Source organism: Dasypus novemcinctus, chromosome 15 (assembly GCF_030445035.2).
Source record: "Dasypus novemcinctus isolate mDasNov1 chromosome 15, mDasNov1.1.hap2, whole genome shotgun sequence".
In the NCBI taxonomy this organism is placed as follows: domain Eukaryota; kingdom Metazoa; phylum Chordata; class Mammalia; order Cingulata; family Dasypodidae; genus Dasypus; species Dasypus novemcinctus.
Window position 1 is genome coordinate 3,563,124 of NC_080687.1, and position 64,612 is coordinate 3,627,735.

The 64,612-nt window shown below is 43.7% G+C and overlaps 1 protein-coding gene across 24 annotated transcripts; it reads left to right on the forward strand.

The window, feature by feature from the left end:
- The first annotated feature begins 20,120 nt into the window (after positions 1-20,120).
- On the forward strand, positions 20,121-57,932 carry SPART (spartin). 24 transcript variants are annotated; one of them, XM_071208143.1, is made up of 12 exons: positions 20,256-20,434; positions 21,545-23,922; positions 25,554-25,833; positions 26,044-26,209; positions 27,629-28,440; positions 31,136-31,333; positions 33,293-33,460; positions 36,833-36,956; positions 42,332-42,526; positions 45,013-45,171; positions 45,250-45,340; positions 56,243-57,932. In XM_071208143.1, the coding sequence occupies exons 4-12, from the start codon at positions 26,119-26,121 to the stop codon at positions 56,526-56,528; spliced, it is 2,124 nt and encodes a 707-aa protein (XP_071064244.1). In that variant the 5' UTR covers positions 20,256-20,434; positions 21,545-23,922; positions 25,554-25,833; positions 26,044-26,118; the 3' UTR covers positions 56,529-57,932. The 24 variants fall into 24 exon arrangements, with proteins under 24 accessions (XP_071064254.1, XP_071064255.1, XP_071064258.1 ...); XM_071208149.1 differs by lacking the exon at positions 21,545-23,922 and having other exon boundaries at positions 20,252-20,434; positions 26,044-26,448; XM_058276942.2 differs by lacking the exon at positions 21,545-23,922 and having other exon boundaries at positions 20,252-20,434.
- Positions 57,933-64,612: the final 6,680 nt, after the last annotated feature.

Here is a 64,612-nt window from a genome sequence, read left to right on the forward strand (position 1 = left end):
GCGGGGCCCTGGAGGGACGGCAGGTGGAGTTTAGTGGGGAAAGCCAGGTGCTAACCGCTTCCCGCTTGCGATGAAATGAACGGCCCCCACGCCCCGGGCCGCGCTGAGGCTCCACTCGCTCCAGGAACACATGCTGTCCCGGGAGGGGGGACCCGGGGGGGCCCCGCCCAGCTGCGAGCAGCCCCCCGCCAGGCTGGTGAAAGAGCCTTTCATTGCCCTCTCCCTCCCCCAGGCCCGCGGCCACCTCCGGGAAGCGCCGCCAGGGCTGGACGGAAACGGAGCGGGCGCCCAGGCTGGCCCGCGCCCTCATTTCTGTCACTGTGACCTTCTTTATGCGCTCCGCCTGCCTCTTCTCAGAAGGTATCTGAGGGTGGGCCTCACGTCCCAGGGCTGGACCAGGCCCCTCGGGTGTGGAGATGAGACGAGGGCCACGTCCCCTTCCCCAACGGGGCCGCCTCCACGGCCTGGCACCCCAAAAGGGGCTCAGTGGACGTGAGCGACACCAGGGCGCCTGGCCCCCCGCGGCCGAGGGGCGAAGGCCCGCTTGTCAGACGGGAGGGCACTTCCTGGGAGGAGGGGCTTTATTCGTGATTTTTGAGAGTAAAGAAAGCAGAGGGCATATAATCACGCTGCGGTCAGCCCGGAGCGAAGCGCGGCAAGCTGGCCTCCAGGGTTTCGAGGCTGGCGAGGAGAGGGTCCCACGTTCTCCTGGAGAAAAGGGCTTGGGTTTGGGCTGCTCCAAACTGGAACCCAGGTGTGCTCACAGCCGGGGCTGGACAGCCCCGGGTCCAGAAGGAAGTGGAAGCTCAGAGCTAAGGCGAGGAGTAGCGGGTGCGATGGTGTTACACGCTGCCACCGATCGCAGGTGTCTGCTCATACTTCAGCCTATTAATGTTATTGTTTATGTTGAAGAGAATAAGACGGAAACGTCCCATAACCCCTCCATCGCAGGGCTCCTGGTAAGTCAACTGTTTTTGCTAGAAGGTCTTCTGCTGTAGCTTTTAAGAGTTCGTGTAAGTTAAGATTTTCCTGCTTCCTGAGTCTCCCCTGTTTAAAAATCTTGATAAACAGTGAAGTGGAAAAGATGTTGACACTGGGGAGAAAAAACACAGGCCATTAGTCTAGGAAGAAAATCAATAACTTGGAGGAAAATAGAAGTGGTTCAAGAAAAATTCTGCTGTATATTTTTTGATCATTACATTTGTGCTCAGAAAACTGATAGTGAAATAATTGGGATTTTTATTTTAGCTTTAGTAATAACCGAATGGAAAATGTAAAACCAACACATAAAATCTATACATAGCTTGACTTCTCTCATTTAATTTGACACAAAATAACCAGTGGAATAAACCCATGAGATGTTTTAAGCTCTAACTAACACTTTGACTTGTAACCCAACTAGGGAAGGGATATAAATGTTATATTAGAAATGACATTGTATTGTGGGGGAAACACAAAATTCAAGTGAAGATATTGGGTCTGGAGAATCACAGCAATTGTGAAGAAAAGTAATATTGTAGTTTTGCTGATGGATAAGTATGATCTTAGTGCTGAAACTCTGTCCCTCTTGCCAAGGCCTTCTTCCTCTCAAGCTTTCTGGGTTGGTGTTTGTTAATTTGGAAGCACATGTCAGCCCCATGAGGGCAGGGGACGTGCTTGAGTGGTTATTCCTGCAGCCTCAGCACCAGTGTAATGCCACAGGCTGGGAAAGTGAGAGAGAAAGGGAGAGAGAGAAAAAGAGAGAGGAGAAAGGAGAGAGGGAGAGAGCAGAGAGGGGGAAAGGAGAGAGGGGGAGAGAGGAGAGAGGGGGAGAAAGAGAGGAGAGATGAGGGGGGCAGAGAGAGAAAGAGAGAGGAGAGACAAGAGGGGGGAGAGAGAGAAAGAAAGAGAAGAGAGAGGAAGGAGGAGAGAGGAGAGAGGGAGAGAGAAAGAGAGGGGAGAGAGGAAGGAGGAGAGCGGAGAGAGGATGGGGAAAGAGGGAGAGAGGGGAGCAGGGAGAGGGGAGAGGGGGTGAGAGGAACAAAAGAAAAATCCATTTTTGGTAACTTAATTAAAATATTCCTATCAGATCATTTCTTTGAAAGACAAGCCATGACTAGCCTTGGAGTCCTGTGGATGTGCTCGTTTCACTTGGGCTCGTGTCATTAATGTCCGTTAATGACCCTTTTCTTGCTTCAAACGCTGAGACCTAAAGCATGCTGCCACAAGAATAGAGACGCAGAATGATTATTTGTCTTTTCTCAGAGACTAGGTTGCCTTTACAAGCTTAGGAAAAATCATTGTAATAAGCATGTTGTATTTTGGCCAGAAGTGCTTTCAGCTCTGTCTTAAAGAGCCGGAGGCCTCTCTCAGCTCGCGCCTTGGAGGAGCGAACGCCCTGCTCCCAGGCGCACGCGGCCGCCGAGGCCGAGGAGACACTGCCACCTGACGCCCGCCTGCTCTAAGGCCCTGTTCCCAGAGGAGCTCGCAGGGATGTTTTTCTTGAAGTTAAACTATTTTAAAACAAAAATACCATTTCTTGGTATGATGTTGGAGATTTGGACCCGAAGGGTATCGGGAATGGAAGGAAGAGAGGAAGAGAGAGTGAAGCAAAGAGAGAAAGAAAGAGAGAGAGCTGGGATCAGGGGGTCTGCGAGTAATCACTCCTCAGACAACTTTGTTTTCTACATGTGGCATTATATATATTCAGACTAGTGAGATAACAAGCAGTGTAATTACACATTAACAAGACTCGTAAATTAAAGAACTTATCTCCAAGTACAAAGATTTAGTATTCCTTTCAAACTACAAAGTGTGTTTGCTCATATTTCTCCCTGTCCGGGACAGCTCTATCCCGTTGACTAGAAAGTCTTAATTGCTGCATTCCTATGTTAAAAGCGTAGCCATGGAAACAGCACGTCTCCCTTTGCGAGACCACCATGCCTCAGTTCCCAACAGTATGCATGCTGAGAAGATGTAGTATAAGATGTAATAGAATCTTTGTAATATAAAATTTTATGTATTATTTTATACTATATAAAATAATATAAATATTTAAAGTATTAGAATTAAATGAAATTACTCAGAATTTTAAAAGAGAAGACTATAACACTTAGGTTGGAACAAGGTTGATTTTAAGAGGGAAGTAAGAAAGAAAAATTAAGCTAGCATTCATAAAAATGACTTTGGGCGCCTCAGCATTTCATTTACAGATTGAAATTTACTGCAGCATTGTGCTGCAAAAACCACATATAATAAACAGATTCAGATAAATGCGTATTATTTAGCTTGTTCTTTTTTTTTTTTTACATGTTCTAAACCCCAAACCATCCGAGAACTCCTGCTACTTTCCTTAAAGGAGGGGGTAGCAGGGGAGACTGATGATTGCAAAAGCGTGGTCTGGTGGGTTTTGCCATCGTGCCTACTCGCCAGGAGCAGAGACATCATCCACTTCACCAGCCAGGCTTCTCCTACATGCAGAGCTTACCTGCTTGCCCAGGAGGTGGGGGGCGACAGGTTCCACCCTCAGACATTAAAGTACCTGACCACAGAGAGCAGGCAACAAATGCACGATTGGAATACGTGCCTGCCCAGTGCTGCACCTGCCAGCTAGGGGAAACCTCCTCATTTGCTCTCGTCCACACAGGCATCAACCCGCTTTAGAAGTCAATGTTACTGGGAAGTGGATTTGGCTGAACGGATAGAGCGTCCGCCTACCACGTGGGAGGTCCAGGGTACAAACCCCGGGCCTCCTAACCCATGTGGCGAGCCTGTCCACGTGCAGAGCTGATGCACACAAGGAGTGCCCTGCCACGCAGGGGTGTCCCATGTAGGGATGCCCCATGCGCAAGGAGTGTGCCCTGCAAGGAGAGCCGCCAGCACGAAAGAAGCGCAGCCTGCCCAGGGTGGCACCGCACACACGGAGAGCTGACGCAGCAAGATGGCGCAACAAAAAAGAGACACAGATTCCCAGTGCCACTAACAAGAATGCAAGCGGACATAGAAGAACACACAGCAAATGGACACAGAGAGCAGACTATGGTGGGGGAGGAGGGGAGAGAAATAAATTTAAAAAAAATCTTTAAAAAAAAAAAGGAAGGTAACGTTATTGAATAGATGGGCTTGATCGTGGAATCAGTGTGTTTCCGCAATGTGTGAAAGAGAGAGGTCTGCTTCTGTGTGAATTGGAATATATTAAAATTAATATCTCTCCTTTTGCCAGTAAAATACAACGCAAAGGTCACGGAGCTGGAAAAGGAGCAGAGCTGAGCCGCCGGGCAGTGCTCAGCCGGCTGCGGCTGGCACTGGGGGTGCAGCCAATGAGGGAGGCACGGCCCTGGGCTCTGAAGCGGCCACTCCAGCGGGTGGGGACGGCACCAAAGCTCAGATAGGCCCACAGGGGGCTTCAGGGCGCGGCACTGGCCTGCGGACAGCCGCCTCGGTCACCGGACAGACACTGCAGGGAGGAAGCCGGCCAACCCTGCTGGGGCGCCAGGGCAGGCCCCCAACGCTGCAGCGGCTGCTGGGTGACAGGACGGAGGTGGCTGTGCCGGGGCCTGGGGCAGAGGCGTGGAGGCTCTGGGCTGAAGGAGCCCGGCCCTCCCAAGGTTCAGGAAGAGGCCAGCTGTTCTCGGTGGCAGGGGCTGGTGGCGGACTGGCCACCAGTGGCTGGAGGGGGGCGGAGTGAAACGTGGCGGGTGCCCACGGCAGCGCACTGAGCAGCAACCTGGCCACACGGCGGTCCTCAGGCACGGTGCTTCTGGAGACAGATGGGGCCGAGTCACCTACAGCCGTAAATGAACCCGTCAAAGGCGTCTCGCTAGAGGCCGGAGCCTAGCGAGAAAAGTCAACGGAAGGCGTGCAAGTTCAGCGTGCACAACGGCTGTCTTTAGGGACCCATCACGCAGACAGAGGGCATGGAGGTGGGGTCCCAAGAGCCTTGGGCCAGGCTGGGTCAAGTTCCCTGGGCAGGCTTCCTGTGCCTCAGTTTCCTCACTGTAACCTGGGAGCACCTCCGGCAGCTCCCTGGAAGGCTGCCCCACCGGGAAGCTAATGAAGTGCAAGGCTCAGGACCCAGGCCTGGCCAGCCCTGGCCTCGCGTCCTAGCCTTTTCTCTCCTACCTAACTGTGGAATTTGCAATTTTCTCTTCTTTTTCTTCAAAAGGGCCCCTCTAGTTGCACAAGCTTCAGGCCTGGGATCCGAATCCCTCTGTGTCCATGCAGGATTGCTATCAGCATGAGAGGAGCCCCTCCACTGGGCTGGGTGGCCCTGGGCCCCGCACTCTGCGGGTCAGCTGTTCCTATGGGGGGGGCATGGGGGTACATCTGGGGTGATTCCCTGGTGCTCCCGCAATGAATGACTTTAAAACAGAAGGAATCCAGCTTCCAGCTTCCATGTGGGGCACGTTGAAGCTGAAAGTGCAGAGAAAGGATTCAGCCGGGCCCAGAGGCCGGGAACTGGCAGGTGTGGCACTCGACTTTCTTGGGAGACTTAAATTATTTTTTTGAATAACTAGGATGCAGAATTACCAGTGCTTATACCCTGGGACACGCCCAATCAACGGCAAAATTGCCAGATAGTTGGAAGTAAGATATTACACACTGGCTATTTTATGGTTATCTTATTCTACAATGCTCTAATTGCAGGCTAATTGCAAAATAATGTGACCACTTGCACAACTTTAAGCAATCAACAATCGAGACATCTGTGCTCCAGTCTGCCTCTGTCAATAAAAACCCTGGATCATTACACAAGAAAAAAATCATGAAGAAGCAAGAGACAGGATGGGAAAAGTGGGGGTGGGCACAGGAGACCACTACTCAGCATTTCGCTGAGACCCTGAGGATCTGAGAGAGAGAGAAATTCAAGTGCCTGTTCAATCCAACATCTGATTTATTCCCAGGCAGTGACTTTGACATTAGGAAAGGAAGAATTCTATTTCATTCTCAGAGGTTCTCAGAGCTATAAGGACCCTTTGAAATGACTTAGTTGCACGTTACTGAAAATGTAACCCTGGACCAGCAGCGCTGGGGGCTGCTAAAATGCAGATTCTCAGGCCCCACCTTAGACCTATTGAATCTGAGTCTCTATTTTCTTCATCCTTTTATCTACCTAATTTTATTCAAGGAGTTGTGGGTTTACAGAAAAGCCATGCATAAAATAGAGTTCCCATAGGCCGCCCTATTATTAACACCTTGCTTTAGTGGGGTGCATTTGTTACAATTCATGAGAGAGCGTTTTTATAGTTGTACTAACTTTAGTCCATCATTTACAATAGGGTTTACTGTCTGCATTGTACAGTCCTATGGTTTTTTCAAGTTTTCATTCTAGAAACATACAAAACCTAAAATTTCCCCTTTTCACCACATTCAAATGTGTGTTTCAGTGACGCTAAGTGCGCTCACAATGCAGTTTGACCGTCACGCATCACCACCGCCCGTTTCCACTCTTCCACAGCCCCAGTGGAAGCTCTGCCCCATTTATTTGTAAAGACCTCAGGGGTGTGTGTGCACAGGCAAGGATGGAACGCCCCGTCTAGCCAACCTGCCTTTGCACCACATGCATAATCACAACCAGAAGATGATACAGAGTACAAATCGCGGCCAGAACTTTGGAAAATAACCTCATAGTAACTGAAAAGAGCAGTAAATTAAGATATCAATTTTTAAATTCCCTAGCAACAGAGGCTTTTTTAAAATACCACATTTTCCTGTGTGGCTTGGCTGTGGGCTGTCTCAGGGCCCAACAACCCTGGGGGGCAAGCTTGGTGGAGGGGAGAGCTCTCATGTGCACCCCTGGAGCTCCGTACCTGGTCACGGTGGGGCCCACAGAGAGCCCAGAGGGGAGACAGGAGGTGGAGGTTGGCATCCTGAAATACTTTCCCACTGGTGACAGTGTTTCCTTGCAGAGTGGGACAGTGGACGCCTGGACAGGCCATCTGGTAGAGATGCAGAGAATCCCTCTGCAGGTGGCTCATGAGCCACGGGGGATGCCCGGTGCAGGCAGCATGTCACCTTACTAAGCTCAACCCCTTTTCTCCTTTTGTAATAAGTGAGAGAGATCTGCCAAATCCCAGGTGGTGCAAGGGCCGGAGTGAAAGCAACACTTAAAACGTCCTTGGTGGGAAGCGGACTTGGCCCAGTGGTTAGGGTGTCCGTCTACCACATGGGAGGTCCGCGGGTCAAACCCCGGGCCTCCTTGACCGGTGTGGAGCTGGCCCATGTGCAGTGCTGATGTGCGCAAGGAGTGCCGTGCCACACAGGGGTGTCCCCCTCGTAGGGGAGCCCAATGCGCAAGGAGTACATCCCATAAGAAGAGTCACCCAGCGCGAAAGAAAGTGCAGCCTGCCTAAGAATGACAACAAGATGACGCAACAAAAAGAAACACAGATTTCTGTGCCACTGACAACAACAGAAGCGGACAAAGAACAAAGACACAGCAAATAGACACAGAGAACAGAAAACCAGGGTGGGGGGGGGGAAGGGGAGAGAAATAAATAAATAAATAAATCTTTAAAAACAAACAAACAATAAAAAAAAAAGTCCTTGGTATTTGCACAAAGATGCTGACAGCTACAAAGCACCACCCAGGCATAAAATAGTTTTATTATTGGCATTCAAGTCTTCAAGAATTGATCATAAAACCAAAGAGCAAAAATTTGGATTGAAAATATGTCTGTTGTAATCAGTACAGGTTGCTTTCCATAAGAATGTTGTAACATAATTTCAAAAGTAAGTAGTAGCAATACTTAGTAAAATTAGGAAAGTTTCTTTTTGTTTTCCATCAGAATGAAAAGAGGGTTTTTGAAGGATACAAAGAGGCTAGAAAATAATTTTGGTACTTGATTCTACCCTGAGGTGAAACTATATGAAAATGCTGTTTGTACGTTTAAGTCAAATATCAGCACTTAAATGGTTATACCAAATATTTGCAGTACAGAAAATTTAAAGGAACAAAATGGTAATTCCTTCTGGTGTTGCTTTGTTCATGAGTTCTTTGATTCAGAACTTGGTTTTTTGTTGCATTCATAACTATAAGGCCATTTGAGGTTGAATGCAGTAGGTTCCAAGAAGCCTGAGGCAGTACCGTTGGTGTTTATTCAGAACTCTGGTAGAGGCACACATGCTCGACTTGCCTCCACTTGGAACCAATCACAGTGGATGGATGGTGAAGCTGAGGGAGCTCCCCCAGGCCTCTGTGCTGTAGTGCCGCTGTGGATTGGAGCTGCCTAACGCCAGGGTCTGAGGAATAAAACTCGCGGCCTTGGGCAGAGCGGTCTCACCAGCACAGATTCCCGAGTTACTGCTGAAACTTCAAGGCCCCAAAGACAAGCCAAAAGGTGTTTGGTTTGGTGTTGGTGTTGGTTTTGGTCTAAGGAAGTATTAAGGGGCCACGAGAACAGGAAACGTTCACTTTGGGGGAAACTTGAGAACACGTTGATCCTCTCACATGCCGAACACAGCGCACGGAGCCACAGATTTTCACAGACCCCCAAGCCAGGGCAGTGACCCCCACCCACCCACAGAGCGCGGGAACAGGGCACCCGGCTCTGCGGCATAGACGCTGGTTCTTGGTCCTCCTCTTTGCCACATGCGAGTCCTTTTCCAGGGTCTTCGTCTCAGAAACGCCGCCCGGCGTCACACCCAGTGGCTCAAGTCCAAGGCCTGGAGCACACTCTCGACGCCTTCCTCTCCACCCGTCCTTCCCACTCCCCAGCTCCCACAAACTTCCAGGGGAAAATCCATTTGTAATTCACCCAAGTGATTGTGGAGCGAAACAGCTACCATTTGTTCAGCAGCGACTATATCCAATGCATAGTTTTTTTAAAGTTTTTATTTTTATTTATTTCTCTCCCCTTCCCCCTTCCCCGTTGTCTGCTCTCTGTGTCCATTTGCTGTGTGTTCTTCTGTGTCTGCCCGCATTATCCGGTGTCACTGGGAAACTGCATGTCTTTTTTGTTGTTGTTGTTGCATCATCTTGCTGCGTCAGCTCTCAGTGTGTGCAGTGCCATTCCTGGGCAGGCTGCGCTTTTTTCACGCAGGGCGGCTCTCCTTGCAGGGCACGCTCCTTGCGCGTGGGGCTCCCCTACGCAGGGACACCCCTGCGTGGCACAGCACTCCTTGCGCACAGCAGCACTGTGCGTGGGCCAGCTCCACATGGGTCAGGAGGCCCTGGGGATCGAACCCTGCGCCCTCCATATGGTAGATGGACGCTCTGTCGGTTGAGTCACGTCTGCTTCCCCAATGCGTATTTTTAAACTTTAGCCACCACCTAAGTAATGCTTACAATGGTCCAGGCACTAGTCTAAGGATTTTACATGTTCTGTTCGTGAGGTAGATGTTATCAATACCCTTGTTTCACCAGTGACGAAGCTGTGGCTCGGACGGCTGACGACACTGGCCCAAGCTTGCGCCGAGGGGCAGACCCCGAGTTTGAACTCAGGCAGCCGGCTCCAGGGCTTGTGCTCTCAGCAGCAACACTTACTGCCGCTCTCTTTATTTATTCATTAACGCAATCCCATGGAGCAGTTATTTGTTATCCCAAATACAGAAACGTGGGAGCTGAAGCTTCGAAGGTAAAACTTGGCCAAGCCAGGGTGGTGGAAGTTTCAAACACAGAGTCGTTCCTAGTCCAGGATGTTACATCTCATATTTATAGTCTGAGTCAAACTGAAGAGATTGCCAAGTTTCTAGCCTTGGCAAAATTGCTCTCTTTACTGAGATGTTTCAGAATCTTCCCAAGTGTATCACCTCTTGGGAACTGGATCACCAATAAGACGACTCTGTGGAAGAGCAGAAAATGTGTGTTTTGAGTCAAATGCTCTGGTGTAAACTACATCTCTGCCCCCTACTAGCCATGGGACCTCGACCTGGTAATTGGTGGCAGTGAACCCACATTCACGTGGTTATGGGGTGAATTCAAAGTAAGGGAAGTAGGTATGCTGCACACACACTGGTTATTCACATGTTAATTTCAGCAAAATAAACTTCTGAAGACCACCTTTGGAATCTTGAGAACGGGAATTGGGTCTCGGCTTCGCTCCTGCTGTGTGGTTTGGAACATAGTATGTAACTGCTCTGAGCGCCCATGTCTTCACCTGAGGATGGCCACCATCTTGGTTCTCTGGGGTGTTAAACAAAACAACTGTGTAAGAGGCCAGTCGAGGACCTCCCACATGGCTGGGAGTCAAGAGATGATCATTACTACTACTGCCCCAAATTAAAATGTTTTTCTTAAAGCATTAATCAGATTCCAAGTGCCTTAGTTTATTCTGATGGTGTAATTTATAGACTGGGAGAGTAGGCTTAATAAATACAGATTCTGCGTGCTGCTGCACACTGGGTTTTGTGGGCATTTTAATTCCTGTCACTTTGGGCCTGCTCAAGAAGCTCCCTGCTGTGGTAATCAAGTCTGGTGACTAAACCTGGTTCAGCCATGCGTGGCCTTCCTGCGCTCTGCCCCCCGGGGCCTTGTCTGTGGAGACTGAACGAAGGACATTTTTAGAGGGCAGGCTGGCTCTGTGAAAACAAACAGGTATTCTCAAGGTCTATTTCTGTCCTGAAGGTGAATTTTATAACAGCCGATAACTTGTTTTGTTGGTACTAACAGAACCAGTTTTTCCAGTCAAATTGGGACTATATGACAATAAATTCAATGTTATTTGATTACTCATCTTTCATGTATTAGTCATGCCAACGAGTCTTGAGAGTTGTGTTAAGGAAAGTAATTTTTTTTGAGGTACCAGGGGCTGGGGATGGAATCCTGGACCTCACAGTGGGAAGCTGGCGCTCAGCCACCGAGCTACACCACCTCCCAATGGATGCTTTTTAAAGTTTGTATTGCTCTGGAGAAAATGACTTTATTTTTAAAGAAATGACATCAAATTGAAATCCAAACATGCAAAGAAAGACTAAGAAATACAGACTGTTCAGGAAATGAACAAGATTGAAGAACAAAGAATTTCTAGAAAGAACTGCTTTAAAAATATGTAACTGTAAAAATGTGATGCTCGGTGTATTTTCACCAAGTCTCATAAAATAGCGGGCGCTTTTTCTTCCCCCAGCAGCGTCTTTGCTTAGGCGCCTCCGCGCAGTGATGCGCTTGGCTGCGGGTCCCGGGGGATGGGCGCTCCTGGTCTTTTGCCGTAACAGCAGTCAACATGGCGGTCACGCTGGGATGCTCCAGCCCCAAAACTGAGATTCCTGGGTGGGATTTCTGAGCCTCGCTCTTTCCATCCAAATCGCCTGCTTATTCCCAGACAAGTGTCAGCTCTTCCAGAGCCGAACCCCCTGAGACAGCCAGGGATGTCCGGTAATGAACTCCTGGGGGTCACTGGCTATGGCCAGTAACGCATCACACAGTTTTCTTCTGCCCCCTAAGTTTTCTCCTGAGGAAGGGAAAGGGGTGAGTGTCCGCCTGTCATTACAGCACCAAAGAGACCCTCTTCTCTTGCTTCTTATAATCCCGAATTACGCTGAATTTGAAAACCTTCTCCAGTCTACGTGGACTCCTTAGACATAAGCACCACTTTAATAGGGCAGGAAATCTAACAACTCTGCCACTTTCCCATTCCACTTAGAGGCCGTGTGTGAAAAGAGAGGCAGGGGTGAAGCAGCTCTGCGGGTGGGCCCGCTGCCCGGCGGCGTGGAGGGGAAACTCCTCTCCTTCCTGGGAGTCCTTTCCCTTCAGGACCCTGGCCAGCCATCTCGGGGTTCCCCCAGGGGGCCGTGCCATCACATCCTTCTGAGGAATCTGCTCCTTCCACCACCTCACCTCTGTGCCAGTGAGGACAGTGCGCCGTCACCGGTCAGGTTTAACGTGTGCAGCCAGAGTCACCGCAGCAGCGATGGCCAGTCCTGTGCTAAGGGCTTGATGCAGAACTCCCACCCGGGCGCCGACTTCCTTGGCAAGCAGTCCCAGACTAACATTTGCATAGTTCATAAAAGAACATTCTTATACTTACGTTACATACAGTAGGGTCCATCATCTACAATAGAAATCACTATGTTATATAGTCCTATGCTTTATCTTTTCTTTTCTTTTTAAAAAAATTTATTAAAGTACATCACTCAGACATGAACATACATAGATAATAAGTATATAGTAGAAGTTGTGAACTTACAAAAAGAACATACATAACATCATACAGGGCTTACATACCTCATCCCACCACCAATACCTTGCATGAAACATTTTGAAACAATGAAAGAGCGTCATCAATGTATTACTACTAACTAATGTATATCTTATATTTGCTGTATTTTCCCCCAAACTGCCCTACTATTTTTTAAATTCATAAACCATACAATTTATCTAAAATGTACAATCAATGGCAGTTGGTATAATCGCAGAGTTGTGCATTCATCACTTCAATCAATATTAGAGTTTTTTATACTCCAAAATAGAAACAAAGAAACAAAAAAACCCCACTATCATACCCATATGTAAGCGCTACTTATAAATCCTATGAAGTGCTTTCACCATTTTTTAAAATTTCCAAACGGTCACAAAAAACTTGTTACCAATTCTGCACAAATTAAACCTCAGCTTTCCATTCTCTAACCACATTCTATTCTCTGGTGACTTATATTCTAGCTATTAACTCTATGAATTTGTTCATTATATTTAATTCGTAACAGTGAAATCGTACAATAATTGTCCTTTCATGCTTGGCTTGCTTCACTCAACATACTATCCTCTAGATTCATCCATGTTGTTATTTGCTTCACAACTTCATTTCTTCCAACAGCTACATAAAATTCATCATGTGTATACACCATAATGTGTTTATCCATTCATCGGTTGATGGACACATGGGTTGTTTTCATCTTTTGGCAATTGTGAATAATGCTGCAGTGAACATCCATGTGCAGGTGTCTGTTGTGTCACTGCTTCCAGTTCTTCTGGTTATATACCTATTAGCGTAATGCCAGGTCACATGGTAAACCTATATCTACATCCTTAGGAACCGCCAAACAGACTTCCACAGTGGCTATACCATTCCACATTCCCACCAGCAGCGAATAAGCATTCCTGTCTTTCCACATCCTCTCCAACACTTGCACTTTTCTGTTGTTGTTTTTTAAACAAATCAATTTTATTGATACATATTAATAAATCATAAATCCACCCAAAGACTACCATCTATGGTATTTGGCATAATCACGTATTTGTGCATTCATCACCCCCCAATTGTTCCCAGAGCACTTTCATTATTCCAATAATAATAATAATAAAAAAGAACAAACAAAACTCAACACCTCTCTATCACTCTATGTTTTGCCTGCCATACATAGCTACTATTTTTTTCTTCTCTCTAGTATATTTGTATTTCTATTTTGTAAAAAGTCTTATATACGCAATATCACCCATATTTGTATTTTATATGTATAAGAGGTTTTACTCTCTTATACAGTCCCATATTATAGTTTTTAGTTTTCCTTCTAGTAATATACATGACCTTAGACTTTCCCTTTCAACCACTGTCATACCCATATAATAGCTTGGCTAGTTGCAAGCACCACGATATGCTTTAACCATGTGTTTTTTTCCTTTCAGGCTGGAGCATCCCCTTTAGTATCTCTTACAGTTCTGGTCATTTGGTAACATATTCTATTGGTCTTTGTTTGTCTCTGAAGACTTTGAACTCACCCTTATTTTTGAAGGACAGTTTTGCCAGATACAGAATTCTTGGCTAGCAGTTTTTCTCCTTCAGTACCTTAAATATTTCATATCACTTTCTTCTAGCCTCCATAGAAGGCAGAGGTTGGCATTTAATCTCATTGATTTCCCATTGTATATGATGCTTTGCTTTTCTCTTGCTGCTTTCAGAATCCTCCCTTTATCTCTGATATTTGTCATTCTGAATAGTAGGTGTCTCAGGGTAGATCTATTCAGATTTACTCTGTTTGCAGTGTGTTGTCCTTTTTGGATATTGACATTTATGTCCTTTGTAAAGGTTGGGAAATTTGCCATCATTATCTCCTCAGTTATTCTTTCTGCCCCTTTTCCATTCTCTTCTTCTGGGACACCAATAATGCAAATGTTTGTGCATTTCACGTTGCCATTCAGTTCCCTGAGACTCTGTTTCATTTTTTTCCATTCTCTTCTCTTTCTGTTCTCCTGTCTTTTCCAGTTCAGATGTTCCATCTGCGAAATCACAGATTCTGTCTTTGAGCAAATCAAATCTGCTCTTATGTGCCTCTAATGTATTTTTAATGTCATCCATCACATTTTTCATTCTCGTAAGTTTTGTTACTTTTCTTTGCAGGCTTTCAAATGGTTATTTATGCTCTCCCAGTGTCTTCTTAATATCCTTTATTTCTTTAGTCATATTTCCTTTGAATTCTTTGAAGTAACTTAGGAGAGTTGTGTGGTTATTGTTGATTAATTATATTAAATTCTGTGTCTCTTCAGGATATTCGGTTGGTTCTCTTGGCTGGACCATCTCTTTCTGTTTCCTGGTATGGCTTGTAAATTTTAATTGATGTCTAGGCATCTGAATATGTTTGTGAATTTACTATGATGGCTGATTTCTCTCCCTATTGCCTAATGTGTTTTTTTTTCCCCCACAGATCTTCTTTGATATTTGGATCAACTTACTCCAGGTCTTTAAAATTGCCCAGCTTAAGTTATCAAAATCAGGCCAGAGACTCACTAGTAAGGTGCAGATTTTCTTCCAGGGGTAGGATACAGAGAGAACCAAGTATTTGTCCATGCAATTTCCAGATGGGCGAGCAGGTGGCACTCATCAATGCACCTTTCCATGGACATGTTTCAGTCACAGCCTTCCTGTGTTCCTGTGCTGAATCTCCCCACCTCTTTCTCTGTTTTTGTGAGAGCATTGAGCTCTGCGTGTTAGTCTGTTGCCATCTTCTCACAATCCCTACTGCTTCTTTGGCAATTACAACTAGCCTTGTTCTAGTTTCTCTCCTTGTAAGTATAATTTGTTAAAATACCCAATTACAGAATTATCCCTGCTTCCTGACAGTGCCCAATCCAGAGTTGAGCTTTACTTCCTCATATCCTCTTCCAAATCATCTAATACTAGTTGAAATCCCATAATACATTTCTAACACCCTTGTACATGTCTTCCAGGCATGTCCCACGGGGTCCCTTTGGTGTGCATTTGCCCTCACTGGATGAGTAGTAAAGCCAATTCGCAAACTGCAGGTGTGTTCTTGGTTGTTTTGACTGAAGGCCTTAGACACTTGCTTTGAATCTCTATCCCACCTCTTGCAGGAAATCTGATGTCCTCTTCAAAATTTCCAAAAGTTTCCAAGGGTTGATGATTTCAAGGACACCTCTGGTTTAAAGCCTTTGCTGTCCCTAATTTAGCTCAGTTCATGGATTGTCTTAACATCAGTCACGTTTGTCTTATTCTGTACCATGCAAACAAGATGGACACTGAGCCTCTTTCTTATATTTCTAGCCTAAAACAAACATTTAGGCAAACTACACTATAGGGTTGAGGAAATTTAGGTTTCTTATATCACAATACCAAAAACAACCTCAAATGCAAAATTAGAAAGTTCATCTGAGTCCTTTGTCAACCTACCAAGTTCCCTGGCTTCCCCCTGCTCTTGGTTATCCCTACCCTCTAGTCCCCACTCTACCTGATGGAAATCCCTGCTTATTTCTAATGTAGGAAGACTATTTCAAAATGCTGTAAGTATTCTTTTATTTGTCTCTCCTTTGCCTGTGTCCTCAGGAACTAACCTTCACTCTATATAGCTTATCAAGGTATTTTCGCTAAAGGAAAGTAGTTCCTCTTAAGAAGAATTTTGGTGCCTGATGTTAAATTTCCTTCCCCTACCCTGTCATCCAGATAAGTAAGTAGAAAATAAGACAGTTTCCTGAACATGACATTAGCCTTTTTATAACATAATATAAAATGCATGGACAAGCCAAATGAGGTTAGGAAGAAACATTAAAGGAGTTGTTCTCCTTATTTTAATCAATAGGTTGTTAATCAAAGGGTAGATATATTTGAAACACAGACTGGATACTTCATATAGAAATCTGGAATTTACAAAGCCTATTTATTCATCTCCAAGTCTATGAGTAAGAAATTATTTTGTTTATTATTCAACATTTAATGCTGAATTTGCCCATCATCTACTATACTTTATCTGCAAAAGAAAATTATAGCACACTAAGAACATCATAATCATTGATCTTTTGTCAGATGTATGCTTTTCATATAATGAACAGTTGAAGGAAGAAAATGTAATGTGATTATAGCTCAAAGAGCTAGTCACATATAGAACTTTTAGAACGTTATTATTACATTACTTCTCAACACAATGTACTCACCAGGAGTTTTATTTTACACTGTGTCACCTTATTGCTTTCACTATGAGCTTGGAGTAATTAGGGTTCTATCACCCAGGGATAGCCTAGAACAGTTGGTGAGATCGATGCGCTAAAAGATAGCTCAGTTCATAAAAGGAATTGGGACATTTTTCATTTCTAATGACAATTAAAATTATGTGACACACTCTATAGGTTTTTTAATGTCCTTTGACAATATTTTATAATAGATGAGGATAAAAAATACAATATATTTTCAGCATGGAGATAAAACAACCTGGACAGCCAGCATGAAACTGAATGTAGTATATGACAAAATTTTTGCACATTCGTCTAAAATACATTCTTCTCTGCAAAAATTTTTGACATAATCATCCAAGAATAATAATTATAATGGCTATTCCATGCCTAGATAAATAGATAGGCATGTATCATTCCTAACATTCACTAACATGCACAGGTTTCTTCTGTGGGTAAGTTGTGTTATCAAAATAACACTATACAATATTGCTCTTTTTATTAGTGCCCTGAGACAGGGTTAAAATAATATTCACATTTTTTGTGTGTTCTGAAGTAACTTCTTGATTAAAAGAAAATAATCTTATTACTCTTAATGAAGACAGAATTAGATTTTAAAAATTGGTCATCTTTGCTTAGAACAACTGCTCTTTGCTGGTTGTTGAAGAAGTTTAGCAAGGAGAGAAGAATAGCAAATATAGTATCCTCAGTATGTATTGAGCAGCTAATTTAAATGTGTTATTTCAGTTAACTTAGGAAATTACCATATGTGGTAGGTTCTATTATCACATCCCCAAATTACAGATGAGAAAACAGGCAATGGTTAAATAACCAGGAGATGAAGGTGAGCCCAACTCCACGCCGTTTCTTAGACCTAACCTCTACTCTGGGCTAAGAAATGAAACAGATCAAAATATCTGCACACAATAGAAGAGAAGGCAGGGAAGGCGAGGGCTGGGAGATGATGGCCACTGGGTGGTGAGGGCTGGGAGGTGATGGCCACTGGGTGTGTGTCCAGGATGCCCCCAGCAAACTTTCCCTGACAGAAATGAAGTCTGTCTTAAACAGGTTTGACGAAGAGAATAGGCTTTGCTAATCAGGAATGTAAAATGGTGTACAAATAGGAGATAAATCTGTAGTTCTAAGGTTTGTTCAAAGGTATTTGTAAAGCATGTGATGCAATAAACAGGGTTTATCATATTGGCAAATGTATACTGAAGGTAATGATATATCAATTTTCCTAATTTTTTCTGGGTTAAACTGGTGTCTCTGAGTGGTAAAAATATGTAATTAACAATCATTTGATAAATCTTTGTAAAGTCTTTTTGTTTATTTCCCAGAAACTGAGGAAGTGAAAACTATAATGACTGGAGTAGCAAGTATTTTTGCAGTCAGGTGATTTCCAATTCTTTGATTTAAAACAAAAATGTAAGGTTTTATTAAAAATTTAAAAAGTTTAGATGAGACATCATGAAGTGATTTTTGGCATATAATTTGGAAGTAGTTCAAAGAACTGAGGGACATTGCTGTTACACAACCCCTTTAATTTGTATTTATTTTAATTATGTACACAGAATTTCTCAGAATTTACATCTATACGGATTAAAATTGGAATTGAGTTGACGCTGAATTCTCTTTCTGGAAATAACTATTTGTCCACAAATTTAATTGAAAATTTAAAAGTCTCTTTCACCTCATCAAGGTGTATTTCTGATAAAAATTTACTCTTTGTTCAATAAATATTTATCCAAACTGAGAATACATATAATATAAAGATAATACACATCGTTGTAATAATCACTGGATCCAGGGCACATTTTCTAAATTGCTTTACTTCGATATAACTTACATGACATAAAATCCACTCATTTTAAGTGTACAAGACAAATGAATTTTTTAGTAGTTTTACAGAGCTATACCAGCACCATGATCTAATTTGAGAACATTTCATCACCCCCAGAAGAAATCTCATGACCATGACATTCACTTGCAGTGTCCACTCCCAGTCCATGGCAGCCACTAATCTGTCTCCATATATTTGCCTTTGAAATCTTTTCATAAAAATGGAATCATACAATGTGTTCTTCTATATCTGCCTTCTTTCACTAAGCATAATGATTTTGAGGTTCATCCACGTTAGTAGCATGTATCAGTATTTCATTCACTTTTATGACTGAATAATATTCTGTTGCCTGTATATATCACTTTTTAAAATTCATTAATTATTGATAGATATTTGGGTTGTTTTCATTTCCTGGTTATTGTAAATAATGTTGTGTCCATTTGTGTACAGGGTGTACCGTACACTTTGTTTTTGTGTACAACTATTTGCATTATTGCTTGTAGTATGTGTATTCTATTTCCAATACGAGACAGGATTCAGCATCAATTTGATTCAAATTTTTGTCTAATTTTCCACCTACTAGATGGAAAGGCTGAGAAAATCTAGCCCATTGATTCTATGGAATCAATTGATTCTATTCCATGTATGTCTGTTTCTTACACCAGTACAACACTTACTTGATTACTGCATCTTTGTAGTACGGTTTGGAATAGTGAAGTTTCAGTTGTCCAACTTTTTTTCTTTTTTTCAACATTGGCTATTCCGGTCCCTTGCATTTCCATATGCATTTTAGGATCGGCTCATTACATTTTGCAAAAAAGTAATTTAATAGTAATTATGATGACTCCAGCACTAATTTAGGAAATATTGCCGTTTTAAAATATTATCTACCAATCCATGAACACAGGCTGTCTTGCCATTCATTTAGGTCTTCTTTAATTTCTTTCAGCACTGTTTTATAGTTTCAGTGTATAAATCTTCCACTGCTTTTGCTAAATTTTAGTCTTCTTGAGACTGCAAATTGAGTATTTTTCACTTTTGGATTGTTCATTTCAAGTGATACAGCAGCATTGCAGAGCTCTTTTATTCTCATAGTTTTGTAGTAGATTCCTTAGGGTTTTATAATGTTTTTTGTATATAGAAATTTTGGATTTTAAAAAAGCCTTTACTTTTCATGATGATGGGAAATATTTTAAACCAGGTTTAAAAATTAGATTTAAATTTTCTTATTTTGATGCAGAAAACTATTATACTGATATAGGACTTTTAGGAATAAAGAGCTATTACATTGGCATGCAATTTTTGAAAGTGGAATGGAAATAATAAGGTTTAGGAGAGAAGGAATGATGTAAAATTTTTATGATGTAACAATTCTAACTGTTAAAGATAAGCTTGTTTTCGATCTTTTAAACAGTGAGGATAGTGGATTTCAAGCTGGCTGGTATTTAGATTCCATTTGCTACATTTAAAAGAGTGATGTAACCAATTTATTTGCAAATGTCAATATGCAATAAAACTGAAATCACAACCCTCGCAATTATTTAAGCCAGATGAAAAATCTGTCAATCTTAAAATGTGGGAGAAGGCGCACAGTCACAGTTTTTCAGAATACTTACGCGTTATAAGAGCAAATTCTTTCGAAACCACTGTACTAATGAATACCCTCAATCGGTTTCACTCCTTTCATTCCACCAAAGGCCCCGATTTTAAATTTGAACTACTTGCCCCGCAGCCAGCCCAGGGGCACGGTCAGTGATTTTGATTGAGAGGTAATAATTCATCTGGAATTATGTGACTGCCACTATCTGACAGCTGTCTTTTTTTTTAAAGTCATGCCTACGCAAGCCGATCCAACAGTGTAAACTCGAAAGTATTCTGACAATTTTAGGGTACTCCGGTCTCCCACCGACTCAGGTCAGCCCCGTGAGATGCGCTTCCAGCGCAAGCGCAGTCCACAGCTGCTCCCGCGCGCCGGGGAGGTCAACCTGGAGGGGTCGCGCGCGAGGGGTTGGACCGCCCCGGCTTTCGTCCTCCCGCGCGGCGCCTGCGCGCCTCAAGCGGCCGCGGCTCCACTGCCCCGACGCCCTCGCGAAGCGCGCGACTGCGCAGGCGCGGCGACGTGGCCGCGGGAGGCCCGGGCGAGGGTCGGCGCCGGGCCGTTGGCGCTCGTGACTCTCCGGGGCCTCCCTCCCTCCCTCCCTCGCTCCGCTCCTGCCCGCAGGTTGTTTTCGGGGAACTCCGGGGTTGAAGCGGACTTACGTCCCGCCACCTCCCGTTAGAAGGTCAGGGTTCACAGAACTGGGTCGGGCAGGCGGGTCAGAGCGCCCCGGGAGGGAGGGCCTGCTTCGGCGACCCCCGGCCCCTACGCTGCGCGGGCGGTGACGTGCGCGCTTCGGGGCGCAGGCCTGAGGCTTCGAGAGCCCGCGGCGCCGTCGGGAGCGCCGGGCGGTGGGAGCGCGCGGGGGCCGCCGGGAGCGCCGAGCGCTGGGAGCGCGCGGGGACCGCCGGGAGCGCCGGGCGCTGGGAGCGCGCGGGGGCCGCCGGGAGCGCCGGGCGCTGGGAGCGCGCGGGGGCCGCCGGGAGCGCCGGGCGCTGGGAGCGCGCGGGGGCCGCCGGGAGCGCCGGGCGACGGAGCGCGCGGGATCAGGGCCGCGGGACGCTGCCGACGTGGGGCGTCCGCGAAGCACAGGTGGGGCCGCGGCCGGGGTGTCCGCGGGCTGCGGGACCTCCGGCCGGCGGCGGGGCGACCTTCCCCGGCGCGCCCCTGGGGGGCGTGGGGGCCGGCCCGTCGGCAGGGATCCTGCGGGAAAGCCCCCGCGATGGCGCGGAGTCGGCGCCCCCCACCCCCGAGAGCTGCTCCGCCCTGGCGCTGAGCTGTGCTTTGGTTTAGGGGGTTTGGGGTCAGCGTCGTTGCCGCCCCAGGAACCAAAGGACAGGCGGCTTTTCCTTGGACGTTCCTAAAGATTCCTAAAGAAGAGGCGGCGGTGCTTTCTGACCCCCTGCTGTAAAATGACAGGCGCGACTTGGCGGCTTTGTCTGTTGGAAGTGTGGTGCTCGCCCGGGGAGCATTTGAAGCCCCCGTGACTGTGCAGTTCGCCCCAGCAGCCCGGGCTGGGTGCCCGCAGCTCCTAGGAGCCCCTTGCCCGCAGGCAGGCGCGCAGCTCCTCCTCCAGGGCGGCGGTGCCGCGGCAGGAAGAGCCCCTGGGCCTGCCGCTGGTGGTGTCCACCTTAGTGCGGGCAGGCTTGGCCATCAGCGCACCCCTGATACCGAGGAGCGGGTTTCGGTGTAGGTTTCGGTGTACGTTTTAAAAATTGATGCTGGGGCAGGGCCTGTGTTACATATTACTGCAGATTGACATTTCAAATTTTTTTTCTCTTCTCACCTTTAACAGTGAAAGCATATGAAACCATGTAATTTGAACACGGACGTTTTTCCTGCATGTTTTATCCTTTTAAGGCACTGGATGGGCACTTGTACCTGGAGATAGAGGCATGAGAAAAAGGAGAATCACTACTTAAACCGTCCCCGTTCCTCGGAGACTGCCGAGACTGTAGCGAACAAATCCCAGTCACAAAATAAAAACAGGATGTTCCCTTTTTCTCTCTATGTGGAGATAGATAGTAGCCTGGAATTGGCCATTAGACCTGTGGTTCACTTGCTGGATTCCCAGGCTCTCCTCCCAGCAGCTGCCTACCCTGGAAGTGCCCCCTCACACCCAGCCACATACATACCACCTTGCCTTCGCTGAAGCCCACCCATCCTCTTCTGTGACACGTTATTTAGGAGATCTTTCAGCTCACTGTACATAAAATAAGCTTTGAACTAGTTTAGGGACTCCCTCTGCCTTAAAATATTACCTTTCCTTTAAGGTTTAAGCCTTTCTATCATAAAACACTGCAAGTTAGTAGGAGCATTCACTTTGGAATAGAACGTTTCATCTCATTCTCCTGACAAGTATCTGTTGAGCCACCCACTGTGGAATCTGACTCTTCCATTTACCAGCTCTGTCCTTGGGCAAGCTACTCCATATCTGCAAAACTTTCTACGTTAGAAATAATACCAATCTCCAACCGTGTGAGGATTAAAGAAAGTTTAGGAGAATGCCAGGCGCATAGAACTTACGCAGTGGTAGATACTTTAGGGCTGCTTAGGGCAGAGAGCATTGTGCATTTAATCCATGGTTTTAAAAGAGTGCCCTTAATTTGCTCAAGTACCCCCAACATAATTTTGAAAACTGGCCCCTCTTGCACACTTTACATTTTTTAAATAATTGCAGAGGATTGGATTTCCCACAGAAATAGTATAGATATTGACATTTTAATATAAAATTTGTACATCATTCTTTTAACTATCTGAAGGAATATTATTATTTCAATTTTATATCCATCACCATCAATTTTAAAAATACGCTACACAGTTCTTTTTACTTTAAATTGTATTTTGATTTCTACTCATGCAGAATATTATTTTAATATTTTTATGCTTAAAAGCTTTTTATTGGTCTATCATACATCTTTAATAAAAATATTCATATAAATTGAAACAAGTTTGAAAATTTTCCTAGGAGTCGAATTTTTCTTTTAGGGGGTTATCTTTTACAAGTAGTATTAATAGTATTCAGTTGATCAGAACAGCATAAATAATGGACTTTTATATGAAGTATGAAAAGTAGAGCTTTAGTGGGAGTTTGTCTTAAGGAGATGCAGATAGTGGGAACTGCTTTGACCTTTTGTTTGGGTCTCGGGAGGCTTTTCCACAGGGCGTTGTACCTTAGGAAGACCAGGTCTTGCTTGGTGAGAGGAACCTCTGTCCTGAAGTGGGAGGATTGGGCAAGGGGCCTAGGGGAGGAAACAGCTGATAACTCCACTGCAGGGACATTCCCAGGCAGGTCAGTTTAAATGCTGCCAGCAGAAGTAGGGGATCTGGAAGCCTTCCCCTCGAGAAGTCCCCATGACTTTCCCCATTTTGGAGGACATTAGAGCTCAGTTCTCAAGCGGAGCTCATGTTGGCCCCCCTCCCCCAGGGCATTTGGCAATGTCTGGAGACTGTTGGTTGCCCCAGCTGGAGAGGGAGCGTCTAGTCTAGTGGATGTAGACCAGGGGGGCTGCTAAATGTCCCAAGATGAGTAGGACAGACCTTCACAAGGAATTATCCAGCCCCGAATGTCAATTGTGCCAATATTGAGAAACCCTGATTTAGAGGATGAATTTTGGAACCAGATTTTTTTTTTTTTTAAGTGGGTACTGGGGATTGAATCTGGAACCCCACGTATGGGAGGTGCTCACCCGCTGAACTATACCCACTCTCCGTGGAATCAGACTTCTTAACTTGTAATCTAGGGCAGGGGCCATCAAACATTTTTCCGTCAAGGGCCAGATAGCAAATATTTTAGGCTTTACAGGCCACGTCATGTCTTCATTACATAATCTTTTGTCTTTACAACCATCTAAAAATGTAAAAATCATTCCTTTGAAAGTTTCCAGGGCCTTTCAGAATCTGGGCATTGATCTTCTCCAAGCCTCAGTTTGCTTCTCTGTGAAGCAGTAGTCCTGCCCCTAGACATGGTGATCAGGATGAAATGAGAAGGCATAGCAGGGGGTCCAGCAGCCCTAACACTCTCTAAGTGGAGTCTGGTGATAGCAGCGTCCTGTGGCAGGTGGCAAACATGGGTGCCAAGACCCACCTTCTCTGACCTCGCAGCCCCCTTGGGCACTGGACTGCACATCCCATGGCTTCTGAGGGAAGATAGGGAGCGAGCCCTGTGGAAAGGTGAGGCATTCTACACGACAGGACAGGATTCCAGGGAAAGGGGTTGGTACTGTGGATGGGGGCTTTAGGGTAGGGTAAGGAAGGTTGGTTTTCTAAATTAGGGACTGAATATATTCTGCTAAGTACCATAAAGTAGCTGCAAGATAAGGCTGATAGATTAAAAGATATGGTTCCCTTATTATCAGAAGCTAAATCAGCATCTGTGATGCCTTTGTAGTTTAGACTGCTAGGAAAACAATATATAACTAATCATGTCATAAATTGTAATGTGATCACAGAAAAAGAAACTCTACATTTCCAGTGTCCAGTACTGGTAGCCACCAGGCACAAGTGGCTATTGCACTCCTGAAATGGCGCTAATGGAGTTGAAGCATGCTTCAAGTATAAAGTTCATGCTGGATTTTGAAAACTTTACCCCCAAAAAAGTTAAAATATCTCAATTTTTATATTCATTGCCTGTTGGAGTAATATTTTGGATGTGTTAGGATAAATAAAATTATTACTGGAATTAATTTCACCTGTTTTTACTTTTTTAAATGTGGCTATTTGAAAATTTAAAATTACATATGTGGCTTGCATTAAAATTCTATTGGACAGTGCTGCTCTGTAGCTTCAGGTTATTTTAAGTTAGTGATTAATCTTTTACTATATATTTTTTACCACACACATAAAGAGTTTAACGTATTTTTAAGGCTAGGAATGAAAAGCAGAGGTCCCACCACCCAGACCTCACCCCTTCCTCCCACATGCAATTTGTTTCAGTTTTCTTAGCCAGTTGGTTTTTTTCTCTTCGTCTCTCTAAAAAGTATGCTTACATTGATGCTTTTTGATTTTTCAGTTTTAGGCATTATTCATTAATGTCCAGTAGGAAAGATGAGGTTTTAGCTTTTATTGTACAACATGTACACAGAAGCTTTCTCTCCATTCATCTTCCTGTCTTCTCAATAGGGTTGTTTCATAATTTCGCTTATATTGTGATTTGTTATTTACATTATTATGACACTAATCATGTCTGAGACATGTGGTACATAAGTCATGACTTTTTCTTTCTAGCTCAGTGTATTGTCTTCCTTGGAGTAAATCAATACAAGTTTTCCTTGTATTTATCATTACTTAAACCCCCAATCTTCCCATAGTTGGGTAGATTGCTTCTCAAAACTTAAAAACACATTAAATATTCTATTTTCAGTTCTTGAAGAAATCCCCCTTCCTACCCCACATTGTGCTTTTTAAAATCTGGGAATTCATGTTTTCAGGTTCTGGGAAGTGCGTTAAATTAGTTTTCTTCAACACTTTCATCCCTTATATTTTCTTTATTCTCTGTTTCTAGAATCTTTATTATTCAGCTATTAGGTCTTTTAGATCAGTCCTCTAATTAGCTTTTTCAAATTTTTCATCTCTTTGCTCTGCTTACTGGGCATTTTCTATAATTTTTGTAACATCATTTGATCCCTCTGTTGAGTTTTTCACTCAAACAATTTTATTTTTAATACCCAAGTCTCCTTTTTACCAATCCTGTTAGTTCTTTTTATGTTAATATAAATGGTAGGTATTTATTGACATTTTCTTCTCCCTGCATAGTGTCTATTTCAGCAAAATTGCGTTGCTGCTTTTTTCTTCTTTCATACTAGACGCTCTTCTCCTGTGTCTTGAGATCCTTGGCTTTCTGGCGCTGTAAGCCGGGGGCACTAGAAAGCTGCCTGGAGCCTCGGGTGGGCATGCCGACCACGGTTCCTCTGAAGGGAGAGTGGGCTGCGTGGTTGTCCTTGGAGAGCTCTCAACGCCCCTACCTTTAGGTGGTGATCAGTTTCCCCAGAGAAAACACTTCCCATCTCTTCTGGAGAAGAGATACCTGGGCCAGAACTTGAGGAACCAAGTAGCGAGGAGAAAGCTGGGGCATCTCAGTGTTCAGTATGTAATTTTTCATTTAATCTCCCTGTATCTAGTATTTACCCGAATTGTGCCTGGTAGTCCCCTGTCTACCAACACTTTACTCTCTCCTGAAAGAAAGCATCCAGCCTTCTCTCAGGGGTGAGGAGAGATCCTGTCCTAGCTGCTTTGTGTAGGAGAGATCTGAGGGTCTCAGCTTTAAACAGGCTTTCAACTAATCCTTTTTTTCAGCTCCACCTTCACTCTTCCAGAGAAAGATTGGATTCCTTCAATTCCCACACCTTTTGAAGGTTCTTTGTGATGTAAATGGTGCTGCTTCTTGGATTTCCCCCAAGGCTTCCGCTCCAGCTTTGTCCTGTCTGCACCACAGGTTCCTCCTCATCTGCCTCCTTCCTTGGTACTGAAATGCTGTTGACTTTTCGCCCTCCCTCCTTGTCCTGAGGGCTGAAGGCTTTGTTATTTATCTGCTTTATTGAGGGATGGCATAAAGGGAAGGGCAGACCGTGCCCTATTTGTGAATCTACAGCTGAGTAGTTTTGTACATGTGCACACCCATGTAGTCCTCACCTCACGGGCTGGAGGTAGAAAACACTGTCACACTCCAGAAGATGCCCTCGTCCCTTCCAAGTCCCCTCTGTAAGCACTCTTTTGACTTCTGTCATCCAGAGCCTAGTTTTGCCTTTTCTCAACTGCACTTATACAGAATCACATAGCACGTGATCTCAGCCTGACATCTCTCGGATCTGGCGCCTTTTGCTCCGAGGCTGGCAGGCTCCATTTATGTTGTAGGAATCGGTTTTGTTTTGCATTAAATTCCTGTGCATTACTGCATTGTATGAATATACCACTCTCCATTCTGTTGATAGGCATTTGGGAGGTTTCAGGTTTTTGACTTTTGTGAATAATGCTGTTAGGAACATTTCTGTACATATTTTTTGTGATGCATTGGTTCTATACATACTAGTAGAATTTTTGGGTCATAGAGTGGGTGAATGCTTAGCTTTCATAGAAATTGCCTTTCTAAAGTGCCTTTATTATTATTTACCCCTGCAGCAAAATATGAGAATTCCAGTTCTGTTGTCTTCTCCAGTGCTTGTCAGTTTTTTTACATCCTAGCCCTCTGATAAGTGCTAATGGCATCCTATTGTGGATTTTTTTATTTGCTTTTTCCTGAAGAATAGGGTGTTGAACCCTTTTTCACATGCTTATCGGTGTTTCAAATACCCTCTCTTGTAAAATAGTTGTTCATGCCTTTTTCTCAATAAAAAATGCTTATGCTTTTTAAATAACCATATTACAGTCACTTTAGTGGAGGGAATGGTGTTAGCTGCCCGTGGGTAACTGCCACCTTTAAACGCAAGTCATTTAACTTTAAAGCATCATCAAGATTTTCTCCTCATTTCTATTCTTTCCAATGTATGAGTCAACCTCATTTTTAATTAACTGGATATACCCTGGATTTATATTATAATGAATTAATGAAACTCTGCTTCCAAACATGAATCATGATTGGTATGACATCAAACAATTTTATTACTAATAAGAAGCTGAAAAAAGATGTTCCTCAATAGGTATATTCTGATTTATCTTCTGGGTTTTTTTGTTTGTTTGCTTTAATTAAAAAGATGTTTAGGACAAAGAGTATTCATTTAACAAATATATATTAAATGCCTTCTGATCAGGCTCAGGGAAATGTAGTAGTGGACAAAACAGACAAAGTTCCTGCCCTTTTGAAATGTATTCGGGTGTCAGGGGTGCTAATAAATAAGTAAACCACTAAAGGAGGTAATTAGAGATTATGTTTACTGTTTTGCAGAAATGGAGCAAGAGCCACAAAATGGAGAAGCTGCTGAAATTAAGATCATTAGAGAGGCCTACAAGAAGGCCTTCTTATTTGTTAATAAAGGATTGAATACGGATGAGTTAGGTCAGAAGGAAGAAGCCAAAAACTACTATAAGCAAGGAATAGGACACCTGCTCAGAGGAATCAGCGTTTCGTCAGCAGAGCCCGAGCACACGGGGCCTGGCTGGGAGTCTGCTAGACAGATGCAGCAGAAGATGAAAGAAACTCTACAAAACGTGCGGGCCAGGTTGGAGATTCTGGAGAAAGGTCTCGCCACTTCTCTACAGAATGATCTTCAGGAGGTGCCCAAATTATATCCAGAATTTCCTCCTAAAGAAATGTCAGACAAGCCAGCGGAAGCTCAGGTCTTCAGTTCTGCTCCTCAGCACCCTGAAGTAAACGGAAGCACCTCCGATGCCAGCGTGGGGTCGGCACCTGGGCCGGCGCCTCTGGGCAGGCCACCTCCCAGCTGCCCCGCAGAGGCGCCTCCTGCTTACACCCCTCAGGCCGCCGAGGGCCACTACACTGTGTCCTACGGGACAGATTCGGGAGAATATTCCTCAGTTGGGGAGAACTTCTACAGGAACCATTCTCAGCCACCTCCTCTTGAGACCCTGGGGCTCGATGCCGATGAGTTGATCTTGATACCAAATGGAGTACAAATTTTTTTTGTAAACCCAGCAGGGGAGGTTAGCGCACCTTCATATCCTGGTTATCTTCGCATTGTGAGGTTCTTGGATAATTCTCTCGATACGGTTCTGAACCGTCCTCCTGGGTTTCTTCAGGTAGGCTGAAAAAAGAAACTAAAAATGATTTTCAGTATACATAGAATACGTCTTTTTATTTGTTGGCTTTTATAATGTGCAGAAAAGTTGTAAGTTCTACTTCCTTTGTATATATATTGCATGGAATTTATGGGCCTTAAATATCTGTTTATGTTCTGTAGTCTTTCCTTTTCCTTTTTTAAAAAGTTTAAGGTCTTGTTTTGGTATTACATTTGTGATGACAGGGAAATTAGAGTGTCCATCCTAAAATATTTAATTCTTTATCTGAAAAATCTAATAATTTTAATATCCAGAGGTGATTTATGTAACTTGAGTGGATGTGTAACTCCAACTTCCCACCAATGTGGAGCTGAGTTGCTGAGCTGGGCGAGATGGAGCCAGCGTCTGGAGCACTGGTTCTCAGCTAAGGACCACACGCCCTGGCATATCTGGCAGTGTCTGGAGACCGTTCTGATGGGCAGAGTTGGGGGCAGGGTGCTGCCACTGACATCTAGAGGACAGAGGCCAGGAATGCCGCTAAATGTGCCAGGAGGACAGCCTCATTAACAAAAGTGATCTGGCCCCAAGTGTTCATCTTGCGGAGGTGAAAAGCCTGATCCAGAAGTGGAGACGTGGTGGTATTTCAGGATGGAATTCTAGTAGTCCCAGCAGGCAAATTTACCAAGAGGCCGCTGTCGGAGAGTAAAGGCTGCTGCTCATTCAGGGCCTTGCTGTGGAGGTAGTGCAGTGTTCTGAAGGTGATGGTCCACTGAACACACAATCCCATTTTTAAAGGATGGCTGTAGGTATGGGGAGATGGGCTCTAAAAATGAGGACTCTGTAGTGTCCATTAGGTATACAAAGGGGTTTGCGTTGAAGAGAGACCAGTAGTTAAGCAAAGCAAGTGCTTCTGTCCAGAGTTCAGATGATGAGATTTAGTTATAGCACTGTTTATCTGTGTTCTCGCTCTCTTTCCATATGCTCTACTCTCAGTTCTTAGGCAGTTTTACATGGAATCAACTTGAAAGTTGCTGAAAGACAGAGACTTAGAAGGGTTGTGTGAAGGAAATACTTTGGTCCATTGTGCAAAGGAAGAGTTAGTTACTGGGCAGGAAGAAAATTGGTATTATAAATCCTGTAGGTTATTTTAGGAAAGAAGCCTTGAGGTTAAAAAGGGCGGGATTATTGATTGGAGTGGGAATGGGGCTGTGAAAGTTGCAGCTTTCTGCTGACCTGGTGATGGTGTGGCATCGTAGCAATGGAATTTGAAAGATCTTTGGGGCCCCTGCAGCTGACAGTTGAGATAAACACATGTCAGAACCTAGTTACCTTGTTCAGACATTCAAATGACCTTACGCTGTGTACTGTCACAGTGTTTTTATTTTGTTTGTGATCTTTCTTATACCTCCCTTTTGGTCCTAAGTGAAAATCAAAATTGCACCCAAAATTTAATTTGCGTGTATTTTGGGGCTCTCACTGGTGTGTGCTCAGGTCTTAGAGTCCAGGGTCCTAGGTGGGCGTTACGTGTGTGTTTACTGAGTGCTTTAACGTTAAACACACAGACGAAACAGCTAAATAGCATTAGATATGATTTCCTGTGCAGTGAAGGTCACTGTTGGGCTATTTAGGAAATTAGAGTAAGATAATTTGGTTTTAAGTAGACAGTTTTGGAATTCTAGGACTTCAAAAACAAGTTTCCTCTTGGTTCTAGTTGTGATGTCGTTTTTAAGCCTGTTGAAATCTGTTTTAAATCTGTCGCTGGCATGCTCCAGGCCCTGCTCGTGTGCGCTGTTGGTCAGAGGTGAGGGCAGTGGACCAGCACTTCCCGTCGTCCTTGGGAGTCTTTCCTGTTCTTTGACCCTTGCTCACAAGATAAGGTTTTGAAAGCAGACTGGCCTCCCAGGTTTCTTCAAATGGGAAGACTGCCCCGGGTGGTGGGTCAGTTGGATTCTGGGTGTTTATGAATGTATTTGGAAATTCCCACAGACACGCGGTCTCTTGTGCATTTAGATAGCCACCATGCGCAGTTCAGCCTGCGTGTGTGACGACCTGACGGCCCTGGCGTCTAAACTCTGACGTCACAAGACATAGCGACTCCACGAGCATGACTGAGTGGTGGTTTAGCTCTGTCCTCTTGGTTCTCTTGGACTGAATAAAAAACTATTTTCTGGTGCCAGACTGCATGTATTCAGATCCTTGCTCAATTTATAGCTGTCTACCCTGGGCAGCTTGACCTTTCTGTACCTCCGTTTTCTTGTCTGTGAAATGACATTACCAGTGATGGTCCTTATAGGATTGTTGTGAGGATTAAATTAGTAACCACATAGAGTCTTGAAAACCATTTGGTATTTATTATTTATTTATTGTTACAAAGAGATGTTAAATTTGAATAATAAAGAAAACCTAGCTTTTCTCTGACCAGTTATTTAAAGTTAGAATCATTTGTCAACCCTGGAATATTTAAGGCTACCAGTTTTAAGATTGTTTTAATTTTTAGCATGGTTCTTATGAATGGTTTGCAGCAAGATCAGACTTGTAAAATGGCTAAATTTCATTGGGGATTTTGTTGACCCTGATGGTTCTATAAAAACCTCATAAAATACATTTCCAAATGTTTACCTTGAAATGTTTGAAATGTTTATTTCTGGTATAACAATTTTTAAACCAAGGTGAAAATATAGTTCCATTAATTGTATTTTCCCCCTAATATCTTCAGGTTTGTGACTGGTTATATCCTCTAGTTCCTGATAGATCTCCAGTTCTGAAATGTACTGCAGGAGCCTACATGTTTCCTGATACAATGTTACAAGCATCAGGGTGCTTTGTGGGGGTCGTCTTGTCATCTGAATTACCTGAAGATGACAGAGAACTCTTTGAGGATCTTTTAAGACAAATGTCTGACCTTCGGCTCCAGGTAAATTCTGTGATTATCTTTAGGATTAAAATCTACTTTAACATAAAACACTTGTCCTTTTTAAAGAAATTGTAGCAGGCTCTAATGTGATCAATGGAGGAAACTGAATCTGTAATTTGCTTGTGTGTTCACAGCTACAGGTTGGGGGATTTTCTGCAAATACTGCTTAAGATTACGAGTGCTGGGGTCCAACTGCTTGGATTTGAATTCTGACTCGTCCACTTAATAGCTGTTTAACTTGGTTACGTTCCTGAACCTCTCTCTACTTTAGTTTCCTCATGAAATGGGGACCATAAAACATCTACTCACTGGGTTGTTGTGAGGATGGGAAGAGTTGTTAATGTAAAGCACTTACACTGGCACGAGCCTGGGGATGTCCTGGAGTGTCAGCTCTTGTCCCCACTACTGTTGCTGCTTGGCTGGAGAACGGCTCTGAGGGTCTACACGGGGATTATGTCAGCATTGGCAGATGGGTCATGGTGGGCATTTAGGAGTATGATTATTGGCATTCTGAAGAAGCAGGTTTTGATTGAGAGGATTATCTTTGTTCGCATGGTAATGAAGGACAAATGAAGAGAAAAGTACGATTTCAAGACCATCCTGTGAGTCTTCTCTCCTTGTTTAGCCTGTTTCCTCAGCTCACATGCTTCTCAGTCATAGGAAGTTGAACTGGAGGTTATGGAGAAGCTTTCTTTTGGTATTCTTTTCCATCCTAGTGTATGATAAGAGAAAAATATTTCTGATGATAAATATTGACAGTTGTCTGGATTGAATGAGATTGACAGCATAATAGTCTTTTATTCTTTCTTTATATCAGCAGCTATATGGAATTCATCATTAACCAGGTAGATAGTGTGTTAAATGGTGGGTTGGAGAGGGTGAGACTAGGACACTAAAAAGACACACACATGTGCCTCAAGCACCTTACAGCCTGTTGAATGACCACAGTACATACAGCTTGGTGGGTGCTGAAGTAAAAGTACATACTGAGTGCAGCAAGGAAGTCAGCGATGGTTTCATGAAATAGGTTTGAGTTGAGTCTTGAAGGATTTGTTCCTCTGTACAGGCTGTAGGAACAACCGGTGATCAACAAGCCAGCGCTTTGGCATAGCTAGCGATGATTTAAGCTGCGTCGCTTATGTACGTACAGAAGCGCGCGCCTCTGTGTGCCGTGGGGCGCCGAAGCGTGCAGGAGTCTGGTCGTGTTCTGGGTCAGGCCCTGGCTCTGTGTGAGCTGAGGGAAATGGTCTTCTCAGTCCTCCCTGACCTGGAGAGAGCAGGTCGCCCCTTCACGCCTGGGGCACTTCGCTGGAATTGTGTTCCGAGGCTTTAGGGAGGAAATTAAATAGGCATTTAGGTTAAATGCTTATTTTCTCTGTTCAGTTTTAGTTTTTGGTTGCATGCCATTTGTAGTTTACTCTTTTGCCCCAGAACTCCACAGTAAATGAAAGTTAGTTACTAGTTACAATTTTCACTTGCCTTTATTCTTGAGCTTACATTCAGCCAAGTCCATGCTAGCAAGATATCATTAGTATTAAGTGTAAAAAACAAACAAAAAGCATCAGCCTTCCAGCAATGCAAAGTAGTTAAACTGGACATGTATTTTGTTAGTTGCCTTTTAGCTCAACAGGTGAGGTTGTTTCCTTAAACTTATTATTATTTAGTTAAATTCAAAGGTAACTACATCTGATTAAATGCAGTTTAATAAGTTGGTAACTTATACCAACCACTGCTATAAGTTTATATTTTATATTTTAAAATTTGCTGTAGGCTATATAATATGAACCAGAGAACTCAAAGATTTGAGGTTTGGGAATGGTTTACAGAAATATAGGGAAAAGACTGTTGAATGTTGGCATTTGAGCAAGTATATCATTAGAGCATGGTGTACCAGAGCATGGAGGAAAGTCATCTAAGAAAATGCAGATTTTGAGCTAAGCTGAAACCTTGACTTCCTAGGCCAACTGGAATAGGGCTGAAGGAGAAAGCGAATTCCAAATCCCTGGAAGAATGAGGCACTCCTCTGACCAGTTAAAGGAAGCCTCTGGCACTGATGTGAGACAGTTGGGTCCTTCTTTGGACCAAGGCAATAAGGATGTACGTCATAAAGAAAAACGTGGGAAAAAGGTAAGGAAAGGAGCAATCAGATGAGTCTGTTCCATTGTAGCAGGACCTGTTGCCAGTGTCATTAAACAATCTCATTCCCATTTACTAAAGTAACTTGCCCAGAGTCACAAAGTGATCCTTGGCAAAAATAATTCAAATCAGTTTTGATATTTTAAGAGATAGTCTTTGTTTTAGAGGGAAGTTTTGTTTTTTTCAGTTATTTGAAAGATTTTTATATTTGTACTATAATGATGCATATACTTTTTGACTTGTTTTTGTGTGGTTGTCACCTTCCTATATAATGTACCAGAGATTTGTGGCAAGATGTGCTACTATCTCGTTTTTCTCTTACATTTTAAAAAATCAGTTTCTTAATTACTCATGAATGGGCAACAGGTCAGAGATTCAGTATTTTTCAATTTATGTGTAGTGATTTCTTTGATTCAGTGTATATAATATGCTCTAAATGGTAAATTTGCTTTAGAGTTTAGTAAATATTTCCTGAGTGCTCTAACAGTGGGCATATATAATGGAAAAACTTTAAAACTCATCACAAGAAATTTAATCTAGAGGGGAGCACAGATTAGCAAAGAGATAATTTCTGTTTAATGTCACTTAGTAGAAAGTGTAGCCCACACTAATGGACAAGAGTAGGGGATGGGTGACATGGGAAGCAGGAGGCGGCTCCACAGGACACTGTAGCTAAGATGAGTCTGGAGGAAGAGCCTCATGAATGGTGACCTGAAGGGGAGCCTAGGCAGAGGTGGTTATGTGAGCAGAAAGGTGGGGTCAGAAAGCAGCATTGGGAGAGGATCCAGGGACGGGCACCCAGTGTTGTCCACTGCTTGGCCCCAGGTGGAAAGAGCTCAGTGGGCATCCTTGGAATCAGTGACACCATGTGGATGTGCGCTACGTTTAAGTGATACTGTTTTTTATGTTGAATATCTTAGACCAGATTCATGCAGGCATTGGAGGACAAAAATGCTTCTAAGAAATACCTTTTACTGTAAATATTTTTTAAAAGTAATGCACAAAAGGGAAGTGGATGTGGCTTAAGCAAATGGGCTCCCGTCTGCCATTTGGGAGGCCCTGGCTTTGATTCCTGGGGCCTCTTGGTGAAGGCAAGCTGGCCGACGCTGCAGAGAGTTGACAGCCCACGCCACAGAGAGCTGATGTGGCAAGATGACGCAACAAAGGGAGACGTAGAGGAGAGACCGTGAGAGACACAGCAGACCAGGGAACTGGGGTGGCTTAAGCGATTGAGTGCTTCTCTCCCTCGTCTGAGGATCGGTTCCTGGTGCCTCCTAAAGAAAAGACGAGAAGACAAGCAAGACAGAAGAACACACAGTGAATGGACCCAGAGAGCAGGCCGCAGGCACAGGCAGCGAGTACAGGCGGCAAGGGAGGGGGTGGATAAGTAAAAATAAAATAAATCTTTAAAAAAAAAAGTAATGCACAATAAACCAAAGTCAAAAGGTACAAAAAGGATTTACAGTGAAAAGTAAGTTTGCCTTCCACTCCTGTCCTCCAAGTAGCAATCTCTTCCTCAGACATGTTTTTAGCTTCGTAAGGTCTTCCTTCCAGATTATTTTATGCATATTAAAACATACATCCATATATATACACACATATGTATATATATGTATTTGTGCATATTGTAAAATATAAATGGTAGCATATAATACATATGCTTTTTGCTCTTTGGTCTTTTACTTAGCAGTATGTTTGGAAATTTTTCTGTATCATTTAGAATGTCTTTGCTTTTTAAAATTTATTTTAATTACTTGGTTCAAAATTCAAATTGTGTAAAAAGTTATAGTCATAGAAGAGCTTTGCTCCCACCTTTGTCCCCATGTACACCATTCCTCTGAGCCGATCACTTTTATTAGGGTCTCGTGTCTCCTGGGTCTCATGAGACAAACAAAAGAAAATATAAATCTTTATTATAATTTTTCTCCCTTTCTTATGCACATGTTAATGTACTATGTAGAGTAGTCTGTATTTTATGTTTTTCATTTGATAACAAATCCTGGGGATCTTTCCTTATCAGTAAATAGAAAACATCCCCAGTATTTTACAGCTATATAGTCTTTCATTGTATACATATAGCATAGTTTCTTGAACAAGTTTCCTATTGAGCGATACTGGAAATGATTTCCAGTTTTTTGCTATCACAAATATTTTGTCATCAGCCATTGCCAAGTACAGTAATACTTTGTAGATCCATTGATTAATACTTGAGCAGGTAATTGATCAGATTATTTCTCAGAAATGGGATTACTGAGTCAGAAGATACATGCATTTGTAACTTTGATAAATGTTGACGAGTTGCCCTCCCTAAGGATTGCTCGTTGTGGCACTCCTCCAGTGGCGGATGAGAGTGCCGGGACAGCGGAGCAGGTGGTCAGCGGTTCTGTGTTGGTTACATCCGACAGATGTAAGATAGTATATCTTAATTGGCGTCATGTTTATTGTGAGCAAGGTTTAGCTTCTTTCTATATGCTCAGGGATCCTTTTTATTTCACTTTGTATGTATTATCTGTTCATGTCCTTTGCCCATTTTTATTGTTAGGTTGTTAGTCCTCAATTTCCATGAGTTCTTTATATATTAGGGACATTGGTCCTTTGTCAAAGGTAATATTTTCTTCAGGGTATTTGTCTTTAGATTTTACTTATAGTGGCTTCCTCCCACCCCCAGGAAATGTTTTTGTTTGTTTGAATGTTATTTTATATTTTAAGTGTAATTCTCTTCAAGTTTCTTTTGAACAGTTTGATTGTCAAGTTATTTTATAAAACTTAGGAGCTCTCATTTAGTTTGCTCCTGAATTCTTAGAGTGAATTTGGGGTGTTGGCCCTACCTCTCCTAACAGCTCTTAAATTAATAAAGTACAGGTACCTGTGTGTTCTCTATTTCCATATAGAGATGGCAGGTCTTTCTGTGTTTAAATATTTTTACTTGATATCAAAACTAGCTTATTTGGATACAAGCTGCTTTACTGGTTGAGGCATTTAACAATATCTTTCTATCTTACTGGGTACAAGGCTCACACTAGTATCTAGGGATGGCATCTTTGTGAAGGAACTCAAGTCTTGGCAAGATAGAAAAAAGTCAATTTAAATGTGATTTGATAAATGCTGCATTGGTGAATCTTAATATTTAAATCTTAATTATGCAGGCTATTATATAAGACGAGAACAGTTTTCAGCTTCATGGCAATTCTGCTATTGCATTTATGTTATAAAATGTGCTGATAACTAGGATGGCTAGAGATATTTTCATTAATTGTATTCGGTATTTGTTAGTTTAATAGTTATTTATAAAATGCTTACCATTTCATCCCCTTCTTAGTACTTGACTATTTCACATTTTGAAACTTTTTTGTTGTTGTTTAGGCTAAGAATACTTCAAGTGAAGAAGTTAATCTGAGTCACATTGTACCCTGTGAACCAGTATCAGAAGAAAAAGCAAAGGAATTACCTGAATGGAGTGAGAAAGTGGCTCAAAACATTTTGTCAGGTATTATAGTAATGCTAATTTCCCCCTATAATTCAAAACAGATATAAATATATAACTACTTGGAACCCAATAAAGGTGTCACTTATAAGGGAATACTTAGATAATATTTTGTATTTTGGTTCTAAGTGATCAGTTTAGAAAGTAGAAGCAAGTAGTCTGGTAGAACATCACATTTATGCCTAAGTGACCTCTTACTGGTTTTATTTTGGGGAAAATTGGTAGTGAAAAGCTTTGGGAATCCTCAAATTTGAATAGTTCACACATAAGCTAATCCTTTTCCTTTCCTCTTTGAGATACCCTCTTAACCTCCCCTCCAAAAAAAATGAAAATGTAACAGTCCATCTTTGGAAATAAAGCAGCGCTCCCTAACCACACAGCAGTGCAGTCCTGAGGTCTGAAGATTATAACCAAGGTCCGTTTGGGATGTAGGCCGTGCTATTGAATTGCAGTTGAAAAGGTCTTCAGATCAGTTTTCCTAAATCAAGAGTGGTCATTTCTAACATATGTCTTTCTATGTTAATTGGTAAACATTTCACATAACTCTTTGTGATAGCTTTCAGATTTATATCTTCTATTTTATTTTTAAAAAACATTGCCAATCACCATTCAATAGGTCAACTTCATGACCTAATAAATGGGCCTTAACCTGTAATTTAAGTGACTGTCGGTCAATACAGGTCGCCATCTCTGTATTAAAATAATACAAGTGTCTAAAGCTGAGAAAACCACTAGTATAAAACCAAGACAACCATATTTGCTGGTGCAGCCTGAGCTGTCAACAAACAGTGCAGGAGAGCCTGGCATGGGCCACAGAGCTGCCTTACCACCGCCCTCAAAGACCCTGCTCCCACGGCTGCCTCCCTCTGTGTGGCTTTGTGTGTCCACTCTCCTACCACCACGATGACGTCAGCCACTGAGTGACCAGGCCGACATCCTGGGTTCTACCTGGAGAACGGGGAACTGCTAGGTGCATCAAGCAGTGTTGACCTGCTGACCCTCATCGAACATCGAGCTGGGGGAGGAAATCAAAGCCGTCTCTAGGGGGCAGAGCACTGGACAGCCCAGAACAAGGCCTCCTTGATGCTGGAGGACAGGCGGGGGTGTTTGGCTGAACAGGATGCGTAGGCCCAGCTGCCCTGCTGGCTCTGAGGGCCTCATCTTGTTACACAATGGGACGTTACAGATCCTCTGCCCTGGTCAGATGAAACGCTTGTTTTCCAAGTGACAACAGTGTGCTTTTTCTCCCTGTTTCCCTCCCATGGTACACTAGGCTCTGAGCCTGTGTTCTTTAGGATGAAGAAAAGATTTCGTGATTGATTAGGATTTGCGTTTTAAATAGTTAGGAAAATGCACAAATTATGAATACAGGAGGAAGCAACCTAGAAAACCTAATAAAGTTGCCCGGAAGTTTTCATACCATGGTTATATATAGATTTCAATACTGGATTTCTTAAAAGTTGATCAGAATATCTGGGGGAAACGGTTTGTATCTTCATTTGTATTACTTGATGTAACAAAGCTTATTTCTTCCATTACCAAAAAAAAAAAAACACCCAAAAAGATTAAATAAATGAAAAATGGCTCTCTATGTGCTAATAAAAGAAAGTTTCCTAAGAACTGTGCTTATGATAAGAAGAAAAGATAAAACTAGATTTTTAAGTGTGTTTGCAACAGTTAAATAGGACTCTTGAAAGAGATTTTCAGAGTTATGGAAAAGAACCTGCTTCCCACTTCCATACTATCACTTCCCTCCCCCTAACTCTCCAGGCTGCTAAGCTATTCACAGGTCAATGTTCAGAAACCTTGTCCATCACCCACATATAGATAACTACATTCAAAGGTCATTTCCCCAAGTTTTTAAAGTTTATACTGCTATACATCTGTTCTAAATGCTACTCTGTAACAAACCACGCCAAACTTAGCAGCATAAAACTGCCAACATTTGTTTATACTTAGACATTCTGTAGGTCAGATATTCCAGAGAGGTCACCTTGAGAATGGCTCGTCTCTGCTTTATGGCATTTGGGGCCTCAGCTGGGATGACTTACAGGTGGGGATCACCTGCAGGTGCCTTCACTCACGCTTCTGGCATCTGGGTTGGGAGAGCTCAAGGTCTGGGACCGCCAAATGGGGTGCCAATGCGTCCTTGTGCCTGGAGTTCCCTGTGGCACTGCAGCCTTAGCTGGATATCTTCTATGTGGAGGCTCAGGGGTCCAGGTGTGAGTGTCCAGTGAACAGCAGAACCTGCATTAACCTTTTCTGACACATCGTGGAAGTCATCCATCTTCACTTGGTTACTAGCAAGTAAAAAGTCTGTCCAGCTTCAAGACCTCGCAGTGGGAGAAGTGTCAAGGTCACATTGATTGAAGAACCTGTGGAATAGGGGACACTGTTTTGGGGCCATCTTTTGAAAATACCACCTGCCACAGGGTCTCCACCACATGGATGCCACAGGTTCTGCTCGAAGAGCGAGGTCATCCTGCAGCCAGCTCATCCTGGGGGAAGGCTCTTTAGGGATTCCAGAGGAACTCTCAGCAACGAGCCATTTGAAAACGAGCACACCTGCGCTTGGTAACACTGAGAGGCCTTCTTCACTACTTGAGAACTCTATCCTTCTGCTTAAACTCTTCATCTCATCCTGTACCGTCAGAGCTAGAGGTCCCTTGTAGTTGGTAACAGTAAATCTGTTTAACTGCCCTTCAGAGTGTTTGTCTCCATGTGCATTTTAATAGATAAAATGAAAAAACAACTAGTTCAGCAGGATATTAAGGTATAAATATATAGAAGAAACCAGCAGAGTATATCCAGGATTTACCCCAGGGAAAATTATCTGATCCAAGAGACTGTTTTTGCCTGCCTCGTACAGGCTCTGTATGAACATGGGTGGGCAGGGATCTAAATGGAGCTCTTTCACCTTGGCCCAGGGGTGGCCCCTGCCTGGGTTGTCTCAGCCCTGGAGTCTAGCAGTCCAGAGCCAGCCATTGGCTTGGCCATGTGGGGGTGAACCTGCTTGCCCCCTCCAACCTCTGGCATTAGCCAGCAGCCTCAGCATGGCATGGGCTCGCACCAGTCTTTGCCTCCATCGTCACACAGCCTCTTCCCTGTGTCTGTGTGTAGGGGCAAATTCCTGTTGCCTCTAAGGATACCACCAGCCACCCAGTGTGGCCTCATCCTTACTCATCGTACCATCAAAGACCCTATTAGCAGATAGGGTCCAGATAAGAGTCACAGGACAGGGCTTAGGACTAGAACGTGCCCTTTGGGGACATAGGTCACCCCATAACAGCATAGCAGGTATCTGGAATAAACTGACGTCATCAAAGAGTGAGGTAAATTGTTTCTAGATTTTAGGAAAGCAGATGAAACCGTGTCCTGTGAGTGGGGAATTCAGTAGTGGTCATGCCGAGGTTGCCAGTACATCCTCACTTCTGACAGTTTTACCCTCTTTGCCGAAGAAATAGAATATCGAAAACTGAATGTGAAAAGATCAATATTTTAAAACTCCTGTTTCTTATGATACAATTATTAAAACGTACCAGAAAAGTCAGGTTCTGTATCTTTTTAGATTTTGGTTGGCCTTTTACCAAAAGAAAGTTGTGATTTCGGGCTTTTGATGTTAATAACAAGTACAAATAGTAAGTTTCATTAGTAAAAGGGCACTATTTATTCCTCCAGCAGTCTGACTTAGGCTTGAGTTAGACAGTTTTAAGTTGTCTGCCAGTCCTCATTTGTTCAGCATGTCCATGGACTACGTATGCCGGCATTCACTGGGTGCATGGGATCCAGACTCAGACTTGGTCTCCAGCCAGCTTCTTACACAGCACTTGGATCTCAGTAGCTGTCAGCACAGTGAGGCTGTGTTTTCTTGTGTCCTATTGCAGTGTCCGTAGTGTATTTTTAGCACCTCACCTGTTGTATTGTGCTCTTGGTAGTCACGGATTGCCAAGTATTTGCGTCTAACATTCCTCTTCATTAGTTCTATGAAACTTTTCACTTGTCTTATTTCCACTAATTTTTCTCAGTCACCAGTGGGTGACACAGTCACCTCTTCTTTGTTAGAGTTTCATTGTAAAAGTGTAGTCTACTTTGTCCCTTCTTTGTTTCATTGTCACGTATCTTACGATTCCTCAGTTGTCCTTTCTTAAATTCACAGGTGTTTTACTTAAAACTTTTCACCTGGTAAGGTAGACTCTTAGAAGACACTTTTCCTTTAGATAGGACACCCCAGGCCCTTGATCGTTAGCCTCCTGCTGGAGACTTGCTTGCCAGACATAGACCTGGTCCTCCTCCAGAGCCAGCTGTTGGTGCGGGCCCTGGGGCAGGCTTGGGGCCCGAGGCAGAGACGCCAGCTGCAGCAGGGAGAGGCTGATCTTCCTGGTCAGTTACCACTTGCCACTTTCTGTTGCTAACACTTCTCATGAACGGTATGCATCTCCAGTGGTGGCTGGAGGCTTGCTCATTTGCCAGCTGAAGTAATCATGGAAGAACCCCTGCCACAGACCTTGGGGAAGCATGCTTAAGTGTTTTTTGTGTCCTCCTTTTAAAGGTCATTGTTTCAGGGCACAGCCAAGGAGACAGGCTTGAAATCATAAGCTCTCTCCCCAGCTGATGACCCTTTCATCCGTTCTTCTTAGCCTTGTTTTCTTCTCTTCTCACTTTCCCATTCCCTTTCTCACATGCCCACTGACTCAAGCCTTTTCTCTTCACAAAAAGAGGCCCCACCAGCCTGCTTTCCCTCTGGCAACTTCTTTAGCCATGCTGCAGGAAGCCTGAACAAAGAAGGCAGAGGGCGACAGCCTACCGTTGGGGGCAACGGCCAAACCCTCTAGCCCTCTCCCGTCCCTTCTCTTAGATTTTTTCTTATGCCTGGTTTGCGTTTTCCTGTCTTTCTTACTCAGATTTCTATAGCCTGCTGAAGCCTAAAGCAAGCAGGTTTGCCTCGGCATTTCAGATAGTTTTTGTTTAGTTTCCAGATAACTGTTGTCCTTTGTGTCTCTCTTCCTGTGGATTTCATGGGGAAAAGCAGTAACTGAAATGAGGCAAAATAACAAGGATACCTGGGTCCTCCAGCCAAACACTGCCTCAAGCATACCAAACCCACCGTCAGTCACTGTCAGCTGTGTACTTTGGAGTGGCACGGAGAAACCTGCAAGGTGACAGCAGAGAGGCCGGGTGGACTCTGAGTATGCACCATCTAAATACTGGATGGTGGCTTTGATGGCTTTAGTCAGACAAGGTGTCAGGTAACAACAAGTGCAGAGTGAGAGCTGAATCTTGAACATCTCACTTTCTTATCCTTTCGATGTTATTTATAAAAGAGTTTAAAGGTATAATTAGCCCTAATTTTGTGCAATTAAATTTTTTCCCCTGAAAAGGTGCTTCCTGGGTGAGTTGGGGCTTAGTTAAAGGTGCTGAATTTACTGGCAAAGCAATTCAGAAAGGTGCTTCTAAACTCCGAGAACGTATTCAACCAGAAGAAAAACCCGTGGAAGTTAGCCCAGCTGTGAGCAGGGGACTTCACCTAGCAAAGCAGGCTACAGGAGGAGCAGCGAAAGTCAGCCAGTTCCTGGGTAAGTAACTTGAGATGACTTGACTTTTTTTTTCAGTTAAAGGAAAAAGAATCTCTTTTTTTTATTTTATTGACTTTGTAATAATATTACATTAAAAATATATATGTGAGGTCCCATTCAACCCCACCCCCCCACCCCACCTCTCCCCCCGCCCAGCAACACTCCCTCCCATCATCATGACACATCCATTGGATTTGGTAAGTACATCTTTGGGCAGCTCTGCACCTCATAGTCAATGGTCCACATCATGGCCCATACTCTCCCCCATTCCATCCAGTGGGCCCTGTGAGGATATACAATGTCCGGTGATTGCCTCTGAAGCACCATCCAGGGCAGCTCCATGTCCCAAAGACGCCTCCACCTCTCATCTCTTCCTGCCTTTCCCCATACCCATCAGCCACCATGTCCACTTTTCCCAATCCAATGCCACCTCTTCTATGTGGACATTGGATTGGTTGTGTCCATTGCACCTCTATGTCAAGAGGAGGCTCAGATTCCACATGGATGCTGGATGCAATCCTCCCACTTTCAGTTGTAATCACTTTAGGCTCCATGGTGTGGTGGTTGTCCTTCTTCAACTCCATCTTAGCTGAGTGTGGTAAGTCCAATAAAACAGATTGTAGGTGCTGAAGTCTGTTGAGGCTCAGGACCTGGCTATCACATTGTCAGTCCATAGATTCAAATCCCCTAAATATATCTTAAACCCCAACATTAACTGCACCTCCAGCACATTAGCATGAAAGTCTTATGAAGGGAGATCCCATCTGAGTCCAGATTCATCACACATAAACACCATTTCCAAAGAGGGGCCATCTGACCTGGTAGTTAACCCCATCGGCCATGACCATAACTCCCATGGGTCTCTTTAGCCCTCAAAGAAACCAATATCTGGGGGTTGTATCTGCTTTATCTGTCTCTCTGACTCTGCTCAGTTGTGCATAAGGGCAATCCTTCTGCCAGCCTCCAGACTCTTTTTTAGAAACTCGTAGCCATATAAACTCATTTCTCCTTTCCATTTCCCCCTTACTTTAGGTCAAACAGCATTTTAAAGTCATGTTATTTTATGTAGACAGGGATATTCTGCTGATCCGCATTGAACCTTCCGTATAAGGTCATTTTCCAGTTGCATCATCAGTTGGTAGTTGATAGTGGTCCCTCGGTGCCAGGGAGGCTCATCCCCGGGTGTCATGTCCCACGCTGGGGGGAAGGCATTGCATTTACATGCTGAGTTTGGCTTCGAGACTGGCCACATTTGAGTAACATGAAGGCTGACAGGAGGAAATTCCCGGGCACAATGTTGCTCTAGGCCTTGTTCTTATTTTAGGCTTATCAGCTCACAAGCATAGTCATTAGCATCAGGGGCTCACTGTTGAACCCTCACTCCCTCCCGGTCCCTGCCGCTGCACCTGGGAGACTGTCGCTGCTCCCCTAGGGACCACGACAGAGCACCACTGGCCAGGAACCCAGTACCCCCCCTGCTGTGGTTTTTAATTGTTACCACTATGAGTATATCCAAACATTACCATGCACCCTGGACATATGTTCTGTACAGCTCCTCTCTTAATTCAAGGGTTAACCTCAAGGTTCATTTAGATGGTTTGACCTCAAGGACGAGCATCAAGACAAAGTAGTCTGACCACACTGCTCACAGAAATGCAGAATTGCAGACCCAGGACCACCCTCTAACTCAGAGCATGCCTCTTTACAGGACCCCTAGGTGATCCTGATTGAGAAACTGGTTAAAGGGTTCTTGTGACCCATGGGAGCGGAGCTTGTGCCTTGGAAGAAGTTGTTCCAAATGTAGCTCGTGTGTCCTTGAGTCCCTCTGAGGAGAAGACACAGCCTTTTAAGGACAGCTCACTGCCCAGTGGTTGAGGGTGCAGCTGAGCAATGTGTTGTTCGAGAAAAGTGGCCTTGTGTTTCTGGTGCCCGTCCTCCCCCCGACACGCTGCTGAGCCTTGCTCCTTTGAGAATCACCACTCTGGAGCTTGGTACTTTAAGATGGTCAGGTGGCACCTTAATGGATTGACATTCAATTTAGTAACATTGTCTTTTGGTAAGTTAGTAGTCTTTTAAATGAGAATTTTGTTTACTTTTATAGGCTTAAATGCCTTGCTGCTATTGGGTTTGCTGATGCTGTGAAAGAATATAAATACTGTTAGCTGGAAAGCACAAAGCTTGCATTGCAGCAATCAGAAAGAAAAGGTGGATGGTTTTCTTATAAGCAGAAGTGCCAAAAGGAACATGTGTATCTAAGAGACAGAGTTATACGTATCAGTGCACTCTGCAACACATCCTTAAAGGAAATGATGGCTTCTGTTTCAAAAACAGGCAGCCTTGCTTCTTCTCTTCCCTTAGGGGAAATAGTGGAATAATGCATTAAAAACACTTTTAGATGCACACCTAAGAATTCTACTAAATAAGGGTGGTAAAATCAAGGGGAAAATGTGTTTTTCCTAAGTCTTCCTTTTTTATGATTACATTAGTTGATGGAGTTTGCACTGTAGCAAATTGTGTTGGAAAAGAACTAGCTCCACATGTCAAGAAGCATGGAAGTAAACTTGTTCCAGAGTCTCTTAAAAAAGACAAAGATGGGAAGTCCCCTCTGGATGGTGCGCTGGTCATAGCGGCAAGTAGTGTTCAAGGTAACAGAAGGGCCCAGGATTTTAAAAGGGAGATCTTAGCCTAGAGCTGTTTTTAGTTACTTCTAAATATATTTGCAGGATTTTCAACCGTCTGGCAGGGATTGGAATGTGCAGCTAAATGCATTGTTAACAATGTTTCTGCAGAGACTGTACAAACTGTCAGATACAAGTAAGTTGAATTTTATCATTTTAATGATTAAATCTGTTGAAGTATTTGTAAAGCTCCATCATAGTTAAACTGTTTATGTTGTTTACTAAGTACCTGGTAAAACAAATTTTTTCACTATTTTCTTAAATAGAAGAAAATCTCTTATTTTTAGTAAAATAATAGAATACCTGTGACTTTGCTTTATTATTACTAATTGATATATTTGTTCATCAGTACACAGAATGCAGTTTCTGTATACCTTATTAATCCCATGTTCTTTGCCTATAGTTTTGATAGGGAAAACATTTATATTTCAGCTATTATATCATATTAATTTTAGCCTATGTTAAATTTCATCACATCTTATTTGAGTGTTATTACCATTGTACATTTGTATTGCAGTGGACAGATGTAATATCTCCCATTTCATGTATTAGAAATGGACATAGAAATGAATAATTTGCCCAAGCTCATCTGATTGTGGGGTTAAAGTTGAGATTTGAAACAAGGATATCTGATTTTAGTTCTTTATTATTTCTGACTCACACAGTACTAGTAGAATCAAGGCTTGAAGCACTAAATCTAGTACTAAAGAGCTGAGTTGCTTTCTTATCTTTGAATTATATTGGCTCTTAATAGTTCATGTTTATTGAGAAAGTAAAAACCAAAAGTAATGCAAAGTCAGCTCTTGGTTATCTGCTGATTATCCATTCACAAGCAATATTTGGGTTCATACTTACATATCAGATTTTTGTTCAGTGCTTTTTCATATCTATTATTTAATTTAACATTCAACTCTATCTTACCATCTCTACTTTATGAATGAGGAAACCAACATTTAGAGAGTTAAATACCTTGTGAAAGATTACACCCTTAGCAAATCATCGAGCTGGATGTGCTCCAGTGTCTCTGATCAGAGTGTGGCCACCACTGCCTTCGGTGGGCCACCTGGACCAGTTTAGTACTTCAGGGTTATGGTCTAGCGCTAACATGTCTTTATGTGTCCTCCCAATACAGTAAATTAGCCTTGGCTTAGGAAATGCTAACTTAATTTCCAAGTTAAATTGGTTTGATCTGTTCAGTAGGGGGACACATACCTTTGAATCAAAGCAACATGGCACAGCATCTTGGACCATCAGTTTTGCCAAAAGAGTTGAAAATAAAATAGTGCTAGATCTGAAATTCTTTTGATAGAAATGCAGAAGCCAAGCCTGCCAGCCTCACCCCTGTCTACTTGTGACATTGACCTCTGACTCCTAGGGATAATACACGTTCACCTTGTTACGCCCAGAGATTCCTTTGATGGATGAGTCATAATTAGGAAAATAGTTTTTTTCTTTTGTAGCAAGAGCAGGAGATTGTCAGAAGTGCCTTTTAGGCCAAAAGTGAGTTATTTTCAGATTAACAATATAATTGTTGGCACAGATAACAAGCAGTCATTTTAGAAAGTAGGAAGTACTTTGTTGGATTTGTCCATTTCCTACTCTTAACATTTTTTTTAAAAAAAAAAAGCTTACCTAAGTACATTTAAGTAAAGTCTTATTGAAAATGGGGATCCACTTAAATAGGAAATGGTGGTATTGGTGTGGATTTTGTATGCTATCCACTCCATACCCTTTTTAATGACTTTGAATTTCTGGTCCTTAGTGAGGAGAATTAATATGAATAGGACATTTTAAGTGGTTCTGAGCCAATTTATTACTGTTATTGTGTGTGGCTATTCTTTTAACCCTTTTATCTGAAGATTCATGGACTGAAAATTAAGGGTGCCAGGTAAGTTATTATGTAGTTAAGTTGGTTTGTATTTCTTATTGTAAGGATGCTTTGACCACAGCAGTAATGTAATTTGTGCTATAAGAAGCTTGGAAAGATGGAAAGGGCAGCTGGGAATAAAGGGTTTTGACCAAATAGCATTTTTTTCTCACCCATGAAGATAAATTGGCCCCTAAGTAGAAACTGTTTTTTAAGATAGAAGAAACTGCAAGTGTTGAATCAGTAACTTAGTGAAAGAACTGATAGAATGGGAGAGTTAGTGGTTCCCTCACTCACCTTGGTTCTCAGTTATTTTTGCCCTTCAAAAAGTTTTTGATAGTGAAACATTGGCATTTTTTCTATTCCAATCGAACCGATGATAGTGTAATAAAATTTATATTCTTTCCTTATTGCCCATGACTAATGATTATTCCCCCCAGCAGTTATTTTAAAGCTGCCTTAATTATATGAATTATGCTTAGGAGAAAAACAAATGTATTATATAAACTTCCTTATCTGATCTCAGGTGATATGTCAATATAGAGGATTATCTTTTCATTTAGGCACAATTAAAATGAGATTGTTTTAGAGAAATATATTCTCCCTGCCTTTAATGGTTTTGATGATGATGCAGAACTACCTTGATGGGTTATGAATGGTTTGCCTAATGATCTATATAAATATGTAACTATTCTCTTTTTTAAAAAATTAGTTAAATGCGAAGGGGTTATTCATTAAAACACAATTTATTTTGTTAGTTACATGAATACTTCTGTCCTTTATCTTATTTTAGATTTAGGAGTGTGATGACTTAAAGGGACAGTGAAAAACAATAAGTAATTTAAACCTGGTATACTTAATTACGGCACAGTATCTGTTAAATTATTCATCACTCTTCTACATATCTTCCTCATTTTACCTTAAAGGCATTTTGTTCCCCCACTTTAAATTGTTGAGAGAGGAGAAACATATAACTTTTCTCTTTCTTTGCAAGGCCAGGTTAGATTTAATATAATCAATTATAAAAAATAGATAGCATCCAACAAATATTTATAAATGTAAATAATAACTCAAATATAGTAGAAATTAATTATAACAATTCTAATTTTTATATTACAGTGCTAACTGTTGAACATAATCTCTAAGAATGAAATAAATTATTGGTTTAATTATTTAATTTCCATTTAGGCCATAATTCTTTCTAGATAACCAAATTTCTATTTGGGAATTCTTCACATCTTATTGTAATGAATTACAGCAGATAACAATTTGCCAACTTATAATTTTATGAGGCAGAAAAACTCAAAATATTGTTCAACAGAAGTCATGCTAAAGCATTATTGATCCAGATAGATTATTTTAATTAAATAGTATGAGTAAGAAACAGTTAAAGACAAAGTATCCAAAAATATCTCTCTTTTCTGGCCCTCCTCAATTAAAAGCAAGTATTTATTTTGTATGAAAAAAATTACTCAATACTGATCACAAGAACAGTTTGCCAGTTGCACTGAGTAATTATTATTTATATACTATAATCTTATTTTACATTTATCTGGTCTACTCCTGCTCTTTTTTTGGTTACTATTTGCATGGAAAATACCTTTCCAACCTTTCACTGGTAACCTGGTTGTGTCTTTATGTCTGGAATGGGTCTTTCGTAGACCACATATAGACAGCTCATGTTTTTTTAATTCATTCTGTCAGTCTATGTCTTTTGATCGGGGAATTCAATCATTAACGTTCAGTGTTATTACTATAAAAGGCATTACGTCATCCATTTTGTCCTTTGGCTCTCTATTGTCATATCTTTCTATTGCCTGTCTTCTTATTTTTCAGTTTACCCTACCTAACAATCTTCATTTCTAAACTTTTCTCCAAATCTCTTACCCTTGTTTTTTCCTTTCAGGCTGCAGCAACCCCATTAGTATCTGTTGTAAATCTGGTCTTTTGGTAACATATTCTATCAGGTTTTATTTGTCTGTAAGACTTTGAACTCACCCTCATTTTTGAAGAGCAGTTTTGCTGGATACAGAATTTTGGGCTGGCAGTTTTTCTCTTTCAGTACCTTAAATACATCATACCACTTCTCGCCTCCATGGTTTCTGATGAGAGGATGGCACTTAAACTTAACGAGTTTCCCTTGTATGTGATGCTTTGCTTTTCTCTTGCTGCTGTCAGAATCCTCTCTTTATCTCTGATATTTGTCATTCTAAATAGTAGGTGTCTCAGGGTAGATTTATTCAGATTTATTCTGTTTGGGGTGTATTGTCCTTGGATAGTTATTTATGTCCTTCATAAGGGTTGGGAAGTTTTCAGTCATTTCTTTGAATATTCTTTCTACTGCTTTTCCATTCTCTTCTTCTGGAACACCAATAAAGTGAATATTTGTGCATTTCGTGTTGTCATTCAGTTCCCTGAGACCCTGTTCCATTTTTTCCATCCTCTTCTCTTTCTGTTCTCCTGTCTTTTCTAGTTCAGATGTTCTGTCTGCAAAATTACTAATTTTGTCTTCAAGCGATTCAAATCTGCTCTTTTGTACCTCTTATGTATTTTAATGTTATCCATCATGTCTTTCATTCCCATGAGGTTTGCTACTTTTCTTTGCAGGCTTTCAAATTGTTCTTTGTGCTCTCCCAGTGTCACCTTTTTTTTTTTTTTTAAAAGATTTATTCATTTATTTTATTTTCCCCCCTTTCCCTCCTCCTCACTCCTTCTTGCTGTATCCATTCGCTGTGTGATCTTCTATATCCCTTTCTTTTTTTGGTCTTCTCTTCTCATTTTTTTCTCCTCTAGGATTCACTGGGATTCAATCCTGGGGACCTCTGATACGGAGAGAGGCTCCCTGTCAGCTGCACCACCTCAGTTCCTGGTTTCTGCTGTGCTTCACCTCGACTTGTCTGTCTTTCGTTGAATCATCATCTTGCTATGTGACTCACTTGCACGGGCACTGGCTCGCACCACAGGCACGCTTTCTCTTCTTCTTTTTCACCAGGAGGCCCCAGGGATCAAACCTGGGTCCTCCCATATGGAAGGCGGAAACCCTATCACTGGAGCCATATCCGCTTCCTGCAGTGTCTTCTTAATATCCTTTATTTTTTTAGTCGTATTTTCTTTAAATTCTTTGAAGTGATTTAGGATAGTTGCGTGATTATCACTGATTAATTGTATTAAATTCTATATATCATCAGGTTATTTGGTTTGTTCTTCCAGCTGGGCCATCTCTTCCTGTTTCCTAGTATGGCTTGTAATTTTGTGCTGATGTCTAGACATCTGAATATGTTGGTGAATTTACTGTTTAATTTCTCTCGCCTATTTTTTTTTTCCCTCAGCTCTTCTCTGATGTTTGGTTCATCTTATTCTCAGTCTTTAAAATTGCCCAGCTAAAGTTTTCAAAATCAGGCCAGGGACTCACTAGTGGTGCACAGATTTTCTCCCAAGGGTTGGACACAAAGAGTACAGTTTTTGTCCATGCAGTTTCCAGACTGGCCAGCAGAGAGCGGATGCCAGTGCACCTGTCCATGGGGCTGAGTCAGGCTTTCCAGGTGGGAGATTCAAAACAAGGTCTGCTGGCTGAATTCACTGAAGAAAAGCACCCCGACCTCCCTCCCTTTTCCCTTGAAACAGCTGACTGGAAGAAAGATGTCTGTTGCCCCCAGTTGGCTGCAGTGGCCAGGGGTTTTACCCCAGCTTAGTACCTTGGGGGTGGGGGAGGGGCTTCCTTCCCAGCTGCCATGGGGCCTTAGTAACTCACGTTTGTTATTTCAGCTTCTTTGTCTTTCTGTCCCTCACCATCCTAGGACCTGTGTAGCACTGTCCTGATCTGCTGAATCCCAAAGCATGTCCCTCAGACAGCTTTTGGCCCTTCCTCTGTTGTTTTTGTGAGAGCCTTCAGCTCTGCCTATTAGCCCATTGCCATCTTCCCACAATCCTCCAGAAACATATAACTTTAGCAAATTAGATCCATTTCTGTTTTCCCCTCAGAAATATTTTATCTTACAGTAGTTATTTGTGAAGAATAAACTTAATGATAAATATTTTGCTGCAAGGAATTTACTGCTTCATGGTACGTAAAATTCCCCATAAATTTGCATTTAAGAAAATTATACTTTATCTGGAATTCATCTTAAATGATTGTGGTATAACCAGAGACATTTTGAAGGAAGTGTTTGCAAAAGTATTGCACTGGATGAAGGGGGAAATCCAAATGCAGTGAGGTTAACTACCCTGGCAGATGTCATAAGAACCCAGAAGCAGTTCTGTATGGTATCTGTCCATTATTTCTTGTTCTGCTCTCAGTCATTATATAGACTCAGTCTTCTCTTTTCTATATAATTATACAGATATTTAAACAAAGTCATTATGTCCGTCACTTAATTTTTCTTGTCTTCTAAGTGGCCCTAGTTCCTTTAACCATTTCATAAATAGTTTAGTTTCTAGATACTTCATTCTGGTCATCTTCTGTTTTTATTTTGATGGGGTCATATCAAAGCTCATCAGTATTTTTAAAATATGACACCCAGACCTGTACCTATATTCCAGATGTGCTGTGATCATGATCAAATACAGTGGGATTTGCCTTTTTTGTTTTGGTCATATTTAGCACTTGATAAATGTTAGTGAAGGAATGAATATTCACACAGGAGAAAGAATTTATCATCTTTTTAGAAGCTATTACTTCATTGACCCATATCAAACTGGAGATTTTTTCTTAAAGGTTTACTTATTTACTCCCTCCATTGTCTGCTCTCTGTGTCCGTTTGCTGTGTTCTTCTGTGTCTTCTTGTCTTCTCTTTAGGCGGCACCAGGAACTGGTCCTGGACCTTCCTAGTGGGAGAGAGGCTCTCAGTCTCTTGAACCACCTCAGCTCCCTGGTCTTCTGTGCCTCTTATTGTCACTCCTCTGTGTCTCTTTCTGTTGTGTCACTTTGCTGCACCAGCTCTCCGCTTGGGCCAGCTTGCTGCGCAGGCCAGCACTCCACATAGGCCAGCTCTCCACGGCGTGAGCCAGCTCGCCTTCACCAGGAGGCCCCGGGAATCAAACCGTGGACCTCCCATATAGTAGACAGGAGCCCAGTTGCTTGAGCCACATCCACTATCTGAGATTTTTTTTAATTGAACGTTTATCATTTGGACCTTCAGCTTATCTTTAGGTGATTGGTACCTAAAATAAAAACTTTACATTTTCGCTTGTTTAATTTACTCTGCCAATTGACCTGTCATTAAGTCCGTCCTTTCGTTTTTGGCTCTTGTTACAGTTGTGTGTCTTGTTAGCTAGCCTTCCAGTTGGTTGTGGTCTTTTTCACATCTCGAGTTTTTCTGGAAGCCATCTTGGACCACGTGTAGCCAACCACGCGGCCCGCCTGACCTCGTTGCAGTCCTCTGTGCTTGCTCACCCCGCGGCTCAGCTCTGCCGTCCCCTGACAGGCTTCCCTCGGTGACTGAGCGGCTTGGCCTGTCAGACTGCTGCTCAGGGCTGGTGTCCTCCACACGCGTCATGGACGCTGGTCTTCCTCAGGCTCCATCCTGCGCGCTGGCGGCTGCCGCTCCTGCACAGCCGCGCTGGCCAGTGGCACAGGCTGGCCGTCGTGTACACGCTCTTCCCATTTGCTCTCTGCTCACGTTTCTCGTGTGGTGCAGGCGCATACTTCCCAGCCGGAGCCTGCTCCGTTTTATCTCCTGCGTCTGTCCAGCCTCAGTACCACTTCCTCAGAGAAGACTCCCTGTTTCTCATCCAACTCCCTGTAGTTGTTTCCTGGCTGGTCGCTCTGTCTCCAGTCTACATCCTCACAATCCACAGTGCAGCCAGAGTCAGAGGGATCATTCTAGAGCACCCATTTGTCATGCCATTCCTCTGCTTTAAAAAGGTTTATTAGGGAAACGGACTTTGGCCCAGTGGTTAGGGCGTCCGTCTACCACATGGGAGGTCCGCGGTTCAAACCCCGGGCCTCCTTGACCCGTGTGGAGCTGGCCATGCGCAGTGCTGATGCGCGCAAGGAGTGCCGTGCCACGCAAGGGTGTCCCCCACGTGAGAGCCCCACGCGCAAGGAGTGCGCCCCGTAAGGAGAGCCGCCCAGCGTGAAAGGAAAGAGCAGCCTGCCCAGGAATGGCGCCGCCCACTCTTCCCGTGCCGCTGACGACAACAGAAGCGGACAAAGAAACAAGACGCAGCAAACAGACACCAAGAACAGACAACCAGGGGAGGGGGGTGGAAATTAAATAAAATAATAAATCTTTAAAAAAAATAAAAAAAATAAAAATAAAAAGGTTTATTAATTTCCCATTGACTTCAAGATCAAGTTTAAATTCCTCAGCTCTGTCTACAAGATCCTTCATTAATTGGCCATAACCTCTCTGTCTGAGATGGACAGATTAATAAAAAGCCATTTACATTTTAAATAGTTAAGATTAGTATTTCTGAAAAAAGTTCTGATGGTTGTATTTAAATTAAATTGCAGGCAGATTTATTTGAAATTACAGCTGATGTTTTTCTATTAAGTAGTGAAATTTAAAGCTGCTGCCAGTTTGCTATATTTGTGTTACCTTCTTGCTAGGGATGTGCTTTCTAGAAGTTTTCAGCAGTGTAGGATGAAGATGAGTGAAGAAATGGACTGAGCAGTTCCTTATCCAGGAAGATAATTAGCTGCCTACCAGGAAAACTGTTTCTGAGGTGTATGGGAATCAGAGGTGACAGGTGAAGATACCTTCAGAAGATTAAACACAACTGATGAAATGCCATTTTACAGCATCCTTAAGAATATTATTAGGTTTAGTACTCTGGAATTTTCAGAGTGCTTTCCTGTATGCTGTCACATGTAGCAAAGAAGAGGAAATTGGATGCAAAGAAAATATGACTTGGCTGGGGTCAGAGGGCCAGCCACAGGTGGTATTAAAATCTGGTTTTCTGATTCCTAGTTTGGTGCTGTTTTCCAAATTAACAGGAAAAGCTCAAGAGCTGAGGTAGCATGGAAGAAAAGCAAAAGTCAACTGGGTACCAAAACAGCCTCATTTTTAGTACGTGGTTAGACAGCGTGGCTTTGTTGTTTAGAGATATCCTGAGTGCAGTTACAGGTGTCACACTTCTTCAGTAGACTAGGAAACATTCCACATGTGCAGAACTGGAAATTCATAATTCTGGAGGTTTTCCTTTATTTGAAAACCCTAAGATAGCCAAGTGCTTATTACGGTCACTCCACTGTAGCCACGCAGCGCTGGAGAGAAACCTGTCCATACCAAGAGGTGCCCCATCCTTTCTTCTTGTTTAGCCTCAGCCCTTGCCATCAGAGGACAGCACCGACAGGAGACCCTGTGCCTGTTGTACCATCGGCAAATCCTGGGGCATGGTACAGGGCTGCAGAGCCACAGGCCCCGGCAGAAGGCAGTCAGGAGGAAGCCCCAGTGAAGAAAGCGACAGACCACGTGTGGCCAACCGTAGGCTCTGCCCTGCTGGCCGCCCGCAGTTACTGACACCAGGCAAAGGACAGAGTGGAGTCATCGTCAGAGGCCCAGCAAGGGCAGCTCACGCGCTTGGTGCTGGAGTAGAGAAAAGCCAGACCACTGGCCTGGGCCAGGCCGGCAGAGATAGTGGGCTTGGTAGTTCAGAGGACAAAATGTCCAGGTCAAGGTCACAGAGCACCTAGGAAACTTTAGTGTGTCCTAGAGAAAACTGTAAATTTCTGCCATTTGGTTAGTTTTTGCTTAAGTGATCTTCTGCTTGTGGAAGGAAACCCGTCAGCCATAAAAGCTTTGAAAAGTCTGATACTGGAAAAGTTGTCAAGAGTAAAGCACAACAGTGCTTTAAAAGCACAACAGTGTTTTAGTATCCTTGAATAGGACTTAAAATTATATTTTGATATAGTATTGAGCACATATACTGATAATATAGTAATGATACTTTTGTTTAGTGCTTTATAGTTTCCCTGTCACTTTGCTCATGAAACTCAGTGAGTAGGACAGAAATTGTTCATTAGTTCAACACACATTCATAGAGTGCTAGGCTCTGGAATTTTGCTTAGGATACATTAATGAAGAAGCAAAGGTTCCCTCTCTAATGAGGTTTATATTTTAGTGACACAGAAAGTAGGAAAAACATATACACACAATAGATGCAAATAAGTTCAGTAATATGGAGAAGGTGATGCGCCCTCAAAGAAGAAAGAGCAGTTTAAGAGGGAATTGACAGTGGGGTGGGGCAAGACAATTTATTTAAATAAGTTTGAGCAGGAGGGCAGACCTGAACTAGGTGAAGCAGTCAGGCAGGCTGACTGGGGTAAGCGTAGTCCAGGCAGACACCCCAGGACCTTCGGCAATGTGGAGGGGGGTCACGCACCGAGGGAAAGCCAGTGAGGCTACAGTGGAGTGGATGAGGTCCGAGAGTTGTGGAAGGTCAGCCTAAAGACAGACTCACATTATGGTCATTTAAAAGATGAATTCAGAATCTCTACCAGGAAGTTTTAAGGTTGAATCCAGAAGCCTTTATAGTAATTCTGGATTCTGTATATCCTACAATTGCTTCAATGAAAATTTTCTTATTTTTCGAGAAGGGGAGGATACTTTAAAAAGGAAATAATGACTAACAATCTTTAGTACAGTTTATATTTTAATTTTATCCTGTCCCTGGCTGCTCTTTTTTTTTTTTTTTTTTTTGCTTGCTGTCTGTTCTCTGTGTCGGTACTTATTTTATTTTTATCCTCCTCCCCCTTTGCGGCTTGCTTGCTATCTGCTCTGTGTCCATTTGCTGCATGCTCTTCTGTTTTGTTTTGTTTTTTGCTTGTCTCCCTATTCGTTGCATCACCTTGTTGAGTCGGTGCTCCACAGCACGCGGGCAACCCTGCCTTCACAAGGAGGCCCCAGGACATCTACCATATGGTAGATGGGAGCCCAACTGATTAAGCCACAGCCACTTACCTACATTTTATTTTTATTCAGCAATCTTTATTGCATTAATTGCAGCTAGCCTGAGTTTGTTCTCATACATTTTTCTTGCTAAAGGAGAAGATGCAGCTTTTCACAGAATGCTTTCATTCTCTACTTTAATAAATCAAGTTGGAACCTTAGCTTTAGTTTTGCTTTCAGGTATAACTTATTCTAAACATGACTTATTTTAATTCTGTTATGAATAAGGCTTTAGTTTATATTTGTAGTTTCATTGTACTTTCTCAACTTTCTTTTAAAGATATGGGCATAATGCGGGAGAAGCGACACACGACGCAGTGGATTCTGCCATCAACGTTGGCATGACTGCCTATAACATCGACAACATTGGTGTCAGAGCGATGGTGAAGAAAACTGCAAAGCAAACAGGCCACGCCCTCCTGGAGGACTATAAAATAGTTGATGGTTCTCAGGGGAAAAGTCAGGAGAAAGGAGCTAATGTGTACTCTGCTGGGGAGAAAGATGAGCTGGGAAAGGATGAGGAGGGGGACCCAGAGAAGAGTGAGGCCAAGAAGAAAGAGCAGTGACGGTCCACCGCGAGGCCCCTGGCCTTTCGTGCGGTGGGCCAGCTCTGCTAACCCGGCAAACGTGGAGTTCCCCACAGTCAGCCAGGGTTTTTTAAGTGCATTCATTCCTACAAAGCAACTGTTTAACTCTCACGGCATGTATTCTACTTACAAAGAAAAGAATCAGTATTCTTGCATCATGCCTTTAGAAAGAGACAGTTGTATTCTAAGTATTTTTTTTCTAAATGTGGCTAACATATTTTTGCAGTTAAAATAAGACTAATAATACATGTGCTATAAATCTCATTAAACCTAATGTTAAACTATTTTTGTATCTGCTATCTTTCAGAAAGCAAAGTAGGAAATTATATATTTAATTTGCTATCTTTCAGAAAGCAAAGTAGGAAATTATATATTTACATAAAATTTGGCATTTAGTAGCCTTAGTTTGTCGTCCCTTAGGAGGAATGACTTAAGATATTATCCCCTCTTTTTGCACTAATTGTGGATTTTGTTTCTAGGTGCTTCTCAGAATTTTCAGTGTGTAAGCTAAACAAAAACTGTGATCATAAACAGATAACACTTTCAAAGATTTTCAAAATAGAATAGACTGATCATGAAAACTAAGATGAGGTTATATAAAATTTTTTGCTACTTTTGTTAAAAATGGGATGGTCTTTTATGTATAAAAATGAATATAAGTGGATTTTCAAGACTTTCGGATTTGAACTGGTATTAATCTAGTAGGAGTTTAGGAAATTTGGGGATATAATTGGTAATGTATAAAATGTAAAAGTGGTCATTATTAGCTTAATGGGCAAAAAAGTACTTCAGCAAATGATTTAATCATATCTACCTCTGTAGGTTTTTCCAAAAGGCTGAAACTTTACAAAGACTAAAATATAGGCAAATTAAGTTCATTGTTGGTATAAAGAAACTTATTTTAGGATTCAGTCATTGGAATTTTAAATATTAAAAAGCCAAGAAATTAAATTATTAGAAAAGAAATCTTCTAATCATAATCAAGGCAAAGAATACGAAGGATCTTAGTCCTTAGTCTTAAAATCAGTGGTGGGTGGGTGTAATAGTTTCCACTCCGCAGAAAACAGGATATTCACAGACCTGTAAGCTACAAGGAAGAAACTAAACAAAGGGTTTAGTTTTGTTTGCTGGCTTTTAAAGACTGGTATTGTTTTTCACAGCTATAGTTCATTCTAATTATTTCTGAGCCTCTAATGACTATTTTATCAGACTTTATTTGAAACTAAAGAATGCATTTTGTGAATTAAATAACTTTCTGAATTACTAGGCCTTAAATGTATTCAGAGCCTTGTTTTGGGGAAGACATAGAATTGATAGAGCCTTTTCTTAAGGCCAAGGAGAAGGTACTCATTGTTAAAGTGGAAATAAAACTGAACTGATGAATAGCTTCTAAGGAGTCTCTACCTTGTTCAGGCATAAGAGGTGAAACAAATAGTGAAGCCTGAAGTTTACAAAGTTCCCTTAGACCAGGTGTTTCAGTTTCCTAGGCTCCTTAAAGCAGATACCATGAGATGGCTTAGCTTAAAGCAATGGGGATTTATTTAACCTACAATTTGAGGCCGAGAAAATGTCCAGATCAAGCCACCATCAAGGCGATGCTTTCTTCCTGAAGACGGACTGCGGGTGATGCTGGGCTCCCGCACAGGGCAAGGCGCCCCGGTGACTGCTGGCCTCCCTCCTGTGGCGGCCTCTGCTGCCACAGCTTCTTGCCCTGTGGCTTTCTCTCTGCCCCGGTCACTGTGTTCATAAAGGACTCGAGTGAGAGGGTTAAGACCCATGTTGAATGAAGGAGGCTCCACCTGAACGGAAGCAGCCTCTTTTTAATGAGGCCCTGCTTTTCAGGCTCTACTTTCAGTCCACCCCCAGGAATGGATTAAGTTTAAGAATATGGATTTTCTGGGAGTACATAACAGCTCCAGACCACCACAGTTCACCCTCTGGACCCCAGAAAAACATGTTCCTTCTGTCACAATATCCCCAAAGCCTTACATCGTCTCAATAAGAATGCTTAGTGCAAAGTCTTACCAAAATCGATTACAGGTGTGGTCTGCCCTGGGGCACAGTTACCCTCTTGTCTGTGGACCCCTGAAACCTCGGAAGAACAAGTTAACTGCTTCCAACATTCAAAGGAAGGACAGGCATAGGATAAACATTTTGTATTAGCCAAAGGGGTGCTGATGCAAAATACCAGAAATTGGTTGGTTTTTATAAAGGGTATTTTATAAAGGGTATTTGAGGTAGGATACCAGGCCATAAAGCCCTCACTGAAGTCTATTTGGAGCAAGATGGCAGCTGATGTCTGTGAGGGTTCAGGCTTCCCAGGTTCTTACATTCCTGGGGCTTGTTTCTGTCTGGGTTCAAGGTTCTTATCTTCCTGAGGCTGGCTTCTCTTTCCTTTGAGCTTTCTTGCCGGGGCTCCAGCTTAAGTCTTCAGCATCAAACTCCAACATCAAGAACCCTCAACTCTGTCCTTTGCCATCTGTGAGTCCCCACCAGATGGGGACTCAATGCCCTAATCATAACTCAATCATGCCCAGGTACAGATCAGATTACAAACATAACCCAATATCTATTTTTGGAATTCATAACCATATCAAACTGCTACACATTCCCATTCCCATAGGGAGAAATTAGAAGGAAAATAGGTCACAGGTCCCAAACAATCCCCAAACCCCGTAGTGAACACGCCATTAGATTTCAAGTTCCGAGTCCCTGTGGAAGAATGTTCCCTCCTCCGGGCCTGATGAAGCAGAGCTCCGCTCTTCCCAAGTGCTTGTGCAGTAGCCAGACTTTCCCCAAACCCTGGGGTGAGGGTTCCGCCATCTTCAGGCACTCAGGTGATGTCCACACTGCAGTCCCCGGGAAAATGCACCACCCTCTGCACACGGGACAGCACACTTCCTGAGCAGTGGGTGGGAGGCCCCCTCCAGACTCTGGGCAGACGCACCTTTCCACAGACAGGAGTGGGTCCACTCCCCTGGCCTGAGAAGGTGTCTGCGGTCCAGGTCAGCTTCCGTGGTCCTAACCTGGAAGTGACTTTTCCTCTAACCTGTCCTTTTAAGTGTCCGGGACACTTTTCTGTCCTGGCTAGCAGGGGTTCCGGTCACAGAGATCTTGCAAGAAAACTTGTCAGTTTTGCATGTAGTACACAGGGGTCTAAACCATCAGACAGAAGAACTTTCCACAGATCCTTCCTTGACAACTGCATTTCCACTCTTGCACTGAAACTGGTGACAGTTCCACATTCAGCTAAATCCTTTCCAAACCATCTAATTTCTGGTTTCTTATTGCCCAGGATTCCAGTTCTCATCTTATCCCCTTTCCTCTTGTATCTTACCAGGCTGCACTTTCCACATTTAGTTTGGAAATCACAGCTAAATATCCACGTTCACTACTTTCAATTTCTGTCTTCCATCCCACATCAGAGCTCAAATTTGCCAAGTTCTCTGTTATTTTATTTTTTTCTTCTTTATTTTCTTATAAATGTTACATTAAAAAAATATGAGGTCCCCATATACCCCCCACCCCACCCACCTCACATCAGCAACCTCTTCCCTCATTGCGGGACATCCTCTGCCCCTGGTATAGACATTCTGGAGCACTGCTGCAGCACGTGGACAGTGGTCCACATTGTAGTCCACACTCTCCCCAGTCCACCCAGTGGGCCACAACAGGACACGCAACGTCCAGCATCTGTCCCTGCAGCACCACCTAGGACAACTCCAGATCCTGAAAATGCCCCCGCACCATATCTCTTCTTCCCTCTCCTGACCATCACACTGTGGCCACCCTCTCCACATCACTACTACAATTTCTCTCCTTACTAATCACAATAGTTCCCCAGCAGAGCACCAGTAAGTCCACTCTAATTATACTCTATTCCTCCATCCTGTGGATCCTGGGATGGTTATATCCAGTCCACCTCTACATCAAGAGGGGGTTTAGATTCCACATGGATGATGAATGCAATTCTCCTGCTTGCAGCTGTAGGCACGCTTGGCTTCCTGGTGTGGGGGTTGACCACCTGGCCAGGGTAAGTCCAAGAAACCAGAGGACAGGAACTGCAAGTCTGCTGAGGCCCAGGGCCTGGCCGTCACATGGACAGTTCAGAGATTCAGGTCTCCTGAGGATACACCAACCCAAACGCCTACCACAGATCCAGTAAAAGTAACAGAAGAGGCATGTGTAGAAAGGTCAAGTCTGAGTCCAACTCCATCACACTCAGGAACACAAACTCCAAAGTAGGGCCAGCTGACATGGCCCTGAACTCCAGAGCCATCTGCTATGACCATAGAACCTGTGGGTCGCTGCAGCCCTCAGGAGAACCAGCACCTGGGTGTCCATCTCCCTTGGCTGTCTCTGGCACCCTGCTGAGGCGTGTGTAAGCATCACCCCTCTGATGACCTCCCAACTCTTTTGGAGACTCAGCCATATAAACTCACTGTTCTTTCCATTTCCCCTTGTTATCCAAAGTCAAAAAGTTTTTAACACCTGATATTACATGTAGGCTAAAACAAAGGTCACCTTTCTCCCAGTTTCCAGTGAAACTGGGCAATTCATCATTTTCTTCTAAGGCCTCAACAGAAGTATCATTAGCATCCGTATTTCTATCAACAGTCTCTTCAGAGCGAGCTAAGCCTTTTCTATCAAGCACCTCACAATTCTTCCAGCCTCTACCTGGTGTCCAATTCCAAACCTGTTTCCACATTTTTGGTATTTGCAATAGCAGCACCCCATTCTCCTGGTACCAAAATCAGTTTTAGTTTCCTAGGCCCTTTAAGCAGATACCATGAAATGGCTCGTCTTAAAGCAATGGGAACTTACTAGCTTGCAGTTTGAGGCTGAGAAGATGTCCAGAGAAGCCCTCGTCAAGGTGATGCTTTCTCCTGAAGACCGGCTGCTGGCGATCCTGGGCTCCTGCGCCACGTGGCAAGTCGCGTGGTGGCACTGCTGGTCTCTCCCTTCTCTTCCAGGCTTTGGTGCTTTCAGCTTCTTTCTTCTTTGGCTTTCTCTCTCTCTCTATTCACTCTGTTCATAAAAGGCTCCAGCAGTAGAGTTCAGACCCATCCTCAAGGACGTGGGTCACACCTGAACTGAAGTAGCCTCATCACAGTGGAGCCACCCCCAGGGACGGATTAGCTCTAAGAACATGTTTTTCTGGGGCACAAACAGCTCCAAACCACACATCGGGTGTCAGTAAACTACCTCCCACAGGCCAAATCCAGCCAGCTACCTGATTTGGGGAATAGTGTTTTATTGGAGCAGGGCCATACCATTTATATACTGGGTCGAGTACAAGGGCAGAATTGTGTAGTTGCAACAGACTACATGGCTCTCAAGCCGAAAATAGCGATTATCTGGCCTTTACAGAATGTTTGCTAACTTCTTAGACTGAAAATGGATTTTCCCACCATCCACTGGATCACTATGAAATAAGCCTCTTCTAAAGAGCTTTTTAAAATCTTACATAGTAATACATACATTTGGAAAACTGTATAAGAGGCAAGATGTGAAGCCTCCTAAAAGGCATGCCCACCCCAGCTACAGACCTAGGACGTGACCAGTTACACACTTGCATGTCCCGTGCTCCTCCGGGCCTCTGCCCCCACCTCTCTGCTGTTTGTTGTCTCTTTGCCTTTTTACAATCTGGTGTGTATATTTCTCCATGGTTTTAAATGTATAAAGTTCTCTACATACAGTATCTTACTGTGAGGTCTTACTCAACTTGCTTTTTAAGGTTTATGTTTAAATTCATTCTTGGGCGTGCATGTGTGATTCGTTTATTTAATTGCTGGATGGTGTTCCACCACGAGCATTCCACAGTGCGTGCATGTTTTCCTGTCGCTCAGCATTTGGTTGGTAATTGTTGAAACAGCACTGCCATGAGTTGTCCTGAGTAGGTCCCTGGACACTTGTGCAGGAGATGTGATACCCAGGGCCGGGTTCACGGGGCCACAGTTAACTGTAAGATGACACCAGGCGGTTTTCCACAGCGATGAGACTCTCTCGAGCAGTATTTCGACGGCGTCCTCAACCACATTTGGCATTGTTAGGATTTTAAAAACGATTCCTAGTCTAGCAGAGGTAAACTGAGTCTCATAGCAGTCTTACTTTCCATTCTCCTGACCTCTGATGAAGACAATCATTTTTCATGCATAGTCATTCATTTTCCTCTACTGTAAGATAGCCTATTTGTGGCTGTTGACAGGTTTGCTTTTTCACATTTAAGTGCTTCGTTCATCAAGAATGGAGTGTGTGTGTGTGAGATATGAGGTAGGACTCGTTCCCTACATGGTGGCCGGTTGCTCAGCGCCTGTTCTCCAGCGACGTCACTGCTGCCCCTCAGCTCCGAGGGCGTGCGGGTCAGTCTGGGCTTCCTGTTCCCTCCGCCACTGTCTTTGTCCCTGTGCCAACACCATGTGCTCGGAATGGCTACAGCTTCGTGGTCAGTCCTGCTAGCTGGTAGGCCAGAGGGCCAGTTCTCCCCACGTTACTCTTCAGGAATATTTTGCCTGGTTAAAGAAATTTAAAGAAACTTCAGCCCTAGATGGGGTTTCCAGTGAGTTCTAGCACACTTTTAGAAAACAATATTAATTTTCTACACCAGAAAGTAAAAAAGCAGGGAATATTCAGCAAGTCATTAGCTTTTTTTTTTTTCTTCTCATCTTCTTTTTTGGAGGTACTGACAACTGAACCCGGGACCTCCCAGGTGGAAGGGAGGTGTCCAACTGCTTGAGCCACATCTGCTCCCTGCTTGTTGTGTCATCTTGTTGAGTCAGCTCATGAGACCTGCTGTCTGGCTCATCTTCTTTAGGAGGCACTGGGAACTGAACCTGGGACCTCCTGTGTAGTAGGCAGGCACCCGACTGCTCGAGCACTTCCGCTTCCCGAGTCATTAGGTATTCAGTGTCCTTGTCTACTGATCCTGTCATCCTTGTCACTTCTGGGTCAGTTTTGGTCAGGTGTTGATCATTGTGAATTTTACCTGGTCAGGAGCTAGGTAATTGTGTATTCCTGTCACTACTTGGGCTTTGTCCTGGGATGGATTAAGTTACTTGGAAACGGTTTGGTCCTCGTGATCCTTGGGAACGTCTCCTGCGGCCGTAAGCCCCCTGCTCGGCACTCAGGGCAGCACAGGGCTCTGCCCTGGCGGCGTCCGCCCCAGGCCACCGCCCACTTCTGGAGGGAAGCCAGGGCCTGCACTCGTCCTCAGCTGGGCTCGGGCTCTGGGGAAGGCGCCCAGAAGCAGCTGGAGGGCGGAGGCTGCGGGGGGTCCTGCGAGGGCTGTCTCCCTCAGGGATCATGGAGGCGACGGTAAGGCGAGACGGTCACAGTCTGTGCTGCCCTGGTCAGCTGTGGGTGCTCCTGGCAGCCTAGCACCACCTGGGGCCTGAGCTCCTCCAGCACAGCCGCCTGCAGCCCTGAGCCTCCCTGCCCCATCCTGGGCCCCAGCCCCCGCCCAAGGCCCAGCCCCCAGCCCGGCCTCAGTCCCCAGGTCCTGCCCCCACCTCACCCCACCCCCCACCCCAGGACCAGGCCCAGGCCCCAGGCCCAGACCCCAGCCCCCCAGGCCCAGGCCCCAACCCAGCCCCCAACCCAGCCCCCAGGCCCCAGCCCAGCCCCCAGGCCCCAGCTCAGCCCCCAGGCCCAGGCCCCAGCCCAACCTCCAGGCCCAGGCCCCAGCCCAGCCCCAGGCCCCAGCTCAGCCCCCAGGCTCAGGCCCCAGGCCCCGGCCCCAGCCCAGCCCCCAGGCCCCAGCTCAGACCCCAGGCCCAGGCCCCAGCCCCAGGCCCCAGCCCAGTCCCAGGCCCAGACCCCAGCCCCCAGGCCCCGGCCCCAGCCCAGCCCCCAGGCCCCAGCTCAGCCCCCAGGCTCAGGCCCCAGGCCCCGGCCCCAGCCCAGCCCCCAGGCCCCAGCTCAGACCCCAGGCCCAGGCCCCAGCCCCAGGCCCCAGCCCAGTCCCAGGCCCAGACCCCAGCCCCCAGGCCCCGGCCCCAGCCCAGCCCCCAGGCCCCAGCTCAGACCCCAGGCCCAGGCCCCAGGCCCAGGCCCCAGCCCCAGGC

Excerpts from the sequence above, each read along its gene's own strand:
- SPART (XM_004453302.4), top strand. The coding sequence starts at position 26,119 with ATGGTGCTGCTTCTTGGATTTCCCCCAAGGCTTCCGCTCCAGCTTTGT. Across the intron at positions 31,334-33,292 it reads TGTCTGACCTTCGGCTCCAG|GCCAACTGGAATAGGGCTGA; the intron begins GTAAATTCTGTG and ends TTGACTTCCTAG. Across the intron at positions 45,341-56,242 it reads GTACAAACTGTCAGATACAA|ATATGGGCATAATGCGGGAG; the intron begins GTAAGTTGAATT and ends TTTCTTTTAAAG.